The sequence below is a fragment of the Microcaecilia unicolor genome, chromosome 7, assembly GCF_901765095.1.
Source record: "Microcaecilia unicolor chromosome 7, aMicUni1.1, whole genome shotgun sequence".
In the NCBI taxonomy this organism is placed as follows: domain Eukaryota; kingdom Metazoa; phylum Chordata; class Amphibia; order Gymnophiona; family Siphonopidae; genus Microcaecilia; species Microcaecilia unicolor.
Genome location: NC_044037.1, coordinates 289338429 through 289410279, shown reverse-complemented (window position 1 = coordinate 289410279; position 71851 = coordinate 289338429). Strand labels below are relative to the sequence as shown.

General features: G+C 46.6%; 2 protein-coding genes across 2 annotated transcripts; one reads left to right on the top strand and one right to left on the bottom strand.

The window, feature by feature from the left end:
* The first annotated feature begins 23407 nt into the window (after positions 1–23407).
* LOC115474811 (transmembrane protein 177-like) lies at positions 23408–27153 on the top strand. Its single transcript, XM_030210478.1, has 2 exons — positions 23408–23445; positions 25628–27153. The coding sequence occupies exon 2, from the start codon at positions 25637–25639 to the stop codon at positions 26558–26560; it is 924 nt and encodes a 307-aa protein (XP_030066338.1). The 5' UTR covers positions 23408–23445; positions 25628–25636; the 3' UTR covers positions 26561–27153.
* Positions 27154–36888: 9735 nt separating this feature from the next.
* Positions 36889–46793, bottom strand: LOC115475144 (fibrinogen-like protein 1-like protein). Its single transcript, XM_030210884.1, has 2 exons — positions 46622–46793; positions 36889–37538 (listed from the first exon to the last, which is right to left on the bottom strand). The coding sequence occupies exons 1-2, from the start codon at positions 46791–46793 to the stop codon at positions 36889–36891; spliced, it is 822 nt and encodes a 273-aa protein (XP_030066744.1).
* Positions 46794–71851: the final 25058 nt, after the last annotated feature.

Genomic DNA, 71851 nt, shown 5'->3' with positions numbered 1-71851 from the left:
GGGAAAGGAAAGGCGATCAGGTAAGGTCTGAGGTAATGTATGCTAATGGAAAACAAACAGAGGAGGAAGGAGTAACAGTAATTATGTGTCATCCAATGAGACATAAAAATCGTATCAAAAGTAAAAAGCAGCTGGACCAGAAAAAAAGTAAAATGCTAATAAAACTGTAAAAAAATGTTTGTAATAAAGGATACGTTTCCTCTCTAATCTGGGCTATTAAAATATATATAACATACTACTACTACTTAACATTTCTAAAGCGCTACTAGGGTTACGCAGCGCTGTACAGTTTAACAAAGAAGGACAGTCCCTGTTCGAAGGAGCTTACAATCTAAAGGACAAAATGTCAAGTTGGGCAGTCTAGATTTCCTGAGTAGAGGTATAATGGTTATGTGCTGAAGGCGACATTGAAGAGGTGGGCTTTGAGCAAGGATTTGAAGCTGGGCAGGGAGGGGGCCTGGCGTATGGGCTCAGGGAGTTTATTCCAAGCATGGGGTGAGGCGAGGCAGAAAGGGCGGAGCCTGGAGTTGGCGGTGGTGGAGAAGGGTACTGAGAGGAGGGATTTGTCTTGAGAGCGGAGGTTACGGGTAGGAACGTAAGGGGAGATGAGGGTAGAGAGGTAATGAGGGGCTGCAGATCGAGTGGATCAAGTAGTAGGAGAAGCTTGAACTGTATGCGGTACCTGATCGGAAGCCAGTGAAGTGATTTGAGGAGAGGGGTGATGTGAGTATATCGGTCCAGACGGAAGATAAGACGCGCAGCAGAGTTCTGAACGGACTGAAGGGGGGATAGATGGCTAAGTGGGAGGCCAGTGAGGAGTAGGTTGCAGTAGTCAAGGCGAGAGGTAATGAGAGCGTGGACGAGAGTACGGGTGGTGTGCTCAGAGAGGAAAGGGCGAATTTTGCTAATGTTATAGAGGAAGAAGCGACAGGTCTTGGCTATCTGCTGGATATGCACAGAGAAGGAGAGGGAGGATTCGAAGATGACTCCGAGGTTGCAGGCAGATGAGACGGGGAGGATGAGGATGAAGATATATAACATGACCTTTGTTTTCTCTGACAATGGCCACGTAAGACGTTGGGTCCGTGTGGCAGAATGTTGTACAGAGCTGTCTACGGTAAATTTCCATAATTCTCTACTGGGTTTATGGGAGTTTTCCTTTAGTGTTAGAGGAAGCAGCAAGACGCAGACAAGAAAAAAAAATCCTCATGAGCAAGAAACGAGATTGGTTAGAAATGCTGTTGCAATAATGAGATGATTCAGTACGCTAATGAAAAGAGATTACTTAATGTAAAATCCTTTCAGTGACAGAGAAGTCTCTAAATTGCCAATGAAATTTTCACTTAACTTCAAACAGTATAATCAAGCGACAAAAGGGAAAATTCTAAATATTGTAGGTAGCTGGAATGAAGTTTATTGCATTTACTGGCCATTCTCTGAAAATAATGTATCTAGCTTCAAGAGGCTTTCTTTGAAATCAATTTCCAGCTAAATCTATCCTCAAGCTAAAGAAAACCAAGGTTCCCACTTTCTCCTCCTAGGAAATGTTTTCCTGCTGTTTTCTCAGTATGTCATTGTGTCTCTGAAAATTCATATAGTAGTAACATGAGGTCTTGGCAGCCATAGTGGTGCTGGAGAAAAATCGAGAGATTTTTTGATTGGCGCAATATAAAAATAACCTAGACGTAAATGTTCTACCCACTTTTCCAAATCACGCTCAAGGCAGCTTACAGCATTATCAGAGTGTAGCTACAACAGTCCCTTCCCTATAGAGCTTACCCAAAACATATTGGAGATGAAGGACCTGAAGGTCGGTGGCTTTAGATTTGATATAACGCCTTACTCTGGTATGATATTCTTGTAGGTCAAAGGACAATTACGTAATAGATAGTTTCTCACTGATCACTCATGAGGGTAGCTATTCAGACAGAATGCAATTTTTTTTATTTAAATTTTTATTTGAAAAAGTATATAATTATAGGGGCACTTTTACTAAGCCATGTAAGCGTTTACGCGCTCCAAAATGGAGTTACCGCATAGCTACCACGAGGCCCTTGCAGTAATTTCATTTTTGGCGCGTGTCCGCTACGTGTGCCTGAAAAATATTTTTTATTTTCTGGCGCGCGTCAGCTACGCCAGATGGCATTTGGCGCGCATAGGTCATTACTGCCCGGTTACCATGTGAGACTTTACCGCTAGGTCTACGTCTGGCAGTAAGGTCTCAGACCCAAAATGGATGCGTGGCAATTTTCATTTTGCCGCACTTCCATTTTCGGCAAAAAATTTTTAAAAGGCATTTTTTTTTTTTGCAGGTGCGCTGAAAAATGATTTGGTGTGCGCCCATAGCATGCGTCTACACTACCGCAGGTCATTTTTCAGCGCACCTTAATAAAAGGACCCCATAATGTCTTATCTAATGGACCTTTCCTATCTGTCTCTTTCTCCCTCAGCTCACTGACAAAGATCCGGGAGCACGTATGAGGTTATAAAGAGAGCCATACAGAGTGTGGTCTGTGGATAAGAGTTATTGCTCTGATTGGGGCTTCCCCTACCAGCGCCCCATCATCTGAGAACAAAAACTCATGGTGCCAGTTTCGTAAGGGGACAACTTGGACTGAGCTGGATGCCCACAGCAGGAGCCAAACATTTCAGTCCAAATGCGTCATCTACCTGAGTTCTCTGACAAACAATTCGCCATTGCTAACCTCTTATAATGTTTCTGGAAGCTACCTAGTCTCATTTAGAAACTGACTTAGGAAAAAGAATAATGTGCCATGGTGCAACTTTATAAATAATACATTGTGAATTTCGTTGCTGTCATAATTATCACAATATAGTTTGGATTCTTATAATCAAGGTTTAGGATGATGAGGGATCACTGTACTTAGAGACTAATAGACGATTCACCACTGGAGACGTGAGTCCCACAGTCTTTATTATATCAAAGATAACGACCCAACACAGACCGTGTTTCGACGCTAAAAAGCGTCTGCATCAGGGGTCAATAAATACACCAAGTAGTGAATGCAAAATGAAGAGTCCTACTTGTATGTGTGTTGTCAGCTCACTGATCACGTAGCACCAAACAGATTCTGTTTGGTGCTACGTGATCAGTGAGCTGACAACACACATACAAGTAGGACTCTTCGTTTTGCATTCACTACTTGGTGTATTTATTGACCCCTGATGCAGACGCTTTTTAGCGTCGAAACACGGCCTAGTCGTTATCTTTGATATAATAAAGACTGTTGGACTCACGTCTCCAGTGGTGAATCGTCTATTAGTCTCTACTTTTGCCTTCTGTGATTCGTCATCGTAGAGAACTTTTCCTGTTCTTTACTTTGGATCACTGTACTTGACAGGCGTTATGATTAAAATCAAAACATCTGGCATGCCTGCCTGTCTCACAATAATCAGATGGAAACACACTTTGTGATAAGGAATCACACAGAGCCATGGAGTTAAAATACATAATCTCTCTTTACAAAACCATCAAAAATACAAAGCCAATCCAACAATAGCCCTAGCAAAATAACATTACAAGCATATGACTATTCAACAGTTCAATAGAGGCAATAATGTAAATTGTATTAAATCAGAACAAAATTTCATGTTCCTGCCAGAAAAGAAAACATATGCACACTGATCCAAAATTAATTGCTACTGTTTTGCATTACTTTATCAGCAGGTGTAGAGACAGAAATAGTTCTGCCTCGTTTTTATCTTGCTGTTTCTGCTACAAATTGGCATTGAAAAAATTGTTCAGAGTACGACCTCTAGCGCCCTCTAGCAGGCTCCTTTAATGACTCACGTATTGCACTACAATGGGACATTAGCATAAAAGCTTGACATGAATTTTAAACTGGAATCAGAAGTTAGTTGATCCAAGCTAATATGAGCACAAATTTCCATGGGAGGTACAAAACTGTCTTCAGCAGAATTTCACAGACTAGAATGCTATCCCTCCCCCCATTACGTGTCCATTAAAGGCTGCAAATTATCACCGGCATCAGAGTGGCATTTTAATGTAAATATGCAAACAGAACCATAGTAACATAGTAGATGATGGCAGAAAAAGACCTGCACAGTCCATCCAGTCTGCCCAACAAGATAAACTTATATGTGCTACTTTTTGTGTATACCCTACTTTGATTTGTACCTGTCCTCTTCAGGGCACAGACCGTATAAGTCTGCCCAGCATTATCCCCGCCTCCCAACCACCAGCCCCGCCTCCCACCAGCACACTTTAGGGGGAGGTCCTGCCCTTAAGGCTCTCCCATATCCCTTGTAACACCCCAACATAACGGTCTCCATACATAAACATTGTTGCATTCAACACACAGCCTGACATTCTCTGTCCCAATTCAGTGTGGCAGCCTACCACTCCCTAGACCCAAAAGCAATCCCAGCACCCCTCCCCCCTGATCCCCATCCTACCCCTCTGGAATATTCTCTTACCCATCTTCATAAGCAGCTTGGCAAGAGGTATGTGAGAGCCCTCCTGCTAGCACCACTTCACCCTGCCAAATTATACTCTCACTCTCTCAAGCTGGTAGATGAGGGGTTGGGAAGAAAGAGTGAGAGGTACATAAGTATTGCCACACTGGGACAGACCAAAGGTCCATCAAGCCCAGAAACCTGTTTCCAACAGTGGCCAATCCAGGTCACAAATACCTGGCAAGATCCCAAAACAGTAGAATACATTTTATGCTGCTTATCCCAGAAATAAGCAGTGGATTTTTCCCAAGTCAATTTAATAATGGTCTATGGACTTTTTCTTTAGGAAGCCGTCCAGACCTTTTTAAAACCCTGCTAAGCTAACTGTCTTTACCACATTCTCTGGCAACGAATTCTAGAGTTTAATTACACACTGAGTGAAGAAAAATGTTTTCTGATTCGTATTAAATTTACTACTTTGTAGCTCCATTGCATGCCCCAAGTACTAGTAATTTTGGAAAGAGTAAACAAATGATTCACAACTACCCGTTCCACTCCACTCATTATTTTATAGATCTCTATCATATCTTCCCTCAGCCGTCTTTTCTCCAAGTTGAAGAGCCCTACATGCTTCAGCCTTTCCTCAAAGGGAAGTCATCCCATCCCCTTTATCATTTTCGACGCCCTTCTCTGTACCTTTTCTAAATCCACTATATCTTTTTTGAGATGCAGTGACCAGAATTGAACACAACATTCGAGGTGCAGTCACACCATGGACCCATACAAAGGCATTATAGCATCCTCAATTTTGTTTTCCATTCCTTTCCTAATAATACCTAACATTGTATTTGCTTTCTTAGCTGCCGCAGCACACTGAGCAGAGGGTTTAAACGTATCATCAATAACGACGCCGAGATCCCTTTCTTGGTCGATGACTCCTAAAGTGGAACCTTGCATTATGTAGCTATAGTTCAGGTTCCTCCTTCCAACATGCATCTTAGGTTCTGAGGTGCTGCAGGGAACGAGTAAAGGAAGTAGAATGGGATGCAAGGAGAAGGGTTGGAGAAATTGCAAGGTGGGTGAAGGAGGTAAAGACCACTGCTGGGAGAGTAAGGGAAGAAATGAAGTGGTAAGAGTGAGGGGATCAGAGATGCAGCACAGTGAGTGAGGGAGGTAAAGGGGGCTGCTGGAGGAGTATGACAGAGGATTGGAGATGTCCTGGGATTTGAGTGGCTGTTGGTAGGGAAGGGGCTGGATTCTCTTTCTCCTCCTTCCTTCACTCCCTAATTCCCCCATCCTCTCCTCCATCCCCTTTCATCACCTATCCCTCTGCTGACTGCTGCCCTTCCCCTTGAGAACCCATCTCCATTTACTTCCTGAGATTTGTTTGCTCCCGATCCGTCACATGCATTCCCCTATTCATTATCCCCTTCCTTCTTTCCCAGCATCGATCACTAAAAGCTGTTTCTTCCCTTCATAATGGAAAAATTAATGGGTTCACAAAAACACTTTTTATAAAGCAGTGGTTCTCATTCCAGCTGTTGTGACATATTGGTATATTGCCTAAAAGTTATTACTATTATTATTAACATTTGTATAGCGCTACCAGACACACGCAGCGCTGAACACTTGACATAGACAGTCCCTGCTCTATAGAGCTTACAATCTAAAAATACAGGCAGACAAGACAATTAAGGGCGAGGGAAGTACAGGGTGAGAAGGAACAAGGGGGGAGACAATTGAGTAGTAGCTAGGAGCCAAAAGCAGTGGTGAAAAGGTGGGTTTTCAGCATAGATTTGAAAACAGGTAGAGATGGAGCTAGACGTATAGGTCCAGGAAGTCTATTCCAGGCATAAGGTGCCACGAGAGAAAAGGAGCGAAGCCTGGAGTTAGCAGTGGAGGAGAAGGGGGACGACAAGAGAGATTTGTCCAGTGAGCGGAGTTCACGGGGAGAAATGTAGGGAGAGATGAGAGTGGAGCGGTAATGGGGAGCTGCAGAATGGATACACTTAAAGGTCAGTAAGAGAAGTTTGAATTGTATGCGGAGGCAGACAGGGAGCCAGCGAAGTGACTTGAGGAGTGGGCATGTGTGGGTATAACGATTTTGGCGGAAAATAAGTCGTGCTGCAGAATTTTGGACAGACTGGAGAGGAGAGAGATGGCTGAGAGGAAGACCAGTGAGAAGTAAAATGCAATAATCCAAACGAGAGGTGACAAGGGTTTGGATAAGGGTTTTGGTAGCATATTCAGAAAGGAAGGGGCGGATCTTACTAATATTGTAGATAAAGAAATGACAGGTTTTGGTGATCTGTTGCATATGTGCAGAGAAGGAGAGAGAGGAATCAAAGATGACTCCAAGGTTACGAGCCGAGCAGACAGAGAGGATGTGAGAGCCATTAACAGAGATAGAGAATGGGGGAAGAGGGGAGGTGGATTTAGGGGGGGAAATGAGAAGTTCAGTTTTAGTCATGTTTAGCTTCAGATGGCGTTGAGACATCCAAGCAGCAATGTCAGACAAGCAGGATGAAATTTTGTCCTGGATTACTGTTCACTCATTCTATACCATGTGCCTGCTGACTGGGGACAGCAGGGAGTGGGGCTTTTCCTTTCAGCGTCCCATCTGAGAACGAAAACTCTTGGTGTCAGTTTCATAAGGGGACAGTTTGCACTGAGCTGGAAGACCTCCTGGCACTCACTGCCAGCCCTAACCACAAATGCTGTGGATCAGCTATTCAGCCCCCTCCCCATCCTACCAGCCTGTACTGTCAGCAGATTCTACATTGCTACTGCCAGCAGGGCTGCAAATGCTGAATCCTGCTCTCCCTCTCATAAGGCCACTGCCAGCCTAGCCTGCAATTTGGGGTCCTGCTCCTCCACTACAACTGTGATCACCATTACTTTTAGTTTTAAGAAAATGAGGCGATGGACCCTACTCTTCTCCTCCTGCTAGTTCTGTTTCGGGTGGAGGAGGTGTGGAGAGAGAGACTATACAAGGCAGTGGTCTTAATTAATTTTTAAGCAAAGGCCACTTTGGAATCAAATGAACTGACAAATATCTTCTCAAGCAGGGCCACGACACTGCTGACCAGTGTGTCTCAATGGCATCCATCTCGACCAGCCCACCTTCAAACTTCACTGGGGAGTATTCTCAAGGTTGTTAACATTCCCAAATGCATTCTCTTTTGTCTATTGAGAAATGTCTTGTCCTTCAAGCATGTGGCTCTTCCCCCCCCCCCCCCCCCCCAATTCACTTTTCCCTTTCTGTCCTGAGCCTATGTAGCTCAGAAGGTGAATAGAGAATGAAAAGAGAGAGAAAATGGGTGAGCCTATGGAAGAAGCATAGGCTTGGGGGCTTGAGAAAGAGCCTAGGGGACGACACAGATAAAATGACCTGGTACAGTGGCGTTACTGTAGGGAAAAAGTTTTGGGATGGGAAATATCTCAAAGAAAATTATTTGTAGGATTGGCATTAGGTGGAGACTCAAGGACTGGGTAAGAGTGGGATCTTAGTGACTAAGGATTTGGAGACGGAAGAGTGGGGACAAATTAGGGGGGCAGTGAAGACTGTCATTAAAGGGAAGAACGGGAAACTGGACAGGGGTAAGATACAGATGGAAAGGGCAGAAAGCTGAAGAGACTGGTGAAGGTACAAGAGTCAGACAAAGGTAGATAAGGGCTAGAGAGATGGTGAGTACAGAAGGTGGAAATGAGGGATTAGGAAGTGGGTGAAAGACAGAGTAGGAATGGAAGTCTGGGAGAAGACTGAGAGAAAGAGGGATAAACAGACTGAAGAGGAGTGAGAGTGAGCATTGGAAAGGTAGGTGTGAGGGACTCTATAGGAAGTTACCTCTCCCCCTTAACAGCACACCCTCAGATCCTAAGCCACCTTAAAAGTCAGGCTACAGTGCAGGAAGGGGCTGACTCAGCAGGGAGGGCAGGGTCAAGATAGAATAAAATCCCTCAGCACAGCTCAGGGAGACCCAGAGAAATGAAGCCCTGCACAGGTGGTAAAGCTTCAGAAGCTCAATGCAGGTAGGCCAAGTTTATCTTGGAACCCTGTAGAACCCTGAAATCTGAAAAACCAGGATTGAGTGACCTGGTTGTGCTGTACCTTGAGAGACAGAACTAATTCTGAGACTCAGCCAGGGTGAAAACTGTTTGCGTTGTCTTCTAACAAAGAAGTGCATTACTAGTCTGTCTCACGGAAGCATCCAATGTTGCTACTTTATGGGTTTCTTCCATGTACTTTTGACCTGGATCGGCCACTGTTGGAAATAGGATACTGGGCCAGATGGACCATTGGTCTGACCAGGTATGGCTATTCTTACGTTATGCATGCTGTGGCCCTACAGGTGCAGGCCACGGAAGAGAACTCCCGAGTCAGAAGATTGGCTGTTTGCATTTATTTTCTCCTAAACCACTGTGTGGCTGCATTTTAATAAGGCTCCAGGCATGCTCTCACCCATGCCACAGTAGGTATGAGGTGAAGAGGAGGAGGCTGAGGTCTGGAAGATGAGAAGGAAAGTGAAATTAAGCTATGGTTGATTGGCAGAGAAGAGACAAAGAGGAGGAAACAAAAGGATCAAAGTGAGAAAAGGATATAGGGAAGGAAAGGAGAAGATGAGTGAGACACACAGTTGGCTTACTCTGTTTTTCCAATATGTGGTGCATTGGTGTTCTCTTTTTCTGATAGAAGTGACAGCAATTCTCGGGTACTCTCCCTTCGATGGGGAGTTATGGGTTGTTCTTCTGTCCTTTTGCAATTGTTCAATCAACGGTAAGTTTCAAAACTCCTTGATGGCGACTGTCAGATGTGCATTAATTTGACTACTGTTGAACTCAGACAGGCAAAGTTGCTTACCTGTAACAGGGATTCTCCATAAAGAGCAGGAGAACGCAGCCATGCTCCATGGCGATGACATCCAACGGAGCCTGTGTACTGAGACTCTGTAGCTCAGAGAACGCTGTTAGACCTCTCTGAGATGAACAGGGGGATACCTGCCCTGCCTCAGGCACTCCTCCCCCTTCATATCCAATCTAAGATGTGAATAAAAGTTCAATTTCTTCTTTTTCTATTTTTTTTTAAAGGATGGGGGGATTTCTCTGCAGACAATGCAAGCACAATCTAAGCAGAGGGCCACATGATTTTGGTTACTGCAGTGGTCTGTGAATATTGCATTGGTTGGAAGAATGCAGACAGTATAATGTTTAAGTGGTCAGCTGGCATAGGGGTTGCAGAGCATTAATTGGCCAAACAGTGAATCCTGGATCAAAGAATCGTCCAGGCAGTCACGACTAATGGGAATGTGCTCTGAAAATCACATAGCCGGTTTGCAAGTGTCCACAGTGAAAAACGGACTTGTGGTGTGCAACTGAGGCCACTATAGCTCGAAGTTGTAACTTCAGCCATTTCACATAACTATTCCAGATAACTCATACATGTATCAACATAAGCTGATTGGTGGCCATCCTGAGTCCTTGCCTTTTTGACAAGTCCCCTTTAAGACTCTTTTACTTATCAGAAACTGCAATTGTATAATGAAAGGACATGTGGTTAGAGTGGTGGACTTTGGTCCTGGGGAACTGGGTTCGATTCCCACTGCAGGCACAGGCAGCTCCTTGTGACTCTGGGCAAGTCACTTAACACTCCATTGCCCTAGGTACAAATAAGTACCTAAGCCGCATTGAGCCTGCCATGAGTGGGAAGCGCAGGGTACAAATAAAAAAAAAAAAAACCTACAAAAGTAGTGAAAATGACCATTTTCAAACCAGAAAAATGTCATCATTTTTCTTTGAAAAGGTGAAATTAGATCTTACCTGCTAATTTTCTTTCCTCTAGACCCTCCAGACCGGTCAAGACGCATGGGTTATGTCCTCCTACCAGCAGAGGGAGACTGAGAAACACTGAACTTTTGAATACTGTATATATAACCTGTGCAGTACATTCACTAGCCAGTATAACCCTGACAAAGCAGAGAAAACAACAACACCAACTAGAACTAATAACCCCGTACGTGGTAATTGTCAATTGGACACTTTCTTCATATCCTTCATTGTGTCCTTCAGATAGTGTGTGCTTCCACAGGTGGACGAACAAACACGGTCACACCTGACCAGACTTATACAAACCAAGTCTGAAACCATAGAAATCACACTCAACAGCTGCCAAGCAAGAACAACAGAGTACAGACCTCTTGGCCTACAGTACAGACAGGGCGGGCCTTGACCGGTCTGGAGGGTCTAGAGGAAAGAAAATTAGCAGGTAAGATCTAATTTCACCTTCCTCCACGACCCTCCAGACCGGTCAAGACGCATGGGACGTACCCAAGCAGTAATATCTTAAGGGCGGGAACCCCGTAGGCCCGAGGTCAACACCGCAGCCCCAAACCCTGCCTCTTCCTTGGCATGCACATCAATCCTGTAATGTTTAACAAAGGAATGCAAAGACGACCAAACCGCCGCTCGACAAATATCCACCGGAGGAATCAAACTACTCTCCGCCCAGGAGGCCGCCATACTCCTGGTAGAATGAGCCGAAAATTCCTTATGGACCACGCGGCCCTTCAGCAAATACGCCGAAGCAATTGACTCCTTCAACCATCTAGCTATCGTAGCTTTGGAAGCTGCCGCGCCCTTCCTTGCCCCACCATGGAGAATGAACAAACGATCAGAAAGCCTATAGTGACGAGTTCTGGAAATGTAACAGCGCAAGACTCTTCGCACATCCAACTTGGCCAGTCGACGCTGCTCTGCATCCCCTGCCAAGTCACCCAAAACTGGCAAGGAAATCACTTGATTCACATGAAACTCTGAGACCACCTTGGGCACAAAGGACGGCACCGGGCGCAACAAAACCCTTTCCTTGGAAAAGGACAAAAAGGGCTCTCTACAAGACAAAGCCTGAAGTTCTGACACTCGCCGAGCTGAAGTAATAGCCACCAAGAACACCGTCTTTAGGGACAGATCCTTATCTGAAACAGAAACCAAAGGCTCAAACGGCGGCCTCACCAAAGTATCCAAAACGAGATTCAAATCCCACGAAGGTACCATCCGCCGCCGTGGCGGGCGCAGTAACTTAACACCCTTCAAAAATCGAACCACATCCGGACTAGAAGCTAACGACTTTCCCTGGAGCTTCCCACGGAAACACGACAAAGCCGCTACCTGCACCTTCAAAGAAGACAAGGCCAAACCCCTGTCCATACCATCCTGTAAAAACTCCAAGACATCTGTCACCGAAGCCCGAAAGGGCAGCACCTGCCTACATGCACACCAATGCTCAAAAACTCGCCAGACCCGGACATACGCCAACGAAGTGGACCGCTTACGCGAACTCAACATCGTATCGATAACTCTGGCCGAAAAACCTTTCCTCCTTAACCTGTGCCTCTCAAGAGCCAGGCCGTAAGCGAGAACCGATCCGGATCTGGCATAACTATCGGTCCCTGACACAACACCCCTGAACCTGACAACGGCAGAGGATCCGCTATCGCCAACCGCACCAGATCTCCGTACCACGGCCGACGCGGCCAATTCGGGGCTAACAGAATCACTTGTCCGGGGTGTCGAGCAATGCGCTGAATCACCCGACCGACCAACGGCCATGGGGGAAACACATACAGCAACTCCTGCGGCCACGGCATTAGAAGCGCATCTATGCCTTCCGCTCGAGGATCTCTCCGGCGACTGAAAAACCTCTGAACCTGAGTATTGCGGGCCGTTGCCATGAGATCCAACACGGGAAGACCCCAGACCGACACAATGCGATTGAACACCGACCGACGAAGCGACCACTCTCCGGGGTCTAGAGCATGCCTGCTTAGGTAATCTGCCTCCACGTTGTCTACCCCGGCCACATGTGCCGCGGAGAGCGCTAGAAGATGAGCCTCCGCCCATTGACACAACAGCGCCGCCTCCCCCGCGACCGCCTGACTCTTTGTGCCCCCCTGACGGTTGACATAAGCTACGGCAGTGGCGTTGTCGCAAAACACCCGGACCGCTTTCCACACCAGCACACTCTGAAACGCCTGAAGCGCTAGACGAATGGCCCGGGTTTCCAAACGATTGATGGACCACTGAGCTTCTACCTGAGACCAGCGTCCTTGAGCTACCTGCCCGAGACAATGAGCTCCCCAGCCCTGAAGACTGGCGTCTGTGACGAGAATCACCCACTGCGGAGCCTCCAACGGCATTCCCTTTTTCAGATTGCCTGGGTCTAACCACCACTGGAGACTGAGGCGTGGGCCTACCGGCAGCTGAAGGCGTACATCCAACTCCTGCGACAGAGGCGCCCACCGACTGAGAAGAGCTGACTGCAACTGTCGCATATGCGCCCGGGCCCACGGAACTACCTCCATGGTGGCCGCCATTAACCCCAGGACTTGCAGATACTCCCGGGCCGTCGGAGCCGCCTCCGACAGAAATAGCCGAATCTGACTCTGCAACTTGCGAATCCGAAGGCCCGGCAGGAAGACCCGACCGTTCCTGGTATCGAATAGAACTCCCAGGTACTCCAGCGACTGTGACGGCACCAGGTGACTCTTGCCGAAGTTCACTACCCAGCCCAGCGACTGAAGAAACTGCACCACTCGAGCCGTGGACTCCTCGCTCTCCGACTGGGACTTGGCCCGCACCAACCAATCGTCCAGATACGGGTGCACCAGAACCCCCTGCTTCCGCAAGGCCGCCGCCACTACCACCATGATCTTGGAAAAGGTTCGAGGAGCCGTAGCTAACCCGAAAGGCAGAGCACAAAACTGAAAATGCTTCCCTAAAACCGCAAAGCGCAGGAATCGCTGATGAGCGGCCCGAATGGGGATGTGCAGATAAGCCTCCGTCAGATCCAAAGACGTGAGAAACTCCCCTTCCCGCACCGCGACAATGACCGACCTCAATGTCTCCATGCGGAAAGAGGGTACTCTGAGAGCTGCATTGACTGCTTTCAGATCCAAGATAGGTCGAAATGCATCCTCCTTCTTTGGGACCACAAAATAGATTGAATAGCAGCCCAAGCGGCGCTGAGCGGCTGGAACAGGCACTACCGCCCCCAGACTGATCAGCCGCGCCAACGTGTCTCGCACCGCCGCCCGCTTGAGCCTCGAATGACAAGGGGACTCCAGGAACCTTTCGGGAGGCGAGCCGTCGAACTCCAGAGCGTACCCGTCTCGCACCACTTCGAGCACCCACTGATCCGATGTGATTTGGGCCCAGTCCTGGTAAAACTGACTCAGCCGAGCCCCTATCCGAACCAGGGCCTGGACCCGCACACCTTCATTGTGAATTACGCCCCGAAACCTGTCCTCCCGCGGCGAAATCACGGCCTCCTCGCCGATTCCCCCGAAAGGACTGTGTTCGCTGGAAGAACCGACCTCTAAAGGCCCCACCAGACCTCCCGGGCCTATACCGGCGAGCCTCCTTAAACCGACCTCGGGAGGAAGAACCCCTAAACGCCGCCTTAGGCCGTAAATCCGGAAGACGAGGGGCCTTGGCATCGCTGAGACCTTTCACCAACTTATCCAAATCCTCACCAAAGAGCATGGACCCCTTAAAGGGAAGCGAACAAAGCTTAGCTTTGGAGGCCGCATCTGCGACCCAACCTCGCAACCACAGTGCCCTCCGTGCCCCCACCAGCATAGCCATATTCTTGGCCGAGGCACGGAGCAAATCATAAAGCGCATCAGACAAAAAGGAGGATCCCATTTCCAATTTGGCTAATTCCTGTACCCCGGAGGTCCCAACCTCCACCGAATCATCAAGCAGCTTCTCGGCCCAACGGAAACACGCCCTCGCAACCAGCCCCCCACAAATTGAGGCCTGCAGGGCCAGAGCCGACAAATCAAAACTCCGCCTGAGGAAAGCCTCAAGCCTCCTATCCTGGGGATCCCGGAGAGCAGTCCCCCCGTCCACCGGGATAGCCGTGGCTTTTGTCACTGCTGTCACCACCGCATCCACTGTGGGAGCCCTAAAGGAATCCATATCTTCCTGTGGGAGAGGGTACAGCCTCGACATCGCTTTAGACACTTTACAGGGAGAATCCGGCGAATGCCACTCTTGAAACACCATATCCCGGATGTCCTTATTCATGGGAAAAGACCTAGCCTGCCGCTGAATCCCCTTAACCAAGGGGTCCACCTGCCTAGCCTCCCCCAAAACCGCCTCTGGCTGTTCAAACTTGAGGGTGGAAGAGACCTGCTCAATGAGCTCCGCAAGCTCCTCCCTGTGAAAAATTCTTACTACAGAAGGATCCTCTCCAGGGACCACCAACTCCTGATCCTGAGGACCCTCAAACCCCTCAGGATTCGCGATATCACTCAAAACACCTTCCGATCCTACAGGGGAGAAGGCCTCCTCGTCGTCCCACTCAAAGCGAGGCTTCTTAGCCAGAGTCGCACTAGCCCCCTCCCCCAAAGGTGGGGGTCCCGCCTTCCAGGCTTGAAACAGGGTCCATACAAAATCCGGAGGAAACCCAACGCCTCCTGGACCCTCCGACGCTACCTTTGGAGCCGATCCGGGAGCAGCAGGGCCAAAAACAGCTGATTCCGCGGGACGCGCGGAATCCAAAATGGCGGACGTTCCCGCCAAAACTGAACTCGTCGGAACCGGCCCTGCCGACGCTGCCGCTACTCCCGACACCCCCGAACTAGCTGGGGCCTCCGCTATTAAAACCGGGGGTGCCGCCACCGGCGAGGCCTGCTTCGGTTCGCCGCACAAGCGGCACTGACCTCCCGGCGCCTCTACACCTCGGCGCGAACACGCGCGACAGCGGAGAAGTTTGCCCGCCATTACTTCAAAGCGCTGACCGATGCAAACACTCTGTCTCCCAGCTTTCCCCACAATTATCCGCTCTGCTCTCTCTCTCTTCTCTCTCGTTATTAATAGCAACGGACCTTTCGTCCGTTCCTATGCAAACCAAGACTGCAGACGGCTCTTAAAGAGATATTACCAACAAAGCTGCAGACAGCTCTTAAAGAGATATTCTCAATTTCTTTTTGGCAGCTGAAAAGTGGGGGCTCTCAAGGCTACAATCATAGAAAGCAGCCGAGGCACAAGCTGCCAGCGTCTCCAAAGAGAGCAGCACAGGGGGAGGGACCTGAAAACAGGTGTAACACCCCAGGGGGAAAAACTGGGCCCCACCGGACCCAGGGCCCCGAAGCACTTTTTTTTTTTTTTTTTTTTTTTTTTTTATACCACGTACAGGGAACACCCAAACCAATAGATATGGGAATAAGAGGAGAAAACCCCCTTAACTGTATAATCAAACTACCTCACCAGACTATTGAAGACTGCACAGGCTGTCCATCTACCTCTGCTGAGACTGAGAAAATACTGGCTAGTGAATGTACTGCACAGGTTATATATACAGTATTCAAAAGTTCAGTGTTTCTCAGTCTCCCTCTGCTGGTAGGAGGACATAACCCATGCGTCTTGACCGGTCTGGAGGGTCGTGGAGGAATGATCATTTCCTAGATGTTGTGCTTAGTGCGTCTATCTTTTTGGACCATCTCCCAGAAAAAAAAAAAAGGCCAAGTGAAAAACACATAAAGACTGGCCACACAGGCATCCCAGCAGAGCAGTGGGGCACCCTAGGGGGCACTGCAGTGGACTTCACATAAAAGCGCCCCAGTACACATCTCACTGCTACCTGCTTATGTTATATGTTGAGCCCTTCAAAACCCAGGAAAAAATACTGTACCCACCTATACACCACTACAGTAGCCCTTATGGCTGCAGGTGCCACCTATATATATGTCAGTAGGTTTAGGGGGGGGTTGGCGGACTGACACCACAAGTGTAATAGTTAGAGTGGATTATGGGCCTGGGTCACCCTCTCTACAGTACACTGCACTGACCACTAGGCTATTTCAGGAACCTGCTTGCTTCTCTAATAGGACTGGCCATGACGTCTGAAGCTGTCTAAAAATTGGTTTTGAAAATGCCACTTTTTGCACGTTTTTCTCTTTTCAAAATGAGCCCCATAGTCTGATATTCCATTAGACAGTATCAGTTTAGAAGCAGGTCTTCAAGGTCTTAGAACTCTGTCCCGAGACAGGAAGTATCAGCAGTGGAAAAGGGTTTCAACGAGTCGACAACCAGGGCCGCCAAGAGGGGGGGGCAGGGGGGGCAAAATTCCCTGAGCCTCCAAGGGGGGCCCGGCGCCGGGATCAGGCCGCCAGCGCTGCAGTCCCCGATCTTACCTGTCTGCCTCCTCGGCTCCGGGTCCCCTGCATTCAAAGCGGCAGTCGCAGATTGCCTCTCTTCTGGCCTTTCCTCCCTGTGTCCCGTCCTCGCGGAAACCGGAAGTTACATCAGACGAGGGCAGGACACAGGGAGGGAAGGCCAGAAGAGACGCGATCTGCGACTGCCGCTTTGAATGAAGGGGGCCCAGAGCCGTGGAGGCAGGCAGGTGAGACCGCGGACTGCAGCGGCGGGCGGAGGCGGGGCCGCCTTGCCCTGGGCCCGGCCTAGTCTCTCAGCGGCCCTGTCAACAATGCAGGTCAGCATAGGATATTTATGCCGCACTATATAGAAAAATGTTTAAATGTTATTCCTGCATGTACAAATTGTACATCTGAGAATATACTGTTAAGATTATTCCTGCAAATCAGGGCGTGAGTTTGATCAGGTGAGAACTGTGAAGTAGAATGCAAAAGTTGTACAGCGAAAGAGTTCTCGACTAGAGTGCAAAACCTTTATACCATTAATCTAGCTAACGGTGTCCAGTAATCCTTTTCCATGTGCTCATCAGTAGGAACGTGCTGATGAAATAATATTCTTCACCGTCTTGTGAGGATTAGAAAATCGAGGTGGTTGTGAAGAAAGGAAAAAGCAAGATCCTGTTTGAACAGGAAGTGACAAACTGCACTTACTGTAAATGCTCCACCTGCCTAATGGAGGAATGAATAAGCCAGAGGTGAGATTATCACAACTGGGTCATAAACTCCAGGCTCCAGGGGAGACTAAGGGTGGAGTTGTCTGCAGATAGCAGGGAGTGCAGGGAGGCATAACTAATAGGTCCCTTTTCAAAGTGAATACCAGGTTCAAGACAGTGAGTCACGGAAAGGTAGTCTTACCTGTTGTGGAAGAAAGAATAGAACTCATTTTGTCTGGGGGGGGGGGGGGGGGAATTGGTGGGGGGGGGGGGGGGGAGATCAAGTAGTTCACAAGAGAAAACCTTGGCTGGCAATGAATTAAAAAAAAGTAGTGGTGAGCCTGTTTCCCAGGTCCTGACTAACCCAATAGCAGCTCTATACAGATGAAATGCTGCCTGTGATGATTAGAATGTAGCTGCTTAAAAACACACAAAAGAATCCGTGACACTACGTGCAGATAGCTGGAAGCACTTGAGTGTGAGGAAAAGCAACCACATAGGCACCAATTTGCTCACAAAGCAGCAATCATTTTTTAAAAAGCCTGTGAAAGAAATGTGAGAGGATTTATGTCCCATTGGTACCAAAGGAGGAGGATGATGAGGAGAAGAGGTGGAAGTGATGGTCCCAATTCTGCAGGCCTTGCGCTCAAGCCCCCGACCACTGTTTGAAAGATAGTAGCTCAAGGTGAGTTACATTCAGGTACACTGGGTATTTCTCTGTCCCAGGAGGGCTCACAATCTAAGTTTGTACCTGAGGCAATGGAGGGTTAAGTGACTTGCCCAAGATCACAAGGAGCAGCAGTGGGATTTGAACCGGCTACTTCTGGATTGCAGACCAGTGTGGTGCTCTAACCACTAGACCACTCTTCCACTATAGCAACATTCCATGTAGAATCTCAGATAATATCAACATTCCATATAGAACCTCAAATAGTAGCAACATTCCATGTAAAATCTCAGATAGTAGCAACAGAATCTCAAATAATTTATTTGGATTTTGCTCTCACCTTTTTCAGTAGTAGCTCAAGGTGAGTTACATTCAGGTACACTGGCTATTTCTCTGTCCCAGGAGGGCTCACAATCTAAGTTTGTACCTGAGGCAATGGAGGGTTAAGTGACTTTGCCCAAGATCACAAGGAGCAACAGTGGGATTTGAACTGGCCACCTCTGGATTGCAAGACCAGTACTCTAACCACTAGGCCATTCCTCCACTATAGCAACATTCCATGTAGTATCTCAAATAGTAGCAACAGAATTTCAAATAATATCAACATTCCATATAGAATCTCAGATAGTAGCTCAAGGTGAGTTACATTCAGGTACACTGGGTATTTCTATGTTCCAGGAGGGCTCACAATCTAAGTTTGTACCTGAGGCAATGGAGGGTTAAGTGACTTCCCAAGATCACAAGGAGCAGCAGTGGGATTTGAACCGGCCACCTCTGGATTGCAAAACTGGTGCTCTAACCACTAGGCCACTCCTCCACTCTTCACATGTAAATAATCCCCTTTCTAAGATGTCATTTACACATATGTATGCTAATCTACACATGTAATTACTGCTATATATGTGTGTGGACGCTTTTGAAATAAGGGTTTAGCTTGGCGTAAAGCTGTTTACGTCTAGATCAGTTTTCCGGAATTTGGTTCAATCACTAGTACTCAGTCACCTAGACTACTGTAACTCACTCTACGCTGGCTGCAAACAGCAAATACTCAAAAAACTCGAGACAGCCCAGAACACAGCAGCCAGACTCTTATTTGGAAAACCAAAATACGAAAGTGCTAAGCCCCTACGAGAGAAACTACACTGGATACCACTCAAAGAACGCATCACGTTCAAAGTATGTACCCTAGTACATAAAATCATCCACGGCGAGGCCCCAGCCTACATGTCGGACCTGATAGACCTACCACCCAGGAATGCTAAAAGATCATCTCGCACATTCCTTAATCTTCATTTCCCCAATTGCAAAGGCCTAAAATATAAACTAATGCACGCATCAACCCTTTCCTATATGAGCACGCAATTCTGGAACGCTCTGCCACGTAACCTAAAAGCGACCTATGAACTGACCAACTTCCGCAAACTGCTGAAGATCCATCTCTTCGACAAAATATACCACAAAGACCAATACATGTGAAACCCCCACACATATCTAGCTACGTTAAGAACGTCTATATCATGTTACTATCATGATTTCCATTACCACACAACTCAAAACACTTCTGTAACACTAAATATCAATTCTCCTATCATTTCCACTACCCATTATATATTGTAAGCCACATTGAGCCTGCAAAGAGGTGGGATAATGTGGGATGCAAATGCAATAAATAATAATAATAATGACACAGGGAAAAAATTTGTCTCCATCCCTGCAGGCCCTGTCTCCGTCCCCGCAGGTTCTGTCCCCATCCCTGCCCCGTGGGCTCTGTTCTCATCTGCAGAAGACTTGAACACTTATGATTTTATATTTAAATCTTTTTATTAAAATACAAAAAGGAACAATATGCTATGCAACTGTTGTGTATACATTACAAATAGAAAACAATAATAACTAGCAGCTATAATAACCCTCCTAACCACCACCCTCTACTCTTCCAACCCCAACAATAGCTGACTTCTTCTACCCCAATAAATCCTAATCCACCCTGTTAAAATGTCTAGGGGTAGAAAACACAACCCGTTCTGTATGCCCTAGAGGGGAGAAATAAGCCATATGGAGCACTGTTATGATTTTTTTCAAATCTGTGCATGAATAAGAAGTCATCAACAATCTCAGGATTCAGTCTAGCTCTCCTCTCTTCCATAGTCCCTCTGCAATAGATGTCTTCTTAGATAATGCTAGGCAGACTTATACGGTCTGTGCCAGAGCTGGTGGTGGGAGGCGGGACTGATGGTTGGGAGGCAGGGATAGTGCTGGGCAGACTTATACGGTCTGTGCCCTGAAGAGCATAGGTACAAATCAAAGTAGGGTATACACAAAAAGTAGCACATATGAGTTATCTTGTTGGGCAGACTGGATGGACCGTGCAGGTCTTTTTCTGCCGTCATCTACTATGTTACTATGTAAGATGTGTTGGTATCAGTAACAGCAGAGAGAGCAGGGAACCAGCAGAGCAAACAGCCACGTGGCTGCTCCCTGCACCCTTCCTGGAGAGTGCACCTGGGGCGGACCGCCCCGCCCTCGGTACACCAGTGTGTCAGCTAATAGTGAACTTGCAGCCGAGAATGAGCTTCTTGTTGTCATTCTCTCACTTTCTTGAGGTGATGCTCAAGAGGATCATAGCAACTTAACAACTACAGAATGCCAAGAAAATTTCCATTATTTGGATCTCCAATTACATTACTGTCTCCTCTAAATGCTAGATCTCTCTCTGCTAAGAAAAATGTAACACCAAGAAGTCTCCGGAGTATCTGTTTCCACAAACACACTTTAATCTCTATACCTTTCTGCAAATGATGCTCGATGTTTCAACCAGTTTTCAGACCAGATTCAAGTGTGCACCACATGACATTAGCATTATTTTGTGTTCTGAACTTTCCTGATGTTCTGGAAGTTTCTCATATTGTTTTTTTTGGTAGACAGAAATTGATGACAATGTGGGATGAACATTTTGACTGAGAGTTGAGAAAAGGAGACAAGGAAAACAGTACAATGCCTTTTTTGCTGAACTCCACACTAAGCAGTCCCTTGGAACAATTTCCCCATTTTATAGCTTGATTTTCAGGATTGATGTTGGGAATTGCCGATTTTTCCGAATCTCTAGGGGATTGAAAAATATGGAGCTGAGGCTGAGGACCTCTCTCTACTGCTTCTTCTATTTCCTGGTTGTGAGAATTTCTTTTGTAAGAGTTCCTACATCAAACATATTAGTATCAATGCTTATATTCAGCGAAGTAGCAGAGTGAGCTTGTCCTTCATCAGCCAGACTTTGTAACTCACTTTCAAATGCCACTTGAGTCTCTGTTTCTTCTCTTACCGGTGCTGTTGATGTACTTGGCATGCGAGTGTCGTCTTGAACCTTCTTTATTGCAAATGAAAATCCTAAGCTCTGAAGAGACTGCTGGCCCTTTTTAGCTTCTTCATCACATTTTTTCTTCTCTCAACATTTTTCAGATACTGATTTATGATAGCTCATGTTGATATTGACAGGACCACCTTTTTGGCAAAACTGGGAGAGAAATAGAAAGTGGTAGAATGAAAGCTGTGCACAGTTTTACTTTATTTTTTTTCTTCCATTGGGTATGCCTTACATTTTGCAGTGATTGATAAATTGTTTACTGTCCAATATTTTTATTTATTAGAATTATTTACCGCCATTTTGAAGGCATTCACTCATGGTAGTGTACAGTAAGAATAAACCAAACATGAGTAATAGAAAATTACAGCAGTTAAAATATGCTATACTTTGTATTGCTATTTGAATAATATATTACACTACACTGGCTCTGTGATTACTGAGGGGCCCTTTTATAGACCGGCGGTATTACCACTCTCTCTTCCGGGACTACTGCCATTCCAATGGGGCCGCCGGCGGTAGTCCTGCCCTGAGCGCACACCATTTCCGGGGCAAAAAGAACACCCCTGGAAATGGCTTGTGTGGCGGTAACTTGGTGGTAATCGGGCATCACCACGTGTTGCCTGGTTACCACCAGGTTAGCGTGGGAACCCTTAACGCCACCTCAGTGGGTGGCGGTAATGGTTCCCCGCCATATGTCCATGCGGTAAGAGTTTGCGAACTGCATGGCCACGTGTGTCTGGGGGCTTTTTAACCCGCTGCGGTAAAAAGGGCCCTGGTGCATGGAAAAAAACGGCTTCCATCACTAGCCCTTTTATTAAGCTGTGCTAGCAACTGGGCTAAATGCATCTTAATGCGGGGTTTTCCCACACGATAAGCCCATTTCTAGCGTGGACATTATTAGCTGAATTTCTAGCTGCACTACCGACATTAGCATTAGCACATGGCCATTTAAAAACAAAACACTGGAACACTTACCACCTTCAATCCAGGGGGCACTAAGGCCTCCCAAGTTACGGACAAGCTAACCAGTTAGCGCGGTGGTAATGTCCACACATTATGCCCTCTCCCAAAATAGCATATCTTAACGCAGAATACTTTAGCACATCCTGCATTAGGCCATTTTTCCTACGTTTAAAGAAACAACCAAAATGATGAAAGGGAAATGATATACTGCCTTTCTGAGATTTTTGCATTCAATGCGGTTTACATATATTCAGGTACTTATTTTGCAATGGAGGGTTAAGTGACTTGCCCAGAGTCACAAGGAGCTGCACATAAGCACCGCCACACTGGGAAAACACCAAGGGTCCATCAAGCCCAGCATCCTGTCTCCAACAACGGCCAATCCAGGCTTCAAGAACGCGACACCCCCCCCCCCCCCCACAAAAAAAAAAATAATCTATATATATAAAAGGCAAGACCAACGTTCTATGAAGCCTCCAGCCGGAAGTGTGAAGCGCCAGAGATATCCGGTTTCCCCATGAGTGAAGGAAAACAGCACAGCACAAAATCCCTCTCTCTGTAACAGTGAAGGACTCAGAGGGGGGGAGGAGAGAGATGCCCTCACTCTCTCTGTAACACAAACACAGAACAGCAGGAAACTTAACACTGAAGGACTGGACTGGGAGGGCAGAGGGCAGGGACACACACTCCCACATGCACACTCTGAAGAAAACCTTGCTAGCCCCCGTTTCATTTGCATCAGAAACTGGGCTTTTTTTTTTTGTAGTTTTATAATAATGTTCAATGGACTTTTCCTTCAGGAATCTGTCCAAACCCCCCTTAAACTCCATATACTGCTAGAAGGGACCTCATTGTAAATATTTTGAAAATGCACTTAGTTCCCCAGGATCAAAGTCCACTGCACTAACCATTAGGCTACTCCTGGGCTCTTCAGCTTGGAAAAGAGACGCCTGCCAGCCAGAGAGGGGCTATTGAGAGGTCTACAACAGAAGTGACTTTAGAATGATGCTGGCGGCCGCTACGCACGCGCGGAGTTTGCTTCCCGACACGCTGTGCGGCGTGCGCGCAGTCGCAGTGGCGCACGCACGCTTTCTCTCCCTCCTTGATTGTGGCCGAGGAAGAATTCCGGCAGGTTAAGTGTGGTGTGGGGTAGGTTCCTCTTTGAAAGTGACAGTGAAGTTAAAAGCGTAGCGGCGGGGTGTAGGTATCCGTGCGGTGCTTCATTGGCTTAACGTTTGGCTGAGAGCGGTTGAAAAGTTAGTCGGGCCTTGTTTGGCGACTTTTTTTTTTCTCTCAAGGAGGTTTTTTTTCCTAGGCGACGCGCGGGGAGGAGGCGGGGCCAAAGCCGGCGAGTGGCTTCTTTTCCTTGCGCGTCATGGCGGGTTTTTATGTTTTGTGCTACAGGTCTGGCGGTGCCTGGCAGCGCAGCTGGTGAAGCTCGCGGCGTTCGTGCGGGGAGGAGGCGGGGCCAAAGCCGGTGAGTGAGGCGCGTGGCTTCTTTTTCTTGCGCGTCATCAGGGCGGGTTTTTATGTTTTGCAACAGGTCTGGCGATGGCAGCGCAGCTGGTGAAGCTCGCGGCGTTCGTGCGGGGAGGAGGCGGGGCCAAAGCCGGTGAGTGAGGCGCGTGGCTTCTTTTTCTTGCGCGTCATCAGGGCGGGTTTTTATGTTTTGCAACAGGTCTGGCGATGGCAGCGCAGCTGGTGAAGCTCGCGGCGTTGGTGCGGGGAGGAGGCGGGGCCAAAGCCGGTGAGTGAGGCGCGTGGCTTCTTTTTCTTGCGCGTCATCAGGGCGGGTTTTTATGTTTTGCAACAGGTCTGGCGATGGCAGCGCAGCTGGTGCTGAAGCTCGCGGGGAGGAGGCGGGGCCAAAGCCGGTGAGTGAGGCGCGTGGCTTCTTTTTCTTGCGCGTCATCAGGGCGGGTTTTTACGTTTTGCAACAGGTCTGGCGATGGCAGCGCAGCTGGTGCTGAAGCTCGCGGCGTTCGCGCGGGGAGGAGGCGGGGCCAAAGCCGGCGAGTGAGGCGCGTGGCTTCTTTTTCTTGCGCGTCATTTTGGCGGGTTTTTATGTTTTGTGCTGCAGGTCTGGCGGTGCCTGGCAGCGCAGCTGGTGAAGCTCGCGGCGTTCGTGCGGGGAGGAGGCGGGGCCAAAGCCGGTGAGTGAGGCGCGTCATGGCGGGTTTTTACGTTTTGCAACAGGTCTGGCGATGGCAGCGCAGTTGGCGTTCGTGCGGGGAGGAGGCGGGGCCAAAGCCGGTGAGTGAGGCGCGTGGCTTCTTTTTCTTGCGCGTCATCAGGGCGGGTTTTTACGTTTTGCAATAGGTCTGGCGATGGCAGCGCAGCTGGTGCTGAAGCTCGCGGCGTTCGTGCGGGGAGGAGGCGGGGCCAAAGCTGGCGAGTGAGGCGCGTGGCTTCTTTTTCTTGCGCGTCAAATGGCGGGTTTTTACGTTTTGCAGCGCAGTTGGTGCTGAAGCTCGCGGCGTTCGCACGGGGAGGAGGCGGGGCCAAAGCCGGCGAGTGAGGCGCGTGGCTTCTTTTTCTTGCGCGTCATTTTGGCGGGTTTTCTGTTTTTGTGCAACAGGGTCTGGCGATGGCAGCGCAGTTGGTGCTGAAGCTCGCGGGGAGGAGGCGGGGCCAAAGCCGGTGAGTGAGGCGCGTGGCTTCTTTTTCTTGCGCGTCATTTTGGCAGGTTTTTACGTTTTGCAACAGGTCTGGCGATGGCAGCGCAGTTGGTGCTGAAGCTCGCGGGGAGGAGGCGGGGCCAAAGCTGGCGAGTGAGGCGCGTGGCTTCTTTTTCTTGCGCGTCATTTTGGCGGGTTTTTACGTTTTGCAGCGCAGTTGGCGCTGAAGCTCGCGGCGTTCGTGCGGGGAGGAGGCGGGGCCAAAGCTGGCGAGTGAGGCGCGTGGCTTCTTTTTCTTGCGCGTCAAATGGCGGGTTTTACGTTTTGCAGCGCAGTTGGTGCTGAAGCTCGCGGCGTTCGCACGGGAGGAGGCGGGGCCAAAGCCGGCGAGTGAGGCGCGTGGCTTCTTTTTCTTGCGCGTCATTTTGGCGGGTTTTTCTGTTTTTGTGCAACAGGGTCTGGCGATGGCAGCGCAGTTGGTGCTGAAGCTCGCGGGGAGGAGGCGGGGCCAAAGCCGGTGAGTGAGGCGCGTGGCTTCTTTTTCTTGCGCGTCATTTTGGCAGGTTTTTACGTTTTGCAACAGGTCTGGCGATGGCAGCGCAGTTGGTGCTGAAGCTCGCGGGGAGGAGGCGGGGCCAAAGCCGGCGAGTGAGGCGCGTGGCTTCTTTTTCTTGCGCGTCATTTTGGCGGGTTTTTCTGTTTTTGTGCAACAGGGTCTGGCGATGGCAGCGCATTTGCTGCTGAAGCTCGCGGCGTTCGTGCAGAGGAATCGGAGCGGGCTGCTCGCAGTGTCCTGCGCCGGACTCTTCGGTGCAAACGTTTTGTATCACGTCTTCCCCGAGCAGACGTTCCGGACGGTGTATCAGTGCTGGGCCAAGGGACAGCCGGCTGAGCTCTCGGGGCAGCTGCAGAGCCTCTTCCGGGAGGTGCTTCAGGACACTGGCGTGAGATCTGCCGAAAAAAACTTCAAGGCGTTTGCAGCCTTTGGGTTCCAACCTGTCGGCGCTGGGATTCCCTGGCTGCCCGGGGGCGCTTTAGTTGGCATCCCTGCCACCTTCAATAATGCGGATGACGGGCAAGGCATATTTGTGATCAATGGCAAAGAGGTGGACTGGCACAGTCAGGATGGCATCTTTCTAAAGGAAGCCCTTACATTGTCAGCAGAGGCCCAGATGTTTTCCCTGGCAAGAGAAGTCCTTTATTTCCAAGGCAACAGCCCCATCATAAAGGCTGCAGTGGCTCCTGCTTGCTTGTTTGGTGTAACTCTGTCTGGGGTGGCAGTTAAGCAGCTCTTGGGTTTGTATTCTGGCCCTGTGGTATTACGAGGACTTTACAATTTAGCAGTGCTAGTAGCTGGACTGGTAGGATATTTTTTAGCTTATGATGCAGTGAACCAGTGGCTAGACTACAGGTCTGACAGGCGCACGGCCACGCTTTCTAAGGACTATGCCAGAGGAGGAGTAGAATACTATGAGAAACTTTTGGCCCGTAACAGGACTTTACGTAGACTTATGGGGAAACAAGGAGAAAAGCTATATGCTCCTACTGGTAACCTTTTCCCAAGATACTGGTTCAGATTAAAACATGCGCCATATACTGCTAGAAGAGACCTCATTGTAAATATTTTGAAAATGCACCAGGTCTAAGATGTGAATAAGTAGAAAATCATGCGTGGTGTGACACGGTTTAATCTTAGGTTTGCAATGCATACACGTTTTCTCTCAGAGAATCAGGCAGATATACACATGTATAGACAGATTACATCAGCTCTTCCTGGTCCATGCTTTTTATACCCCATCAGTTTTTTCTTTTGTTTAAGAACCTGTTCACTGAGGGGACCCTATCCAGATTACAGTTTTGGAACACAGATGTATGAATTTATAAAGTCACAGATGAAACGCGGTAATTTGGATACTGAATACCTATCAAATTTTTTACACCACCCTGTTCTGTATACAGGTTATACAGATTTTACTCGGCATTGCCTGAGACCCAACTCTTTTTGAATGAGTTCCTATATGATCAGATTTGCAGGCCTTAGAGTAGGGGTGTGCAATCTGCCCGCCATTGAATTTTATACAGCCTGTGATATGGGAAGTGTACACAGAAAACAGCCCACACAAATGTCATTAACCAGAGTTTTATTGTTAATAGTTGAAGAATACAGCAAGAGGGACAAGACTTATTTGACAATGTTTACTTGGAAAGACAAGTATACGATAACACACCATTCTGGTTTTTTTTTTTTTTTTTTTTTTTTGTTACATTTGTACCCTGCGCTTTCCCACTCATGGCAGGCTCAATGCAGCTTACATGGGGCAATGGAGGGTTAAGTGACTTGCCCAGAGTCACAAGGAGCTGCCTGTGCCTGAAGGGGGAATCAAACTCAGTTCCTCAGTTCCCCAGGACCAAACTCTACCACTCTAACCACTAGGCCACTCCTCCACACACATTGAGTTTTGTTGGCAGTGAATTATGACTATAAGTCAAGAAATTTGTGCTGCAAAAATCATCTGAAAAACTAGGGTCATTTTATCTACAGGTCTGTAGCGGTAAGAAATGTAATCCTTCCGCATCCATGTCAGCAACATGAGAATCTGCAGTTCAGCATACCAGATTCCCCACCGCCACCATCACTGTATACATTCAAATCACTCTTATACATCGCCGACACTGCTGCAGTACACCTAGGCTGCCTGAAATCTGCTCAGGAGCGCTCCCTCTGACCTGTCCCCCCTGTGTGGAAACAGGAAGTTGAATTGGAGGGAGCACTGTGAAGCCAGACCTCAGGCGGCCTAATGTACCGGTGCTGTACGGAAGGGAAGGGGGAACCAACAAAAAAAAAACATTCAAGGGAGTATGGGAGGGGTTATTGTAAAACAAACAAAATGTGTATTTGCTCTTTATTGTGTTAACGTTTAAGTATTTTTTCTGAATAAAATCTATTGCAGCACCAAAAACAACATGCTTGGGAGACCCCCGAAACAGAGACATAAGAACATAATCGTTGCCATACTGGGATAGACCAAAGGTCCATCAAGCCCAGTATCCTCTTTCCAACAGTGGCCAAATCTGGGATCTGCCAGGTACTGGTGACCTAGATTTTATGCTGCTTATCCTAGAAATAAGCAGTGGATTTTCCCCAAGTCTATTTTTTTTTTTATTTGGGAAATTATCCAAACCTTTTTTAAACCCTGCTAAGCTAACTGCTTTTCTGGCAACTAATTCCAGAGTTTAATTACAGATTGAGTGAAGAAATATTTTTCCACGGTTTGTTTTAAATGTACTACATAATAGCTTCATTACATACCCAGTAGTAGCCTTAGAGTTTTTGGAAAGAGTAAACCACTGATTCATGTCTACCCTAGTGTTGAGTACTTCTGATAGAATTTCCCTTCCACCGTCTCTTTTCCAAGCTGAAGAGCTCTAGCCATTTTAGCGTTTCCTTATAGGGAAGTTGTCTCATCCCCTTTATTCAGTAGAGAAGACATACTAGATCTATGGAGGGGAGGGGGGTCGGGCAGCAGCAAGGGCATGCTGGATCTGTGTGCTGGGGTTTGAGTGAGGCAAGGAGAAGGACATGCTGACCGGGGAGGGGGGTGTGGCCTCAACTTATAGATGGGTTTTGCTAATTTTGGCCATTTTTAATCCCAAAACTGCTCTCAACTTCTACATGAGATTGATTCATAGTTGACTATATATGCTATATGGTACATTTGTTATTTTTCTGTGTGTGGCTCATGTACTGTTAAAACTACAGTATAAGATAACGAACTATTAATAATAAAATCATCTGGAAAATTGTCTGTGTGATTTCAATTATCCACAAATATCACAGCTTTATTTTTAGACTTAAAGGACATCTATACAAATGGCAAACCTTTTGGTTTTGCGGGAATTGCCCTGTCAAAGTATCTTAAAATTAGCAGAATATGTAGTTGGATGTGGCCATGAGAGTTGATGCTGGCTCAGAGATCATTCTGGGAATTGGGAGGAGACAGGAGGAGTTGAAGCAAGGCCATTGATCCTCTCCCCCGGGACTGGAAGAAGGCAGACATCATTTTAGGTCCAGTGCTACCTTTCTCAAAACACAGCAAGAAAGAGACAACATTGTAAGACCAGGGATCACCTCTGCGTTGTTTTTCATGAGTTGCTACTTAGGGCCCTGTTTACTAAGCTGTGCTAGTGTTTTCAGTGCATGTTAAACATTAGAGTTGGGCAACTTAGCACATGCTAATCAGTGCATGCTAAAAACGCTAGCGTGCCCATAGCACAGCTTAGTAAACAGGGCCCTTAATTTTTTTATCCTACCTTCCTATATAGAAACTGACTATAAACGCCCCTCGTCTGTCTGCCCTTTCCCATCCCCCACACTATTCTATCCACCCTGATATTTGGATTACGCATCCTATTCCATTCAGGTTTTGGCACATGCAGAAGAGCACCCTCTAATTCCAGGCTTTCATGTTTCATATGCTGTTGATGCCCTAGGCCAGTACTTCTCAATTCAGTCCATGGAGCACACTAAGAGCCATTTATTAAGTCATGGTAGCAATTCCCACATGGCAAATGTGATGCAGCCCATTCAGTTCTTGTGGGCTTCGTTGCATTTGCTGCACCAGGAATCACTACCACAGCTTAGTAAAAGGAGCCCTAAGAATACATTTTTGTTTTCCTATAGGGAAACTGGCCAGTTGGATTCAATGGACAGCTCAGTGCGATCAGAACAGGTTGTGATGTCATCAAGCATTTCCAAAGCTGCAGTGCCATTGGCTAGTGCATGTGGTCACCAGTCAACTTGCCTAGCTTCCTGGAGGGAAATATGTCTAATTTGTATAGAAATTCACATGAGCATAAGCAGTGCTTTTTTCTTGGGGAAAAAGGTGCTGGTACTCATGTAGAACCAACCTTAAGGAGTGGGATAATCAGGGCTTTTTTTTTTTTTTCAGTCATAGCTCTACCTTGGAAGGTGTCTGCTTCTGAATCTGAGGGGCATAGGTTCCAGGGTTGCTGGTGCACCATTGGAAAGGGGAAAAAAAGCTGGGGTATCTTGAGTGATAAATATAATGGGGTAGATAGGACATTTTTGTAAGCCAGGAAAAAAAGGTACCTGTCAGCTGGAAAAAAAAAAAAAGCGCTGACTGTAAGTAGGTCCGCTTAGGACTGCCATAATCACATATATTCCCTGTGTGGTATTTTTTGGACTCTTGTTTTGTCTTTTGTAGCTATTCATAACAGGCACAGCAGAACAATTATAGAAATGGGTGAGAACATTTTAATTTTGAACTTTTCATTTTTATAGTTTCCTTCCTGTGTGTAGGTGTTGTAATTTCCTATTTTAGGGTAATTGCTTGTCAGTTGGGACTTACTTTTTAATTTGCATGCAGTCGCAGTCTGTTAGGTAGTTAAATCATAAAGAAAGAGAGTGGATTAGTGGTAAAGGATGGGGACTCGGAACACAAGCCCAAGTTCTGCTTGAAGTGGCTTTGGGCAGGTCATCTCTCCTTTTTTCCTCTATTACTACTACTAATCATTTCTATAGCACTACTAGATGTACACATATGCCAATACTTTCTCTGTCCCTAGAGGGCTCTTAAATTTTTGTACCTGGGGTAGTTGAGGGTTTAGTGACTTGCCCAAGCTCACAAGGAGCTGCAGTGGGAATCAAAGCCTGCTACACTAACCAGAGCCGTAGCGAGGGGAGCTGACACCCGGGGAGGGTCGCCGCTGGTCACCCCCCCCCCCCCCCCCCCCCCCCACCGGAGCGCATACCTGCGGCGAGGGACGGGCTGGAGGGCCGATCCGCCCCGACTGCACGTTGCTGAGGTGTGTCAGCTCCGCGCTCTCCGCGCTGATTCACTGCTCTCTCTGTCCCGGAACAGGAAGTAACCTGTTCCAGGGCAGAGAGGGCAGTGCACCAGCGCAGAGCCAACACCCCCCAGCGGCGTGCACCTGGAGCGGACCGCCCCCCCCCCCCCCCTCTTCCTACGCCACTGACACTAATCATTAGGCTACCCCTCCACTTAGACTGTATGCTCTTTGACATTGGGATTTATTGTTTTATGTAATTTGTAGTGCTAAAATAAATGTAATTCAAGATAGAAGAAATTGCTGTGGACATGGGCATGAGAGGCTTTTAAATACTTAGGAGTGTATATCCCAAATGATCTGTCTCAATTATATAAGATGAATGTTTCTAAATTGATGTCTGAGACTTGTATAAGATTGCAGATGTGTCAGGCCAATCCTCTCTCGCTTTTGGGACGGATAGCTCTATATAATATGATGATTGTTCCACGGTGGTTATATACCTTTCAAATTCTCCCATTGTATCTCCCCAACAAAGATGAGAAGCCATTGAATCGAGTGCTGCAAAAATTCCTCTGGCGGAAGAAGAGAACAAGAATACCACTGTCAACACTTCAGATACCGGTTGAATATGGGGGGGTTAGGGTTATTAAGCTTAAGACATTTAACAATCGCAAGTGGTATGAGGCACATCAATGATTGGTTTCGAGTTACACAGTACTTTTCAATTACCATGCTAGAGACCCAACTGTCTCAGGATATCCACTTTAGCTACTTGCATGCATTAGGTGGAAGAAATCTTGCCTGACCAATTTACTTCAATTCTTTGAAGGAGTAAACAAACGTGGACAAAGGGGAGCCGGTTGATATCGTGTATCTGGATTTTCAAAAGGCATTTGACAAGGTACCTCATGAAAGGCTACAGAGGAAATTGGAGGGTCATGGGTTAGGAGGAAATGTCCTATTGTGGATTAAAAACTGGCATTACTTATAGGAAAACAGAGAGTGGGATTAAATGGGCAGTATTCACAATGGAGAAGGGTAGCTAGTGGGGTTCCTCGGGTCTGTGCTAGGACCGCTGCTTTTTAATATATTTATAAATGATTTAGAGATGGGAGTAACTAGCGAGGTAATTAAATTTGCTGATGACACAAAGTTATTCAAAGTCGTTAACTCGCGACAGGATTGTGAAAAATTACAAGAGGACCTTAAGAGCCTGGGCGGCTAAATGGCAGATGACGTTTAATGTGAGCAAGTGCAAGGTGATGCATGTGGGGAAAAAAGAACCCGAATTATAGCTAAGTCATGCAAGGTTCCACGTTAGGATTTACGGACCAAGAAAGGGATCTGGGTGTCGTCGTCGTCGTCGTCAATAATTCACTGAAACCTGCTCAGTGTGCGGCTGCGGCTAGGAAAGCGAATAGAATGTTGGGTATTATTAGGAAAGTTATGGAAAACAGGCGTGAGGATGTTATAATGCCGTTGTATCGCTCCATGGTGTGACCGCACCTTGAGTATTGTGTTCAATTCTGGTCGCCGCATCTCAAGAAAGATATAGTAGAATTGGAAAAGGTGCGTGCAGCGAAGGGCGACTAAAATGATAGCGGGGATGGGACGACTTCCCTATGAAGAAAGACTAAGGAGGACTTTTCAGCTTGGAGAAGAGACGGCTGAGTGGAGACATGATAGAGGTATATAAAATAATGAGTGGAGTGGAATAGGTGAATGTGAAGCGTCTGTTCACGCTTTCCAAAAATACTAGGACTAGGGGGCATGCGATGAAACTACAGTGTAGTAAATTTAAAACAAATCGGAGAAAAGTTTTCTTCACCCAACGCGTAATTAAACTCTGGAATTCATTGCCGGAGAACGTGGTGAAGGTGGTTAGCTTAGCAGAGTTTAAAAAGGGGTTAGACTGTTTCCTAAAGAACAAGTCCATAAACCACTACGAAATGGACTTGGGGAAAAATCCACAATTCCAGGAATAACATGTATAGAATGTTTGTACATTTGGGAAGCTCACCAGGTGCCCTTGGCCTGGATTGGCCGCTGTCGTGGACAGGATGCTGGGCTCGATGGACCCTTGGTCTTCTCCCAGTGTGTCATTACTTATGTAATAACTCCAATGCTGCGATCTACTGGCATTTTTTTCAACTGCGAGAGCAGTGTGGTGATGGATCTGCCGACTGCATCATTTCTCAGTCAGTGTCACTCCATACTTACCTATTTGTGGCAATCCAGACTTTCCACCAGGATTAATATACGGTGCTTTTCTGAGATGGAGGCGAAAGGGCCTGGTTTACTTAACGCATGTCTTAACGGAGGAGGGGCAGATAGAGACGTTTGATGAGTTGCAAAAACAATACTTGCTTTTGCCAGCAGACCTTATGTTGCCAGTCTTCCGTGGGAGTCCTTAACAGAGGATGTACAAGAGGAGTTAGCAGAAGCATTTTCATTGGGGGCACAACAGAAGGTGCCGTTGTCATTTCATCATAGACACATTAAAGACACAACCCCAGAATTAGACTTTGCAAGGTTGTTAGGGACATGGAGTGAAGAATTGGGGGTGGAGTTAACTGCAGTGCTACTTAAAGAGCATGTCATTGGCCTTCGAAAAAGCTCCATGGTGATGGCCCATTGGGAACTCCAGTATAAGTTTGTATTGCGAGCATATATTTCCCCACAACGAGCATTCCATATGGGATTGTCGCCTGATGGAGCATGTATGACATGTGGAGCGGAGGGAGCAAATCTGGGACACGTTTTGGAATTCCCAAATGTAATGGCCTTTTGGAAAAGATTATTAAAATTGGTGTCAGCTATATGGTCGGCCGGGTGGCGTGATGATCCAAAGCTGCTGTTTGGGCAACTCAGGATGGGGCCGCCGGTGCCCCCAGGGATTTTGAGACTTTGTGGTGCGAGCTATAATCATTGCAAAAAAAAACCCATCCTGTCAGGGTGGTTGTCCAAAATACAAAAACAGGAATAATCCTCTACGACGACAAACCAGAGCAAGCAAAAGTAGAGGCTGATCAAAGACGAGTCAACCCTGGTGTGGTCAAATGTTGCTTTTGATGCGACTTGAGAGACTGGAGGCAAACAACTCAACCCCCACCAGGGTCCGGAGATTCCAACATAGATGGGCTCCTTTTTGGGAAACCCTTACCCCCGCAGCAAGAGGACATTTATAGAACTTGCAGATACAGAGGAAGCATTGTTTGGTAAACTTGAGTACAGCTATTGATGTTGGGGGAAGGGGGGGAGGGGAGGTTGGAAACAGAGGTAATGCTATGTGTTTATGGAACTGGAGAGTTATTGTTTGTTTATATATGCTTAATAAAAATGATTGAAACATAATTTGGAAATACAGGAATCACAATAATTTGGAAGCTGATGTGGCTAACAGCACGGCATAAGTTATTTGGCAAGGTCTCCGGAAGAAGCCTTTGCGAAACAGGACCCCGTCGGGACCTTTGCCTACTTTATGAGATATTTTGGTGCTATATAGTGAATTGCCTGAAGATGCCTACAGACCAGGTTTCTACAGAGTTTGATCCTGTGGAACAGACAAACCCACCTATGGCGAAGTTATTCAGCTGTGCACCCTAAGCTAAGCGTTATTTTCAATTATTTCTTGATTTTTTTTAATGTTCTTTTGTTTGGTAGACATTATGACTGAATATTAAAGTCTTGATGTTTGCAGGATCTACCTAACAATTTTTTGGGGTGGTTTTTCTAGACCGATGATGATGTTTTGACCGATCACATTGTAAGGTGGCTATAGTTGATTGGAGCCCCGATATTATTGAACTTGGTCTTGATGAGGTCTTTTCCTCCTTATTTTTTAGAGCAAATTATTGTGTTAAGTGGCATCTACAAAAACCTTGGTGCCAAGAACTAAATGTAACATTTAGTTTTAATGCATAAAATTTATCTCCTTTCTTAGGCTTTAGTAATCTGCTAATACCTCCTTTCCTTGTTGATATCTCCTGACTGAAAATACCCTGTACATGCAAAACACCTCCTTGTCCCTGAAAAAAATAACTCTGCTCTAAGCTCACCTCTTGATATCTTCTCCCTGCCAAACTGACAAAAGTAGTCTTATCTTGCCTTGTGTCTCTTCTTTCAGTGATGATTTGACGCCACCTAGCAATGCAGTATGATTCTGCTACTACCAGCCCAGCATTGGTGTTCCTGGAATGGTTTTCAGAAATACTGTTTGATGGGATAGAGGCTGCAAGATATGGTGTCTTAGAGGATGCTTCTTGGTGTTGTGGCTTGTCTGGGGCGTGCGAACACGGGAGAATAGGCCTATGTAATAAGAGTGCATGTGTGTTAAACTTGATAGTTTTGGGGCACTAACACACTTGGGTATCGGTACACTGGTAGGAAAGCTGTTGCTTGTACCACATGTTAAGAGATTTGGGTTAGTATCCAAACTCAAGCTAGTATTCAGCTATATATCCTCTAATACTACAGTTCTAAATTTATCAGTCAAAACTTCATATACATCTGTAGTTGTTTCTACTCAAGCATCACTTATTACTTCAAACTAATGAGGACCTTCAGAGGTGGACTTCCTTGAGAGACGTTTCTCTCATGAATGGGAAGTAGGCATTATACCCAGTTCTTCATTGGTCCAAGTTCTTAAACTTTTGTTATTTGTAGTATCTTTTATACCAAGTTTAAGAACTTGGACCAATGAAGAACTGGGTATAACGCCTACTTCCCATTTATGAGAGAAACTTCTCTCAAGGAAGTCCACCTCTGAAGGTCCTCATTAGTTTGAAGTAATAAGTGATGCTTGAGTAGAAGCAATTAAAGATGTATATGAAGTTTTGATTAAGAGATTTGTGCTAGACATCTATCATCACCCATTCTGAATGCCATTTTACTGCATAGACCTTTCCTGTGCTGGGAAGGACACTATGAATTAAATGAGAGAAACTATTTAGAATCACACAGAAGATGTTGGCAGCTAAGGACAACTTAATCTACCCAGTCTGTAGTTCTGCACGCTTGAATTTTGGCATTTTTTGGCCTTCTGAAACCTCAGCTGCAAGACAGTTCAAAGGTTGGCCAACACCATCTCAGTGATCAGTATTTTTTTCTCACATTTCCTTTGATGTTTCCCTCTCTTCAGCATCATATGGTGACCCATTGTCTTTCGGTTTCTCATTCCATAGAAAATTATGTCTTCTGGAACAGTATCAAAGCGCGGAAGATATTTGGATGTATGTATCAAATCTGCCCTCAAGCAATGTTTGTTGTGAACCCTGAGAGCCAGTGCTGGTTTCCTGACTCTTTCTCCAATACATTCTCAGTTTCTCCAGAACCGCTACTCAGTGTCAGAGGAAAACAGCACGGCTCTTATATGGTGGCACGATTCTCGTAAGGAAGTGCAAACAGCACAGATGTTTGAGCTCCATGTGACTCAAGTTCATTGAACCACAAAGTGCTGGTAGAAAACTGTTCATAGGCAGCACCACCATCAATCCTCTGGAAGGAAACTGGGGGTGGGGAGAGGATGATGGAGGCAAGTAGGATTGAAACTGAGTTGAATGGGTTTGAGGGGAGGTTGGCTAAAGAGGAAAGAAGAGTGAAGTGGAGCAGACTTCATTTTAGTACTCTGAATGTGCCTGAGTATCTGAGCTGGCTTCATCGTTTAAGAGTCCCTTCATTGAAGGACCTCCTGAATGCCTAGGGTACAAACTGCTTTGTCTGATGATGGTCTTTGTTCTCACTTTTGAAGGTCTTTTCCCAACATGACCACCCAAAATAAGGAAGACCAGCACTCTTTCCCCACTTCAATCTACTTATGGCTTGTAAATTAGGACAGGCCATACATTAGAGCTTTACAAAGAGACTTGAGCCTCGATAAATGATTAGAAAGAGACATTTTGTGTTTGCAAAATGAATTTATTTCACTGCACGCAGCAAAGAAGTTGTTTCTGGTTCATTAGGTAAATGCCACTTGCAGAGTTAATCCATGTATCTTACAGAGTGGAAATAGATTTTGTAAGAATTAGAATGGAAATGTGACCTTTTTAAAATATAAGAAACAATTTTGCTAACACAAAGAAAACTCTAGCTCTTAGCAGATCAGTTAGTTATTTTTAATCGATACACATCGATTACTAAATCTCAGTTAATAAAGACGCTATTTCTAAACCCTGTGGCAGTACATGTGAATAGGTTTTATCAGCATGAGTGAGTTTCTACAATTGTGATTACATAGGGTGGCCCAATGGATCCCATTTTGACGATTTAACTGTGCGTCATAGCAAGAATCGAACCACCAGCCACCTCCATGGAGATCTGCACAGTTTCTGTCACTTGATCTGTCGTGGTCGCCATCCTCGGTGGAAAATTGCATGTTATCGTGTTCGTTCTGTAAGGAGTCTGATGAAAGAGAGTCTCCTGCTTCACCCTGATACGCCCCCAACCTTAACCGATAGCCATGTTGTTCATCGTCCAGTAGAAAGCTGTCATACTCCGCATACTTGGTGTTGTTACCGGCATCGGTTAAAACGATCCTCATTTTGTTCCACTTCTGTTTCGTCAGGAGATAGATGTAGTGGTTGCCGAGCCAGTGATCTGACTCAATGTTGCCAAACCCGTACTTGTAGATCGTCCACTTTGCGTTCCATGCGATCTCAGTGTTGAAGCTGTTCCTTTGAATTACCGTCCACCCGCCGCAATCATGGAAATAGCATTGCACCACCAGCTTCGGAGAGTCTTCTGGGCGGATGACGTAAAGGCCGCTTTCCTTGTGACCTAACTGATAAAGCTCTTCACAGTCCTTGGTGTAAAAGACTGGGATAAAACAAGAGATCTGGTTTCATGGTGGGTCATGTAGCCTTGTGTTTTTACAGCAGTATCAAACTTCGTTCCAAATCCAAAATTAAGGTGAGTTACTTAAAGGTGCAGCTGGTATTTCTATGTGAGGGCCACTCAATATCCGGAAAATTACCATGAAATTAGAAAGAGCACCAAAGCAGCAAAGGGGTCCTTTTACTAAGCCGCGGTAAAAAGTGGCTTGTGGGTTTTGGGCGCACGCAGAAATATTTTTCAGCGCACGTACCAAAAATGCCTTTTTTCCGAAAATGGACGTGCGGCAAAATCAAAATTTTGGATGTCTGACCTTACCACCAGCCAAAGAATCTGCGCGGTAACGATGTACCCGCGTCAGATGCCACTTGGCGCGCATCCGCAAATAAAAAATATATATTTCAGACACGCATAGCGGACGCGCGCCAAAAATGAAATTACCACAAGAGTAATTTGGTAGTCAGGCGGTAAGTTCATTTTGGCTCACGTTGGGCGCGCGTAGACACGCGACTTAGTAAAAGGGGCCCAAAGTTTGCACTGCATTTTTAGCTGTGATTCCTTAACAGATTTCTGCTTCCTCTTAGGGGGCTCCTCATTAATCTCATTTATTTTATAACTTTCAACTCCTTTTATTTCTTTCACATTTGTGTCTGTTGCAGTAGTCACTCATTCTGTTTTGAAACCTGTCTCTTCCTAAGTCACTCTTTATGAGTCGTGGAGGGGCATTTTCAGTATGACATCTAAGTCCAATTTGAGACGTTTTGCTAACCAGAAAAATGTGTAACTTTTTGGGTCGAAAATCGCTATTTTCTAGATGTTTTCATGCTCAGTGCATCTTTCTCTAGGTACCATTAAAAAAAAAAAAGTCCATGTGAAAATAATGCACAAAATCAAGCCACTGGGATGTAGGAGGAGCCAGCATTCTTGGTAAACTTGCCACACAGACATCCCAGCAGAGCTGTGGAGCACCCTAGTGGACTTCACCTAAAATCTCCCAGGTACACATCTCACTGTCGCTCTCTTTTATTGTATTGTGAGACCTCCAAAACGCACCACAACCTAGTGTACCCAACTGTACTCCACTATAATAGCCCTAATGGCTGCAGGTGTCACCTATATGTGGGTACACTAGGTTTTTGGTGGGTTTTGGAGGGCTCACAATTTCCACCATAAGTGTACTAGTTAGAGTGGGTTATGGGCCTGGGTCCCTTTCTCTACAGTCCACTGCACTGACCACTAGCCTACTCCTTGGACCAGCTTGCTGCTGTAATAGAAGTGGCCATGACATCTGAAACTCATTTAGCCTAGTATGTACTGTCACTGGCGGATTAAAGGGGTGGTGTCCCAGAAGGGATGGTGAGTCCTTCCGGACACTCAGTATGGGGGATAACATTTCCTCCTGAGTGAAGGGCTTACCCAAGAAAATCTTTCACACAACCGGTTGTCAGCTTCAGCAGCAATGTTCGTTATTTTCTCGTGCTTAATTCAGCAGTCAGCAATCTGAAGCAGAAACAAGCAAAGTGCAGCTGACAAGACAAAAGGAGAAAGATTAGAAGTAGGAGCTAGGAGGAAATTCAGGGCCCCTTTTACTAAGCCGCGTTAGGCTCTACGCACGCCCAATGTGCGCCAAAATGAACTTACCACCCGACTACCACGTGCCTCTTGCGGTAATTTCATTTTTGGCGCGTCTGCTACACACGTCTGGAAAATGTTTTTAATTTTCAAATGTGCTTAGCGGACGTGCGCAGGTCCTTACCATGCAGATTCCTTACCGCTAGGTCTATGGCTGGCGGTAAAGTCAAACACCCAAAATGGATGTGCGGCAATTTTGATTTTGCCGCACGTCCATTTTCAGCCAAAATTTAAAAAAGGTATTTTTGGTACATGCGCTGAAAAATATTTCTGCGTGCGCCCAAAACCCGCGCCTACACTATCACAAGCCACTTTTTACCATGGCTTAGTAAAAGGAGCCCTTATCTTCCTAAACCTCTGCCTAGACTCCCCCCTATTAATCCCTCCAGTGGTCATCTTTTTGGGACTTAGTTGTGATTTGAAACATGTCTTAGATCCCAACTTTTACCCTAGACATTTTTACCTTGTTCCATTATCACTGAGAAACGTCCAAATTCTTGGCCTGCCCAAATCCCACCCGAAACATGCCCCAACATGCCATCTTGCAATTTAGACCAACTGCAGAGAAAAAGTCTCAAAAATGAATTTTGAGAATCGTGACACATGTTTTTGTGAAAAATACGGTCCATCTGCCACTTTTGAGACCTTTTTCTCTTTTGAAAATGAGTGTCCTAGTCTTATTTTCATGGGTTACAGTAATCAGTTTGGTACCAACATGGGGCTTTAAAAAAAAAGGGTCGGTACAACAGTGAATATTGCTTTAGATTACCCCAGTCATTTCATCCTTCAGAGACAGGAAGATAGACTGAGTACTGTACTAATAACAGTCAAAATTGAAACATCCTGCTCATTACATCCAAAAAATGTTTATCTCATCCATTTTCAAACAAGAAAAGCTTCCAGATTATCTGTTCAAAAATGGCTGCGAGATGGACTTTTATGCTTGAAACGTCCACAATGAATAGCCACTTTCAAAAATGAAACATCCAACTTTTAAACAGCAAAAATCTAGGGACAGGGATGTCTTTCTGGCATCATTTTGAAAAAGAAAAGTGGCCATACAGAAATCCATGCAGAGCAGAGGGGTAGCTTAGTGGTAGTGCAGTGCAAGGGCGTAGCCAGATGTCGCTGTGGGAAGGGACCAGAGACTGAGGTGGGGGGGGCACATTCTGGTCTGCCGCCTCACTGTTGACCCCCCTGCTGCTCCCCACCCGCTGCCGCAGCAAATACCTTTGCTGGTGGGGGTCCCCAGCCCCCACAACTGAAGTGTTGTCCAGCACCGGTCTCCGGTGCCACCCTGCTCTGTCTTCCCCTCCTCACATCCTGCACACTCCTTTTAGTGAAATAGAGCATGCTCAGTTTCACTAAAAGGAGCGTGCCGGACGTAAGGGGAAGACAGAGCAGGGCAGGCAATGTGGCAGTGCAGAAGACTAGTGCTGGACAATGCTTCAGCTGGCTGGGCCGCCGAGAGGGGGGCTGGGGGGCAAAATTCCCCGGGCCTGGGCCTCCAAGGGCGGCCTGGCGCCGGGGTCAGGCCACCGGCGCTGCAGTCCCCAGTCTCACCTGCCTGCCTCCTCGGTTCCGGGCCCCCTGCATTCAAAGCGGCAGTTGCAGATCGCTTCTCTTCTGCCCTTCCCTCCCTGTATCCCGCCCTCGCGGAAACCAGAAGTTACATCAGACGAGGGCGGGACACAGGGAAGGAAGGCCAGAAGAGACGAGATCTGCGACTGCTGCTTTGAATGAAGAGGGCCCAGAGCCGAGGAGGCAGGCAGGTGAGACCGCGGACTGCAGCGGCAGGGGGAGCGACGGGGGGGCGGCAGTGGCAGGGAGAGCGAAGGGGGGAGGCAGTAGCGGGGGGGTGGAGGCGGGGCGGCCTTGACCCGGGCCCGGCCCAGTCTCTCGGCAGCCCTGTCAGCTGGCGGGGGTTGGGGACCCCCGTCAGCAAAACCAGGGGTCTAGAGGAAATTTGGGGGGTCCAGGCCCCCATGGCCCCACACAGCTACGCCACTGGTGCAGTGGACTTTAAAGCAAGGGACCCTGGTTTGAATTCCACTTGAACTCTTTTATTTTGAAATTGTGAGCCCTCCAGGAACAGAAAAATATGTACTGTACTTGAATGTACACCACCACTTCAATATCCTTCAGGCTTCCAGATGTCTTATATATTAAAGTGCAGTAGGCATTTTTCTATCCCTGGAGGGCTCACAATTTCAAAACAAAATTGAATTAAAGTGGGATTTGTACCAGGAGCCCATGGTTTCAAGTCCACTGTACTAACCACTGGGCTGTTTCTCACACTTGCTTTCTGCTTTTGTCAGAATGCCTGTAATACCTGAGGCTGTCCTGGAGCCTGGTATTCCTTTCTAGTTTCACTTTTAGGGGAGAGGGAGGGGGACAGTAACCACCGGGGAAATTATGGAGGATCCCTGCAGTGATCAGCTGCTCTATCAAAACACATTTTTTTTAGCCTGTACGTGATTGAAACAGGTCTAACGTAGGATGTCCTAAATCTAAGACTTGGACATTTCTTCCCGTTCAGTTATTGCTGTTGGACGTCCCGCCCTCCCCAAAACATGCTTCTTACCTGCCCCCACTGCAGTGCTGGATATTTATTTTTTTTTTCTGCCTTTCCAAAATTATTATTTGGACTTTTTTGGCAGACAGATATTTTGGGGCATTTTGAGGTATCTACGTGCTTTGAAAATGAGCAGCTTGTTATTCAGTCATCACTGTACCGTAACCCAAATATCATAGTCCTATTTCTGTTCTTCCAAACTCTGTCTAGTTCTAATTGACGAGCCTATCTTTACTGCAGGAAGCAAAACCCATTATTTAGAGGGGGGAAAAATGTTGGATAGAAACTCTCCCCCACCCCTTTTTTTCGGGATAGCCCTTGCTTAGAATCAGCAGGGTTTCAGTGCCTCTTGTCCCATCTCAGTTAAGCAGAACAGTGGCGTAGCCATGGGTGGGCCAGGGCCCACCCTATTTGGACTCTGGCCCACCCAAAATGGTACACTCTTGCTATGGCTTGTAGCGGTCTTCAAACCCCGTCAGCTGAAGATTTCCTCCTTCTCAGGCAGCCAGTGCTCTTTCAAACGGCAGCTGGCAGCACTTGCCTCGAGCTGAAACCAACACCAGCCCCTCTTCACATGCTTAGTTTTCACGCACACACAGCCTGCTGGCCGTGGCATCAACTCAAGGAGAGTGCTGCTGGCTTGTTTGGAAGAGCGCTGACTGTTTGAGCAGGAGGAAATCTCCAGCTGGCGGGGTTTGTAGATCCCCTCCTGCTCAGGTATTTAATATTGTGGGCTTGCAGGTGGAGGGAGGGATGAAGAGCAGAGCAGAGGGGGGCTAGGGACGGGGGGAGGGCATGAATTCCATGTCCACCCACCTTGGACAGGCCCACCCAAAATTGACTGTCTGGCTCAGGGGCGTATCTGTGTGGGGCCACAGGGGCCTGGGCCCCCACATATTTTGGCCTGGACCCCCCTACCGCCGCCAACCCGTCGCCGATCTTTGCTGGCGGGGGACCCCAAGCCCCGCCAGCCGAGGTCCTATCTTCCGTTGCAGCAGGCTGCAAGTTGCAAAGCTTCCTGGTCTTCTGAGTCTGACGTCCTGCACGTACAACGTGCAGGACGTCAGACTCTGAATTTGAAACTGAGTCTGACGCGCAGGACGTCAGATTCAGAAGAACAGGAAGCTTTGCAACTTGCAGCCTGCTGCAACGGAAGATAGGACCTCAGCTGGCGGGGGCTTGGGGTCCCCCACCAGCAAAGGTAAGCGACGGCAGAGGGGGAGGGTTGGCGGCGGGAGGGGGGGTGGAGAGAGTCGGTGGCGGGGGGGTCTGGCAATGGCGGCGGGGGGGCAGGCTAAAATGTGCCCCCTCCCTCTGGCTCTGGCCCCCCTACCGCCGGAGTCCAGATACGCCTCTGGTTTGGCTACGCCCCTGCCACAGAACAGCAGCTGTTTGTGCCATTTCCACCGCTACACAGAGCACAGCACGCACAAACAATACACACTTTTGATCACGACATATATTTGACATTAGGAAAATGATTTAGGACACATCAACACAAATAACACAGAGCTACAGCCTGTAATGCCTTTTTAGCAGTTTCTTGCAGGATGTACGTTTTTCTCACAAAAATGGCCAACTCAGTATTTTTGAAACCTATTTTTTTAGACATGTTTCTATGCTGTTTATCCACAGTGCATCCAAATGTCAAGGGGGCGTGTTGGGGGCATGTTAAGGGCGGAATTTGAGCATTCCTAAGGCTTGGACGTTTTTCAGCCATAATGGAACAAACAAAAAAAATGTCCAGGTCTAAAACTAACATGTTTTGAGCTAGACCTGTTTTTAGAACGAATAAGCCACAATCAAAGTGCCCTAAATGACCAGATGACCACTGGAGGAATAAAGGAATGCTCCCCTTGCTCCCCTAGTGGTCACTGACCCCCTCTCAGCCCCCCCAAAATGTAAAAGAAACAGTACATACCAGCCTCTATGACAGCTTCAGGTGTTATAGCCAGTCCTATTATCAAGCAGGTGCCTGGAGTAGCCTAGTGGTTGGTGCAGTGCAATGCAGAGAAGGGGACCCGGGCCCATTATTATTATTACTAGCCTTTGAGCCCGTAAAAATGGGCTATTATAGGAAGGGGGGGTTGAAAGGCCCCCCCCCGCGCCACCGAGTTCGCCGCTGCCCCCCCCCCCAGAGCCGTCGCCACCCACCTTCCACCCGGCTGGGCCCCTCCGCTATTGAAACAGCGAAGGTCCGGGAACGCAGCACTGAGCTCTGCTGAGCAGCCGACGTTGGCCTTCCTTCTTCTTCTCTGCCTGTCCCGCCCTCGTGTGACGTAACATCGTCGAGGGCGGGACACAGGCAGAGAAGAAGAAAGAAGGCCAACGGCAGCTCAGCAGAGCTCAGTGCTGTGTTCCCGGACCCTTGCTGTTTCAGTAGCGGAGCGAGGGCTTGACCGGGTGGAGGGTGGGTGGCGGTGGCGGCGACTTTGGGTGGGGGGAGCGTTAGCGACGGCGGTGTCCCTCCCTCGCAAATGCGCACTACAGACCCTCTCTGTTCCGCCCCCGTCATCACGTATTGACGCGGGGGCGGGGCAGAGAAGGTCTCTACTGCGCATTTGCGAGTGAGTACGACACTCGCCTTTTATATATATTGATTAGCATTTGTATAGCGCTACCAGACGCACGCAGCGCTGAACACCTGATACAAAGAGACAGTCCCTGCTCAAAAGAGCTTACAATCTAAATAATACAGACAGACAAGACAGTTACGGGTGAGGGAAGTAATGGGTGAGAAGGGAGGAAAGGACAAGGGGAGGGCAATTGTGGCTAGGAGCCAAAAGCAGCAGTGAAAAGGTGGGTTTTCAGCATAGATTTGAATACAGGTATAGATGGAGCTAGACGTATAGGTCCCATAATCCACCTTAACTGTTACACTTGTGGTGGAAAGTGTGAGCTATCCAAAACCCACCAAAAACCTACAGTACCCACATATAGTTGACACCTGTAGCCATAAGGGCTATTATAGTAGTGTACAGTTGGGTACAGTAGATTTTTGTTGAGTTTTGGAGGGTTCACCATACACTATAAGGGGATAACGGTAAGATGTGTAATTTGGAGCTTTTATGTGAAGTCCACTGCAGTGCTCCCTAGGGTGCTTCACTGCTCTGCTGAGATGTTTGTGTGCCCACTCTACTAACAATGCTGGTTCCTCCTACATCCCAATGGCTTGATTTTGTGCGTTTTTCACCTGGACTTTTTTTTTTTTTTTTTAATGGACCAAAAAGATAAACGCATCTAGCAAATAACCATTTTCAAAAGAAAAAAAAAGATAGACGTTTTTCAGTTTTGAAAATAACTATATTCTCACTTGAATTTTGGATGTTTTAAGCAAAACGTCCAAAGTTGGACTCAGATGTCATATCAAAAATGCCTCTCTAGATGTCTAGGATGGAGGAAGAACACTCCCCCTGTTACTTGGCCTTTGATGACCTTAGTATCAGGGGTTCAGCGGTGAAGGACTTTTCCTCCTCCAAACCTCAACCAGCAAAAGGACCACCTGTGTCAACTTGGGGCACGATGCTAGGAAGGAGAGCAAGAAGCCCCTTCCAATCTCTACCCCTCTCCAACATAGGGTAAAGGCTTTTGAATCCATTGAGTTCCAACAATATAAAAAAGATTACATTGAAAATTCTCAATTCTTCATAAGAAAAAAAACATAGGGGCCCTTTTAACAAAGCGGCGGTAAGCCCAACGCGGGCTTACGGCATGCTAAATCGGAACTAGCCCAACATGGCCGCCATCGGTAGTTCTGGCTTGAACATGCACCATTTCCGGTGTGCCATAAAAAAAAATTTCTAGCACCAGGCGGTAATCGGGCATCGCCGCAGGCTGCACCGTTACCGCCAGATTACCGCAGGAGCCCTTACCGCCACCTCAGTGGGTAGCGGTAAGTGCTCCCTGCTGCATGGCCGTGCAGTAAGAGTTATGGTGCCGCATGGCCATTTTTGGAGGGGCTTTTTACCTGCTGAGGTAAAAAGGGATCTGGCACATGAGTAAAATGACCCCCCCCCCCACAGGCCCCTTTTTCCTGCAGCTTAGTAAAAAGACCCCATAGATAATAAAGCAAAGATTAATGTTTTCTTTCTGATATACAACCTATGAGAAGAAAGCAAGTGATAGGAAAAAGCGCAGAACCAAGCCTTGCCCTGCGAAGCGTCTACCTGTATCAGCAAGCCGTGTAACTTTGGAATTTGCAGGTTCAAATTCCCATATAGTTGAATGAGTGTGAAATAGACTCGGGTACAAGAGCTTGTTAAGGGGGTCTTTTTCTTTGTCGTGCTAGCGTTTTTAGCGTGTGTTAAAAATAGGTGTACACAGAAACTTTGAATAATAAAATGAATATTATTATAGATGATTAATATCGAGATTATTGTTTTTCCCAGAGTTCCGGGTATGACTCCTAAAGTTTTCCTCAGAAATATTTCCTCAAATTATTACTTTAAAAGGAGTGAAACCTGTGAAAACTGGGATTACTTTTTTTTTGTTACATTTGTACCCCGCTCAATGTGGCTTACATGGGGCAATGGAGGGTTAAGTGACTTGCCCAGAGTCACAAGGAGCTGCCTGTGCCTGAAGTGGGAATTGAACTCAGTTCTTCAGGACCAATGTCCACCACCCTAACCACTAGGCCACTCCTCCACTCCACTTGTGGGATTTGAATTAGAGACTTAAGTATATGTATTGTTAAATAATTTCTGGTTTTTAAAAGAGAGAGAATGTAGTCAGATGTATTATTTCTAACTAATATTGGACAATAAGTATGTTTTCAATGAAATGATTTGACTATACACCATATTGGCCTTGAAGAAGCCAACCAGAAGAGCCATATCATTGCTTTAATAAATAGATTTCTTACCTTTTCTTGCAAAAATGTCATTCAGATTGAGAATTTTAGTCACATCCTTTACCCGTTGTATGTTGGCTACATCAGCCAAAATGCCTTCAAGAGCCTTGCTGTCTTGTGTGACTGAAGTGGACACACACAGTAGGAAAAAGGTACCAGCTAACCACGCCTTCCTGGAGGACATCTTGGAAACCTGAAAGACATTGTACCTGTGTTACTGTTGGGTTGTTAATTTAGGACTACCAACTACAAAAAACACCCCAAGGGAGAGACAAAAAAACATCCAAAATCAAAACTAGTCAATCTCGAAAAAAAAGGTATATCAGATACCTAGAGAAATGCACAATCCTGTAACACTTTGTTAGAAAGGGGAACAGAAAGGAGATCAGTAAAGGCTGACCCAACAGCCGAGCTTAAATTTCAACGAGTTCAGCCGCAAAACAGCTCACTTGAAAGCTCTGTACATCATAGATACTCCCTATATTTCTAACCCTTAATTTATTTTAATATATCTGAATCTTATTTTATTTCTAAAATGTTCTATTTAATAATGTTACACCAGGAGTGTGAAAAACATGCAATAGGCGTCCATATACACAAAAATCCCTAAATCCATTGACTAAAAAAGCTAAATCCAAAAATGTATAATAAAGAGCGTTCATACACGACACAAAAAAAGCAGAAGAATATAAGGGAGCAGAAAGGAGCGAACTTATCTTCATTCAGATTTTGTCGCTATTTCACTGACTGTTCCAGACGTCCAACAGAAATCCCTGTTTCAAAATTCTTCTTCAGGGACGCCAGTGCTGCGTTAACAACGGGATTTAGGAACATTCAGTTGTAACTTGTAGTGACAAACTTACTTTAGGAGCTTTAGTCCTGTGGGAGGAATTAATGGGTTTCGGATTATAGATTTTTTTTTCTGGCTTTTATACTGCAGGTTCTCCCTAGGTAGCGAAATAGCTGATCATTTATTAACTTGTGAGGATACCCTGACAGCTGTGACATGCTGTCTCTGAATATTTACTGTACATTTTTCTTATCTGAAGTATAAAATCAAATATGTGAAACCACTATAAAAATGAAAAATGTATCTGAGGTAATTAAGACAACAGTATTTGACTTGCTTTCCTTATACCTTATCTATTTCTCGTAATACAAGAAGTCTGAGAAAGGCATATGCTGCTGTAATTAAAGCATCATACGTGGAGGCAAAACAGATGCTAGGTAACATAGTAACATAGTAAATGACGGCAGAAAAAGACCTGCATGGTCCATCCAGTCTGCCCAACAAGACAAACTCATATTTGCTACTTTTTGTGTATACCCTACTTTGATTTGTACCTGTCCTCTTCAGGGCACAGACCGTATAAGTCTGCCCAGCACTATCCCCGCCTCCCGCCACCAGCTCTGCCACCCAATCTCGGCTAAGCTCCTTAGGATCCATTCCTTCTGAACAGGATTCCTTTATGTTTATCCCACGCGTGTTTGAATTCTGTTACCGTTTTCATTTCCACCACCTCCCGCGGGAGGGCATTCCAAGCATCCACTACTCTCTCCGTGAAAAAATACTTCCTGACATTTTTCTTGAGTCTGCCCCCCTTCAATCTCATTTCATGTCCTCTCGTTCTACCGCCTTCGCACCTCCGGAAAAGGTTTGTTTGCGGATTAATACTTTTCAAATATTTGAACCCCTGTTTCTCCTTTCTTCCAGAGTATACATGTTCAGGTCATCAAGTCTCTCCTCATACGTCTTGTAACGCAAATCCCTTACCATTCTCGTAGCTTTTCTTTGCACCGCTTCAGTTCTTTTTACATCCTTTGCAAGATGTTCCATCATATCCCCAGCTTTTGCACCTACTCTTATGCGGATTGGGTGTATGGGCGGGGGCAGGGGTCGGGGGGCTTGGACCCAGGGACGGTCATTGTCCGTTTCTATCTTTGGATGGCACGGTGCGGAGTCTCCCTGCGCCAGGAGTTCAGGTCAGTAGAACGGGTTAGCTGGGATATTGTTGGAGCTGTGTGGGAAGTGGCACGTTGGGAGCGGGTAGAAGTAGGGAGGGGTACATTTTGCAAATGGTGGAAACATGTGCGATTGAAGCCACCTTGAATTTGTTTGAATTTATTTGACTGTGTTGGGGGGGGTAGGGGGTTTGGTCTGTCTTTGTAAATAGGGGATTGAGGGGTATTTATGTACCTTTTAGCTTTTATGTATCTGGTTTTCCGTTTCCATTAATAAACGAATTTTCCAAGCATCCACTACTCTCTCTGTGAAAAAATGCTCCCTGACATTTTTCTTGAGTCTGCCTCCCTTCAATCTCATTTCATGTCCTCTCGTTCTACCGCCTTCGCACCTCCAGAAAAGGTTCGTTTGTGGATTAATACTTTTCAAAAGGTAGTGATTCTTTTTTGCATGGAGTGGAGGAACAGACTAAATGGTTGATGCAGTGGGCTGAGAAGCCAGGGAACCAGGTTTGATTCTCACTGCAGCTCCTTGTGGCCCTGGGCAAGTCATGTAACTACTACTACTACTACTATTCAACATTTCTAAAGCGCTACCAGATTTACGCAGCGCTGTACAGTCAAACATGAAGAGAGAGAGAGACAGTCCCTGCTCAAAAGAGCCCTCCATTGCCTCGTCCAAAATGACGTGCGCCCAAAGCGCGTCAATTTTGAGTTACCGGCCGGATGCCGCGTGGCCCTTGCGGTAGTTTCATTTTTGACGCGCGTCGGCTACGTGCCCTGGAAAGTTCTGGCGCGCAGGCGGTAATCGGCATTTTACATGCATAGACCATTACCACCCCGGTTACTGCGTGAGTCCTTATCGCTAGGTCAATGGCTGGCGGTAAGGTCTCAGACCCAAAATGGACGCGCAGCAACTTTTCATTTTGCCGTTCGTCCATTTTCGGCAAAAATTTTAAAAAGGCATTTTTTACAGGCACGCTGAAAAATGATTCTGCGCGCGCCCAAAAAACGCGCGTCTGTTTTTTGAGTGAAAACATATTTCCTCCTATTTGCTTTAAAATTAGTTTCATGTAATTTCAATGAGCGTCCCCTGGTCTTTGTACTTTTTGAAAGAGTGAAAAATCAGTTCACTTCTACCCATTCTACACAACTCAGGATTTTATAGAGCTCAATCATATCCCCCCTCAGCCATCTCTTTTCCATGCTGAAGAGTCCTAACCTCTTTAGCCTTTTCCTTATATGGGAGAAGTTCCATCCCCTTTATCATTTTGGTCGCTCTTCTTTTCTAATTTTGCTTTATCTTTTTTGAGATACGGCGACCAGAATTGAACACAGTACTCAAGGTGAGGTTGCACCATGGAGCGATACAGAAGCATTATAACATTATTGGTCTTATTTTGCATCCCTTTCATAATTCCTAGCATCCTGTTTGTTTGTTTTTTTGGCTGCTGCCGCACACTGGGATATTGTCTGTATAATAATAGGCACTCAGGTCAAAAGTTTGTATCAAAAGTGCCAAAAGACTGACAAAAAAGTTAAAAGGGATGAGAGGATCAACCCCCATGGTACTCCGCACAACAAGGAATATGAAGCATACAGATCATTTGTCATAGATATTTTAAAAGTATGATTCTGAAGGAATGATGTAAATGAGTGGAGGAGTGGCCTAGTGGTTAGAGTGGTGGACTGTGGTCCTGGGGAACTGGGTTCAATTCCCACTGCAGGCACAGGCAGCTCCTTGTGACTCTGGGCAAGTCACTTAACCCTCCATTGCCCCAGGTACAAATAAATACCTGTATATAATATGTAAGCCGCATTGAGCCTGCCATGAGTGGGAAAGCGTGGGGTACAAATGTAATAAAAATAAAAAAATAAAATAAAAAACAGTGGTTCCCTGGTGCGCTGCAGTGAACTCTCAGGGTTGCCGTGGTGCATCGCTCCCTACATTCTCCTCCCGCAGGTCCAGCATCTGCCGCTTCCTGCTTCTTCTTCAGCCGCCACTGCGGTGCTTGCAGTTTACATTGTTGGGCTGTCTGCGATTCACACAGGCACTGCAGGGACTTCCCTCTGCCGCATCCGGCCCTCACAAAAGGAAGTTCCATCAGAGAGGGCCGGACGTGGCAGACTGGGAAGGCCCCGGAGTGCCTGTGTGAATCGCGAAGACTAAATTTAGAAAAAAAGGTAGAGAAAAGTTGTTTACTAGTGTCAGATGAGGATTTAATCAGCTTAGAAAAATAGTTTCTTTTAGCATTGTGTAGCTTAAAAAGAGTAAGACATTGTTTTGAATATGATCAGTTTAAGTTGTTGGTCCAGTCTCTGATAATGATCCAGTTGGACTATTGCAACTTGCTATATGCACAAGTCTACTCTTAAAGAATCTACAAACATCGCAGAATATTTATTTATTTATTGCATTTGTATCCCACATTTTCCCACCTATTTGCAGGCTCAATGTGGCTTACATCACTTTGTTATGACATTAACATTCCAGGATATCAGATACATTTAGTAATGTGCAGAGATTGAGTAAGGGAAGAAAGAAGGAAGTGGTTAGGCGGGTGAGTATAGAAGGTGGACTTTCATGGCTGATGGGTTGGTAAAGTGGATTAGTAGAGCTATTGGTTCTCTTTGTAGGCCTTGTTGAAGAAGTATGCCTTCAGAGATTTGCGAAAGTTATTTATATCGTCAATTGATTTCAAGTCTGTAGGTAATGCATTCCATAGCTGCGTGCTCGTGTAAGTGAAGGTGGTGGCATGCATCAGCTTGTATTTTAGTCCTTTACAGCTGGGGTAGTGCAAATTGAGACATTTGCGGGATGTTCTTGTGGCGTTTCTGGGAGGTAGGTCCATGAGGTTTAGCATGTAGATAGGGGCGTCTGTGTGAATGATTTTGTGTACAATCGTGCAAATCTTGAACGCAATGCGTTCCTTAAGTGGGAGCCAGTGAAGTTTCTCTCTTAGGGGTTTTGCGCTTTCATATTTGGTTTTTCCAGTTAGGTTGATATACTCAGCTGCAGGGCTTTTTTTGTGGGGGTACTTGGGGTACTGAGTACCGGCACCTTTTTTCATTGTCTACTAAAATTGACCCATGGTCCCCAAGTTTATGTGAAAGAGCTCAGGCCCTACACATCAATTCTGCCTTGCCATAGATTCTGTGACTGGTTGCTGGGGGCCTGATCATTGTGGGGTGGGTCCCTCGGTGATCACCTCACCCCTGAAGGATGGCCTGGCATTTGAGTACCGGCACCTTTTACGTTAGAAAAAAACGCACTGCTCAGCTGGTAAGTTTGACAGAGCAACTCCTTTATTGGTGAAGGCCCACTGGCTCCCCATTCAGGCTAGGGTAAATTTTAAGGCTTGTATTACGGTTTTCAAAATGCTATATGGAACCGCCTCTCAATATATGTTCTCATTGGTAGCTCTTCCGATTTGTGGTATTATTTCAAAAAATGAGAGATTTTCTCATTTTACATTTCCCAACAATTAAGGGGGTTAGATATACGAGCATCTATCAATCTTCTTTTTCCTATATAGCAGCAAAAATGTGGAACGACTTAGATATGTTAACAGCTTTTTACCATTTCGAAAGAAGTTTCTCAAGACATGTATATTTTACTGATTTATGATTTTCTGTGTGTTCAACTTGTAAACCACTTAGGATTGACCATGTGTTACGTTCCTCACCTGGTTCCAGGCCTGTGCGGCCGATTCGCTGACGAGGCGTGGTCCGGCAGAGATAGCCGGCTATTTTGGATGTGGTTTCTCCAGGATGGATCTGTTTCTGTTTCCTATTTCTGGCAGCCGTCATCTTGGTTGGATCAAGGACAGCAGCCATCTTGGCTAGCTCAGGAGGGGGCAGCCGTCTTGTATACAAGAACAGGAAGGAAGCCCATATTTGGGCGTTGTGCTACTCTGCTGATGGGGGCAGTCATCTTGGATCAGCTGCACATGCTTGAGCCTAATTCCTTCCCTACTTAAGGCACTGCCTCCAGCCCTTCGTTGCTTCGGCTTCTGCTGCGTAAAGGTCGTGGTCCACATCCTTGTCGGTTCCTGTTTCCAATATTTTCGGTGTTCCAGACCTTGGCTTGTTTCCTGACCACGCGTTGTGTTGCTGCCTGCCTCTGACCCTGGACTGTGTTTTGACTATTCTCAGCTCTACTGTTTTCCTGGCTCTTGGACTGTGTCTGTTGGCTACCTGTCTGGTCGGTGGTCCTGCAACCCCGCCGGTTCCGGAAGTCCTGCCAGCCCCTTGAACCCAGGGGCTCAACTCCTGGGGAATAGTGGCTAAGTGCAGGTGAAACTAGGGGTTGTCTGGCTGCCTGACCGAGTGCGGTGCACTCCATCGTCGCCGTGCTCAGTCGGGGCACAAGGGCTCACATCCCCAGTCATAACACCGTGAAATGCTTTATAAATGAAAATACAACAAAACAGTGGGTAAAAAACCAGGAGTTCCAGAGTAAAGATGAACCATATATATAATCTGAAAACTATGCAAATATCAGATTATATATGTATTATCATTTGTTTTTAGTGTTATATTCTTTTATATTTTGCTTATATATTGTTTTTATTTGTAGACTCCTGATGTAGGCCCTTTGGCCGAAACACAACGTTGTGTCGAGTCAATATACTGATCAATAAAGTTTGGTTCATCTTTACTCTGGAACTCCTGGTTTTTTACCCACTGTTTTGTTGTATTGTGACTATCCGTGGGATTTCGTTGAGTTCTCCACGTTTGTGGATTCTCTACTAATAAATGAAAATGAAATGACATTTATAAAATGCACAAATAATCAAAGAACAACCTATCCCCTTCCCCTTTCATTCCTCAGCATCTACCCCTGTCTTTTCTTTCCTGCCCCTTCCCCTTCTCATTATTTGTCTTCTCCCTCTCTCCAGCATTTTGAAAACTTTTCCTGGCTGTGGCTGATATTTCCATGCGACTTTTGAACATGCTTGCGATGCTGGTAGAGAGGGAGCAGAAGCCCTGGTTCCTGTCACTTCAGCCCCAGCTGGTTCATCTGGCAGCTCCTGGAGGTCCGTGCCTGCTGCTTCAAGTTCCTCTGTGGCCAGCTCCTTGGACCTGGGAACCCTTTCCAGCCATTTTCTCCACCACAGGTTCCTTTGTCTCATAGTTCAATCTTTCAAGCATCTCAGTTTAGATGCCACTAGGTCCGAAATATTTAGTTTAACAAGGTAGACATTCATTAATTGCCTTTAGGAGGAAATTCACCCAAAGCAGTGTGCAACTAGTACAGCTTATAAGTACGTAAGTATTGCCACACTGGGACAGACCAAGGGTCCATCAAGCCCAGTATCCTGTTTCCAACAGTGGCCAATCCAGGTCACAAATACCTGGCAAGATCCTGAAAAAGTTATGGAACATTCTCCCACTCCACCTTCACTTGGAAAATTCCTTCGAGAAATGTAATACTGGATTAAAGACTTCCTTTGTAGGACGCTTTTGATTATTATTCTTTCCTCCCTGAGTACTCGCTGCCCTGCCACTTAGATGGGGACATTTCAGGAGAAGCAATGGAGATGCCGATCTCTCATGACTACTGTTAATTCTTTTCTCCCCATCCTATCAAGATTGTACTTCCTTTTTCCTGTTTTGTCCTCTAATTCCATTGTACTGACTGGCAAACCAATCAGGCTCCTAATGGGCAGTGTATCAAATACCTAATAAATCTGAAACTCTTCCGAGGCTCCTCCACCAGCCGTAGTGCTCCGCCTTTTGGCGCTTGCTGTTTTTCCACTGGCACTTTCAAATAAAATAATCCCTGGATTCAGGGTACACGTGTATTACAATCCAAAAGGCAGCCATATTCTGTGGCCCCTTTCTTAGGACTGTTACCTGGATTATTACGGGAGAAGAATGAGCGGATAAAAATAGGAAAACACCTCCCCCCATTTGGGTAAAAGCGAATGACAACGTAGTCCTAGCTGGAGAGGGTTTCAATGACCTGGAAGCCCAAAGCAGCAGGCGGAAGTTGCCAAGCCAACCTGTTCCCTCCCACCTGCCCATGAGCACTGTGGGGTCCTTTACAAAGGCGTGCTAGCGTTTTTGGCGCATGCTAAAAATAAGCATGTAGTAAACACTAGAGACACCCATATACTCCTATGGGCATCTGTAGTGTTTATCACATGCTAATCATTACCGCATACTAAAAACAGTAACATGCTTTTGTAAAAGACCCCCATATTAACGCATAATTAAACTCTGGAATTCCTTGCTGGAGAACGTGGTGAAGGCAGTTAGCTTGGCAGAGTTTAAAAAGGGGCTAGACGGTTTCCTAAAGGACAAGTCCATAAACCACTACTAAATGGACTTGGGAAAAATCCACAATTCCAGGAATAACATGTATAGAATGTTTGTACGTTTGGGAAGCTCGCCAGGTGCCCATGGCCTGGATTTGCCGCTGTCGTGGACAGGATGCTGGGCTCGATGGACCTTTGGTCTTTTCCCAGTGTGGCATTACTTATGTACTTATATAACTAATAGCATCCCCAGGACTGTTAATTGAATTTCATGTCCTGTTCTGCAATTGCCTGTCTTGGGTGTCTCAACCTTTTCCTTCAAGTAGGGTAGCTCCCATCAGCCCATAATTTCAGGGCAGTGTCTTCCGCATGCAATATTCCTTCTTATGCAAACAGAAAGCTTAAGCTGATAAATGAGGCATAACATTTGTTTTTGCACAAGATTATTTCCTGCTTCTGCTCTAGATGTAATCAAGAAATGTTTACACTGTACCAAACTGTACACATATAACCCGCCGCTCATTCCCGAGAACACCGAGTTGCAACTGTATTTTAATTACCATATAAAGAGGGTTTTAAAGATGGAACAAGGAAATGAGCTGACAAACAGAAGCTTAAGGTGTTTGACCTTGCCATAACCTTCAAGACGATTCCATCAGTCTGCTGCTGTGCATTCCGAAGCATACAATTGCCCGTTTACATCCATAGCTGCGTAATTTATTTTAGCTGACAAAAATACATCACATTCAGACATCTTTAAGCACACACAGGTAATTATTTGCTTGTGTTGATACAGAGGAAAGTGGAAAACCTTTCAAACATCTAACTATAGAAAGTAATGTGGTCATCGTATTAATCAATTTCAGTAGGTAGACACTAGGGTCAGCCAACAGGTTGCAGGCAATGTCTTTTATTGTGATAGATTACTATTGTTATAGCTAGCTCTTAAAAGTGATCTTTGAATAAAAATGTATCCGGATGTCTCTAAGGCTACACCAAAGAAAAGACAAGAGTTCCTTAAATTATGCCCGAAAGCAACGCAATTGGGCACTTTATTTTGGTTGAACTTTCCTTGTAAATGTGTCCTAAAGTTAAATTCCGTTAAATATGTATTCTTTCAATCTAAGCACTTAAATTCTTTTTTTGGAAGCTAAGCTAGCTGAGTCTTCTATGTTACTACCAAGGACCATAATAACTTCAGCTCCGTAATAATTATATATATTCCTGGGACTTCCTCTCAGCCGCCTTTTCATTGTAACATAAGATAATATTCCAGTTATTTTATGTATCTAGTTTCTTTATGTATAGAGTAATGTCTCCAAATTGTGGACTAAAGGTGAGCAAAAAAAGATCAATACCTTAAACTTACTAAGCAATATTTAATTTCCTATTTTTATTTTTTGACTTATAATCATCTTTTTCCGTTTCAAGATTTGTACTTGGAATAAAATGTAAATTTAATAAATAAATAAATAAAAAGTGATCTTTGTATCATCAAGTCACTGCTAAACATTGCACTGACATGGGGAACGGAGTCACGAATGGTTTAATTCAGTAATCGGCCAAGCTGAAAAGGTTTCACTTTCTCCCGTGCATATCTAACACTAATAGCACTGTGCCCCTCCAAAGGAGACAAATAACTTTTTAAGAAAAAGTTGTTTTCTGTACTGCACATTTTGGGGCAGGGACTCTCTTACCTCTAATGATGAACCTATCAGAACACTGCAGGATGTGCACGCAGATCTCGGATAGGTTCAGTAGATGACAAAGTGCCACTGGGAGTTGTTAGAACAGCCCAAACTAGAAGTTGAGGACTGCACCCTGATGTAGCCAAAGGTGAAACGTGGCCCATGTTGGCAGCGGGTCCATCAGAAAATTAAGATAAGTGATGTTGAGCTTATATATATATAATTTAAGAGAAAGAAAAACATTTTTAATCAGTTTGAGATTACAATGAAGGAGTTATGATTGGTAATCAATAAACAGTGAACGAAGAGGAAGTAGGCAAATCGCAGTCCGTATGAAAAAAGTTGCCACTGAGGTCCAGAAGACTGTTATACGGTATGGTGTTATGATAATTGAATTTTTAGTGTTGGGTGATGTATGGCACATGTTATTTAGACCTACCAACCAGGAACTCTACTAGATTATCACGTACGTTCCTGAATCTTCACTATCCCAGCTGCAAAGGACTAAAATATGCATCCAGTTTCTCCTACATAAGCACGCAAATATGGAATGAATTACCAAAATCCATAAAAACAACCCACGACGTAATTAATTTCCGTAAGTTACTGAAAACCAACCTATTCAAAAAAGCATACCAACATAACCCATCCTAACTGCCAGTTAACAAAATATGCACCGGATCTACACAAAACGTAACTCTTTATTTCCTGATTGTCCATACTAATTTATCATGATTTGAAGTTTAATATTCCTGATTGTTCAAACTAATTTTTATCACGAATGAAGTTTAATCCAATATCTTTTATTTCTTATTATGAAAATGAACTTTCTTTACCTGAATACCTAACCCACTCTGTCTCCTCCACCTTAACTATGTATTTCTCTTTTCCGGAATTGGTGATCACCATTACGGAGCAATGTAAGCCACATTGAGCCTGCAAATAGGTAGGGAAATGTGGGATACAAATGCTACAAATAAATAAATACATTTCAACTCAGGCATTTTTAGACAGCCAAAGTTTTTTTTGTGTGTGTCTATATGAAACTCCCACATACTCCAGAAAAAACATATCCAAAACTTCTAATAGACATTACCAAACTTTGGGCTCCTTTTACTAAGCGCTGGTAAGCCCAACGCGGGCTTGCTGCTCGCTATAACAGAAGTTCCGCCAGGCTACCGCAGCAGCCCGGCAGTACTTCCCACCCCTACCGCACCGTCATTTCCGGCACTATAAAAATGTATTTCTTTTTGTAACGCCGGACTGTGTCCGGCAATAATTGGTCAGTGCTGCACACTGCCCGGTTACCTCCGGGTTGGTGCGGGAGCCCTTACGCCACCTCAGTGGGTGGTGGTAAGGGCTCCCCCCCTCCCGAAATGGCCGCGCAGCAAGTGTTTTGCCACCCGGCTACTTCCTGCAGGAAAGCGAGACCTTCCCTTTTTTCCAGCTGCAGTAAAAGGGGGCCTCGGCATGCGTGTAAAGCGTATGCCAGCGCCAGCCCCCCTTTGCCGCAGCTTGGTAAAAGGGGCCCTATGACTCTCTTTCGTAGATGTAGTTTGGGGTGGGACTGGGAGGTGGCGCCCTTCCAAATGTGGGTGCAAATGTTGAATTGGTCCCCATCACCTCTTTCCTTATTCTTTGCCCCCCCCCAAGTAAAAATGCAATTTTACTTATGCTGTCTTTATATCTTCTGTATTTTTATTGCTCCCTTCCCCATCTCCATTGCAAGTACAGTGGCTTTGTATAATAAATATTCTGCCTAACATATATTATAGTTACTTCTATTAATGCCAGCATGCATGAAAAATATATGCAATGAAAAAAAAAGTTCATGTAAGAAATGAAATGGTGAATCAACATTATAAACATGTTGGATCAGTCGGACTGGAACAAGCTGGGAAAAGCTGGGTCAGGCAGACTGGAACAAGCTGGAGCAGATGGACTGGAACAAGCTGGAGCAGATGGACTGGAGCAAGCAAGCAGGGAGAAGCTGGAGCAGGCGGACGAACAAGCTGGAGAAGATGGACTGGAGCAGGCAAGTAGGGAGCTGGATCAGGCGGACTGGAACAAGCTGGAGCAGATGAACTGGAACAAGCAAGCAGGGAGAAGCTGGAGCAGGCGGACTGGAACAAGCTGGAGCAGATGGACTGGAACAAGCAGGGAGAAGCTGGATCAGGCGGACTGGAACAAGCTGGAGCAGATGGACTGGAGCAAGCAAGCAGGGAGAAGCTGGAGCAGGCGGACGAACAAGCTGGAGAAGATGGACTGGAGCAGGCAAGTAGGGAGCTGGATCAGGCGGACTGGAACAAGCTGGAGCAGATGAACTGGAACAAGCAAGCAGGGAGAAGCTGGAGCAGGCGGACTGGAACAAGCTGGAGCAGATGGACTGGAGCAAGCAAGTAGGGAGCTGGATCAGGCAGACTGGAACAAGCTGGAGCAGATGAACTGGAGCAAGCAAGCAGGGAGAAGCTGGAGCAGGCGGACTGGAACAAGCAAGTAGAGAGCTAGATCAGGCGGACTGGAACAAGCTGGAGCAGATGGACTGGAGCAAGCAAGCAGGGAGAAGCTGGAGCAGGCGGACTGGAACAAGCTGGAGCAGATGGACTGGAGCAAGCAAGTAGGGAGCTGGATCAGGCGGACTGGAACAAGCTGAAGCAGATGGACTGGAACAAGCAAGTAGGGAGCTGGATCAGGCGGACTGGAACAAGCTGGAGCAGATGGACTGGAGCAAGCAAGTAGGGAGCTGGATCAGGCGGACTGGAACAAGCTGAAGCAGATGGACTGGAACAAGCAAGTAGGGAGCTGGATCAGGCGGACTGGAACAAGCTGGAGCAGATGGACTGGAGCAAGCAAGTAGGGAGCTGGATCAGGCAGACTGGAACAAGCTGGAGCAGATGGACTGGAGCAAGCAAGCAGGGAGAAGCTGGATCAGGTGGACTGGAACAAGCTGGAGCAGATGGACTGGAGCAAGCAAGTAGGGAGCTGGATCAGGCGGACTGGAACAAGCTGGAGCAGATGGACTGGAACAAGCAAGTAGGGAGCTGGATCAGGCGGACTGGAACAAGCTGGAGCAGATGGACTGGAGCAAGCAAGTAGGGAGCTGGATCAGGCGGACTGGAACAAGCTGGAGCAGATGGACTGGAGCAAGCAAGTAGGGAGCTGGATCAGGCGGACTGGAACAAGCTGGAGCAGATGGACTGGAGCAAGCAAGTAGGGAGCTGGATCAGGCGGACTGAAACAAGCTGGAGCAGATGGACTGGAGCAAGCAGGGAGAAGTTGGATCAGGCGGACTGAAACAAGCTGGAGCAGATGGACTGGAGCAAGCAAGTAGGAAGCTGGATCAGGCGGACTGGAACAAGCTAGAGCAGATGGACTGGAGCAAGCAAGTAGGGAGCTGGATCAGGCGGACTGGAACAAGCTGGAGCAGATGGACTGGAGCAAGCAGGGAGAAGTTGGATCAGGCGGACTGAAACAAGCTGGAGCAGATGGACTGGAGCAAGCAAGTAGGGAGCTGGATCAGGCGGACTGGAACAAGCTGGAGCAGATGGACTGGAGCAAGCAAGCAGGGAGAAGCTGGAGCAGGCGGATTGGAACAAGCTGGAGCAGATGGACTGGAGCAAGCAAGTAGGGAGCTGGATCAGGCGGACTGGAACAAGCTGGAGCAGATGGACTGGAGCAAGCAAGTAGGGAGCTGGATCAGGCGGACTGGAACAAGCTGGAGCAGATGGACTGGAGCAAGCAAGCAGGGAGAAGCTGGAGCAGGCGGACTGGACCAAGCTGGAGCAGATGGACTGGAGCAAGCAAGTAGGGAGCTGGATCAGGCAGACTGGAACAAGCTGGAGCAGATGAACTGGAGCAAGCAAGAAGGGAGCTGGATCAGGCAGACTGGAACAAGCTGGAGCAGATGGACTGGAGCAAGCAAGCAGGGAGAAGCTGGAGCAGGCGGACTGGACCAAGCTGGAGCAGATGGACTGGAGCAAGCAAGTAGGGAGCTGGATCAGGCGGACTGGAACAAGCTGGAGCAGATGGACTGGAGCAAGCAAGCAGGGAGAAGCTGGAGCAGGCGGATTGGAACAAGCTGGAGCAGATGGACTGGAACAAGCAAGTATGGAGCTGGATCAGGCGGACTTGTACAAGCTAGAGCAGATGGACTGGAGCAAGCAAGTAGGGAGCTGGATCAGGCAGACTGGAACAAGCTGGAGCAGATGAACTGGAGCAAGCAAGCAGGGAGAAGCTGGAGCAGGCGGACTGGAACAAGCTGGAGCAGATGGACTGGAGCAAGCAAGTAGGGAGCTGGATCAGGCAGACTGGAACAAGCTGGAGCAGATGGACTGGAGCAAGCAAGAAGGGAGCTGGATCAGGCAGACTGGAACAAGCTGGAGCAGATGGACTGGAGCAAGCAAGCAGGGAGAAGCTGGAGCAGGCGGACTGGACCAAGCTGGAGCAGATGGACTGGAGCAAGCAAGTAGGGAGCTGGATCAGGCGGACTGGAACAAGCTGGAGCAGATGGACGGGAGCAAGCAAGCAGGGAGAAGCTGGAGCAGGCGGATTGGAACAAGCTGGAGCAGATGGACTGGAGCAAGCAAGTAGGGAGCTGGATCAGGCGGACTGGAACAAGCTGGAGCAGATGGACTGGAGCAAGCAAGTAGGGAGAAGCTGGAGCAGGCGGACTGGACCAAGCTGGAGCAGATGGACTGGAGCAAGCAAGTAGGGAGCTGGATCAGGCGGACTGGAACAAGCTGGAGCAGATGGACTGGAGCAAGCAAGCAGGGAGAAGCTGGAGCAGGCGGATTGGAACAAGCTGGAGCAGATGGACTGGAGCAAGCAAGTAGGGAGCTGGATCAGGCGGACTGGAACAAGCTGGAGCAGATGGACTGGAGCAAGCAAGCAGGGAGAAGCTGGAGCAGGCGGACTGGACCAAGCTGGAGCAGATGGACTGGAGCAAGCAAGTAGGGAGCTGGATCAGGCGGACTGGAACAAGCTGGAGCAGATGGACTGGAGCAAGCAAGCAGGGAGAAGCTGGAGCAGGCGGATTGGAACAAGCTGGAGCAGATGGACTGGAGCAAGCAAGTAGGGAGCTGGATCAGGCGGACTGGAACAAGCTGGAGCAGATGGACTGGAGCAAGCAAGTAGGGAGCTGGATCAGGCGGACTGGAACAAGCTGGAGCAGATGGACTGGAGCAAGCAAGCAGGGAGAAGCTGGAGCAGGCGGATTGGAACAAGCTGGAGCAGATGGACTGGAGCAAGCAAGCAGGGAGAAGCTGGAGCAAGCTGGAGCAAATGGACTGATTGGAGTCTCATGCTAATATATCTTTGGAGCTATATAGCGATGTACAGGATCAATATCATTACGGCAAGTTAGGGCAAGTTAATTCTTCAACCTGTTATATTTGCTGCTTTCAGAGCATCAGAGCAGCCAAAGTGTTCGTGGAAGTTTGCCTGCTACAGATCCGTTGTGCTCTAATTCGATCTACAGCCCCTCCCTACCTCTCTACCCTCATCTCCCCTTACGTTCCTACCCGTAACCTCCGCTCTCAAGACAAATCCCTCCTTTCAGTACCCTTCTCCACCACCGCCAATTCCAGGCTCCGCCCTTTCTGCCTCGCCTCACCCCATGCCTGGAATAAGCTCCCTGAGCCCATACGCCAGGCCCCCTCCCTGCCCATCTTCAAAGCCTTGCTCAAAGCCCACCTCTTCAATGTCACCTTCGGCACCTAACCACCATACCTCTATTCAGGAAATCTAGACTGCCCCAACTTGACATTTCGTCCTTTAGATTGTAAGGTCCTTGGAGCAGGGACTGTCCTTTTTGTTAATCTGTACAGCGCTGCGTAACCCTAGTAGCGCTCTAGAAATGTTAAGTAGTAGTAGTATTTCAAATAAATCTGACACCCCTTTTTTGTCAGTTTGCATTGCATTTCAAGCCTCTTAGTTTCTTCCTGCTCCTTGGCTTTTCAATTCTAACCAGTTTTAACAGGGCTACTGCGCCAAGAGCTTCCCCTGCAGCTGGCTAGGGAATTGTTTCTTAGTTTTATACCACCTGCAAAAAGGCCAATCATTGCATTGATGGTGCTTGACAAGGAGAGACAGACCACGATTTCTGTCAGAATCTGGTACATGTACAGTCTTGTTATAGCCACCAGGTGTCACCATTTAGCAATAGCTGAGGTTTCCTCATCTGTCTCAATAGATCCCATGCTCTGACCAGGCGAGGGCACGGAAGCTAGGTTGGCACGGAAGCTAGGTTTTTACGCTGCAGAACACAGCACTGCTGCTGGACCACTGAGCTGGTCCTAATTTGTCATCTTAAAAAGGAACTGATGCGCGCCTTTACGTATTTCTTATGCTAGTCTAAATCAAACGTATCACAGTCTAATTTTCCAGAGCGCTGATATATCTACTGGAAATCTGCATTACAATTACTTTGAGGTATAACTGAGTATTCACACAGTTATCCAATATCCACAGAGGGGTAATGTTATAAGGATTTACACAGCATGTATGTGTGTTCAAATGGCTCATAAGTATACATATATAGAGGGCTATGCAGTGCATACCATTCTGTAAAGGTGTATATTTTAAGCAGCATATATATTTTGGGCCACATACAAATGGGACATGTACTACCACTTCTACTACTACTACTTATCATTTCTATAGCACTACAAGGCATACGCAGCACTGTACACCATACATGAAGAGACAGTCCCTGCTCAAAGAGCTCACAATCTAAAAATGGAATGTTGCTAGTGGAATAGCAACATTCCATGCAGAATCTCAAATAGTAGCAACAGAATCTCCAATAGTAGCAACATTCCATGTAGAATCTCAAGTAATAGCAACATTCCAGATTCTCAAATAGTAACATGTTCCTCTAGGCTACTCCTCCACTAGCAACATTCCATCTAGAAGCCTGCCCTTGCAGATCAGCAACGCGGCCGCGCAGGCTTCTGTTTCTGTGAGTCTGACGTCCTGCACGTACGTGCAGGACGTCAGACTCACAGAAACAGAAGCCTGCGCGGCCGCGTTGCTGATCTGCAAGGGCAGGCTTCTACATTACTACTACTACTTATCACTTCTATAGCGCTACAAGGCATACACAGCGCTGTACACCATACATGAAGAGCCAGTCCCTGCTCAAAGAGCTCACAATCTAAAAATGGAATGTTGCTAGTGGAATAGCAACATTCCATGCAGAATCTCAAATAGTAGCAACAGAATCTCCAATAGTAGCAACATTCCATGTAGAATCTCAAGTAATAGCAACATTCCAGATTCTCAAATAGTAACATGTTCCTCTAGGCTACTCCTCCACTAGCAACATTCCATCTAGAAGCCTGCCCTTGCAGATCAGCAACGCAGCCGCGCAGGCTTCTGTTTCTGTGAGTCTGACGTCCTGCACATACAGAAACAGAAGCCTGCGCGGCTGAGTTGCTGATCTGCAAGGGCAGGCTTCTACATTACTACTGTGAGGGTCCCAAAAAAGTGAGGTGAAGGAAGCTATTAGAGCTAAATTAAAATCCTTCAGAAAATGGAAGAAGGAACCGACTGAAAATAATAAGAAACAGCATAAAGAATGTCAAGTCAAATGCAAAGTGCTGATAAGGAAGGCTAAGAGGGACTTCGAAAAAAAAGATTGCGTTGGAGGCAAAAACACATAGTAAAAAAATTTTTAGGTATATTAAAAGCAGGAAGCTGGCAAAAGAATTGGTTGGACCGCTAGATGACCGAGGAGTAAAAGGGGCAATCAGGGAAGACAAAGCCATAGCGGCAGTGGTGTACCAAGGGGGGGGGGCGGTGGGTGCGGTCCGCCCCGGGTGCACGCTGCTGGGGGGGGTGCCGCGCGCCTGTCCGCTACGTTCGTTCTGTGCTCCCTCTGCACCCGGGGGGGGTTCTTTCACCCGGGGGGGTCACGCTGCACCCGGGGGGCGGGGTGCATCGGCGATCTGCAGAGAGATTAAATTAATTCTTTGCTTCGGTCTTCACCGAGGAAGATTTGGGTGAGATACCGGTGCCTGAAATGGTATTCGAAGCTGACGAGTTGGAGAAACTTAATGAATTCTCTGTAAACCTGGAGGATGTAATGGGGCAGTTCTACAAACTGAAGAGTAGCAAATCTCCTGGACCGGATGGTATTCATCCCAGAGTACTGATAGAACTGAAAAATGAGCTTGTGGAGCTATTGTTAGTATGGATGGCTGGAGTGGGGGCAGGGGAGAGAAGAGAATTGCTGATATGGATGGATGAAGGGAGGGCAGGGGAGAGGAGAGTTGCTGGACATGGGTGGATAGAGGGGATGGCAGGAGAGTTGCTGGACATGGGTGGTTGGAGGGAAGGGGAGAGGAGGGTTGCTGGACATGGGTGGATGGAGTGGAGGGCAGGGGGAGGAGAGTTGCTGGACATGGGTGGATGGAGGGGAGGGCAGGGGGAGAGGAAGGTTGCTGGACATGGGTGGATGGAGGGGAGGGCAGGGGGGACATGAGGGTTGCTGGACATGGATGTAGGAGAGGGAAGAGAGAGAGAAGAAATGCTGGACATGGATGGAGGGGAGGGAAGAGTGAGGAAGGAGATGAGATGAGGAAAAAGGAAGAGAGGAGAAAAACTGCACATGGATGAAGAAAAAGGCAGAAGCTGGATCCACTGGACAGTCAAGTCTGCAGAGGACCCAGCTTTTACTTACGGATGTAGGGCAAGAAATGAAGAAGAAAGGCGGAAAGTAAAGAAATAAAGGGCAAGGAAACCCTGGAAACGGAGTTAAGAGGACAGATAGCAGTAGAATCAGATACTGGGCCAGCATGATCAGAAAAACAAAGTCACCAGACAACAAAGGTAGAAAAAAATCATTTTATTTTCATTATAGTGGTTGGAATATGTTCACTTTGAGAATCAGGTGCTCAACATTAAATGTTTATATTTATTTACTTATTTATGGCATTTTGTCCCACATTAAACATGAATTAGATTGAAACCTGGGATCATTTAATTTTTTTTCCTGGAGTAATGCATTGCCCCGCCCAGGCTCTCTCCCCGGCTATAGCCAGCTCTGCAATTTGGGGGGGGAGCGCAGAGGTGGACGGGGGGGCGCAGAGGTGGACCGGGGAGAGAGCCTGTTGTTAAACATTTACCAGCACACCAGTGGCAATACTTATGTACAGGAAGAACAACAATAGGGAAAAAGGCAGACTGGAAAGGTCACAGAGCTAGATACAGAGAAACAGTAGGTCTGAACGTAAGGGCATGGCAACAACCGTGACACCTTTCTCCAGATTTCTATCCCCAACCACTGATACAGCTCTCAGAATTACAGAGTCTCTGTGCCCTGGGGCAACACTTCTGAACATCTGACTGTGAGTAAATTATCTGTATTTATTCAATAAAGGGAAGTTCAGAAAATAAAGAGACTTCAGGTGTGTGTTGGTGTCCCAAGGTTATACTTCAAGATATTGAGACTTTACAGGTAACAAGTCTTAAAAGGCTTGACAGTTCTACTATTTGTGATTCTACATGGAACTTTGCAGTAGTGGAAGAGTAGCCTAGTGGTTAGTGCAGTGATGGCGAACCTATAGCACACGTGCCAGAGAGGGCATGCAGAGCCCTCTCTGTTGGCACGTGCGCCGTCACCTCCAAGTACCTGAAGAAGGCATTCTTCGGGGCAGGCAGGAAAGATGCCCAGTCTTGCCTGCCCGCTGCTGGCGCTGATCCCTCCCCCACTGCTGGATCGCCGAGACTTCCAGCGGCAGCCTCGCGAGAATTCTACTGAAGTCTTGGAGTCCGCCCTTGTAAGTCTCGGCAGCCATTTTGAAGAGCGATGCAGTAGCGCTGCGGGAGAATCAACACCGGCAGCAGGCAGGAAAGACTGGGGATCTTTCCTGCCTGCCCTGAAGAATCCACTGGACCTGGATGGCTGGAGGGGGGGGGCAGGGAGAATCGCTGGGCATGGGTGGCTGGGGGGGCAGGGGAGCAAGGAGAATCGCTGGGCATGGGTGGCTGGAGGGAGGGCAGGGGAGAGGAGGGTTGCTGGACATGGATGGAGGAGAGGGAAGGGAGAGAGAAGAAATGCTGGACATAGATGGAGGGGAGGGAAGAGTGAGGAATGAGATGAGGGAAAAGGAAGAGAGGAGAAAAACTGCACATGGATGAAGAAAGTAGACAGAAGCTGGATCCACTGGACAGTCAAGTCTGCGGAGGACCCAGCTTTTACTTACGGATGTAGGGCAAGAAATTAAGAAAGGTGGAAAGTAAAGAAATAAATGGAAAGGAAGCCCTGGAAACGGAGTTAAGAAGAAGAGCCCCGCCCCTTCCAACAGGTGATTTGATCTCTCTCTCACCTGCATGCCATATGGTCTCTCAAACATCCCCCCGCTCCTGCATACCTTTTAAATAGCAGATTTTCACCAGCAGCGAGCAGCAACTAATACACACTGCTCATTTTGCCCCCACATTCTTCCCACTGATGCAACTTCTTGTTTCTGCATAGGCGGGAATAGGTCAGAGGGAAGGCTGTGAAGCTGGTGCGAATAATATTTATTAGTCGCTTCTTACTGCAGGCAAAGATCTGCTATTTACAAGGTCTGCAGGAAGGACAGTTGTTGGGAGTTTTCAGCTGGTGGGGTTTGGGAATCCCTGCCAGCCACATCATAGGTGTGCTGCTACTTGGTGGGCCTAGGCCCACCCAGGTCCACCCTTGGCTACGCCACTGCACCGCAGGCCACCTTTTACCACCATTTGGTAAAAGGACCCCTAAATTTTTTCTGCTATTCGAAAATACACACACACACAAAACACATTTTGAAAGAGGACATACCGGAAACTTCCTCTGCACGCGGGGGAACGTTCCTCAGAGTGCCCAGCTATGTCTCTAAGAAGGGAACCAAATTTCTCTGTGGAAGAGACAGAGCTACTGGTCCTCTTATATCTCAGGCGCAGGAGACAAATAATGAAATACCACCATCACCTGCCCCCTCATTGAAGGCATGGAGATCTATAAGGAGCAGCCTAGAAAGGTGAGTGTGAAGCATTGCCCCCCCCCCCCCCACCTCCCCAGGATCACAGCCCCACTCATGTGCAAGAACCATACATAGGAGAGTCACATGCACTGAGGTTCTTTGTTGCAATACATTTTGCTGCTTTTTCAGAAGAAAGAGTAAAAAAGCATTGCTGAAATAAGAACAGTGGCGTACCAAGGGGGGGGGGGCGGTGGGGGCGGTCTGCCCCGGGTGCACGCCGCTGGGGGGGTGCCGCGCGCCAGCAGTCAGCTTCGTTTGTTTTCATGCTCCCTCTGCCCCGGAACAAGTTACTTCCTGTTCCGGGGCAGAGGGAGCATGGAAACAAACGAAGCTGAGCGGCGCGCGGCACCCCCCCCCCCCCAGCAGCGTGCACCCAGGGGGGTTCTTTCGTCGTGGTGGGGGGTTCTTTCGCCGGTGTGGGGGGGTGTTCTTTCGCCAGGGGGGGGCGGTCGCGCTGCACGGGGGGCGCTGCACCCGGGGGGGGGGCGCATTGGCGATCCGCCCCGGGTGTCAGCCCCCCTAGGAACGCCACTGAAATAAGAATGTACAGAATTTGTAATGACAAGTAATTATGTGGCCCCTCTCCACCAATCATGTAAAGCTAATGCTCTAGAGCAAAGGAGGAGCCTATACAAGCCATGGAAAGTAGCAAAGGAGAATGAAGTTCTTGCACCCTAGGGGAGGGGCAGGAGGAGAAACCCAAGGAGAACATACGGGAAGTCCCACGGAACTCAGGAAGGGGGGCGGCAAGGCAGTTCTGGCCAACGGAAAACCAAGAAAGAGGGGACCCAATTAGGGAGAAGTAATTTAAGAAGTAGAGCTTTTAAGGGTCCTTTCCCCAGGTTAAAAGAGGAAAGGAGGGAGTTTCCAGAGGTCTTTTGCAATGGTTTGGAAGGCTGGAGAAGTAGAGGAAGAACCTGGGAACATCACTGAGGAAGAGATGGAGGTGAAACATGTTGGATTATTTGTAGTAAATAATTAGCAGATTTTAGTACACACAGCTTCAGCTTTAGAAATGTTAATTTCTTTCTTCATCTCTCTCTCATTCACCCCTGAATAATTCACTGCTGAGTCACTTTAAAGTTGAAGTAACAAAACATCTGTTTACTCACAGTTTGTAGTTAGATTATAATCAGACAGGCTTATATATACATATTACTATACATTTGTATTATCAGCTCCTTCCATGTGCTTAGATGGTAATGGATGCTCACACCACCATAGATCCTCTCAGGTTAGGAGAGATCATGAGCTCCATGTGCTCCATGTGCTGCATCTGCTGCATCTAACCCCCACAGGAAGTTACATAGCTGTGTGACCTCTCTAAGTAATTCACATCAGAGGTCACAGAGTAATCACAGAGAAATAATAGGTGACAGGCAATGCATGTAAAATACAATTACATTCCAACAAACCCCTTCTCATGCATAACTGTCATGCAATTATTTATTCATACAAAGTCCAAGCTTTATACGCAGATTCACAAAATGTTCTCTGGGTAACGGTTTGGTCATGATGTCAGCTGTCATCTCACTGGTGTGACAATAGTGTAGACTGATGACCCCTTCTTTTGCCAACTCTCGCACGTTGTGGTATTTCGTTGCGATGTGCTTGGTGCGTGACTGAACCTTGTCATTCTGTGACAGTCGGATGCAGCTCTGATTATCTTCCATTATCTGGATTGGTCTCTTTTCAGCTATTCCAAAATCCAGCAAAAGTTTTTCAATCCACATCAGTTCTCTGCACGCTTCCGATACGGCCACGTATTCAGCTTCTGTAGAAGACAAACTCACAATACTTTGTTTATGACTGGCCCATGAAATTTGTACATTTCCATACATAAACACATATCCACTTGTGGATTTATAATCAGAATGATCCCCTGCCCAATCTGAATCACAGTAACATATTAGTTTTGGATTACTATTGGCTGAAACCTTTAATTTACAGTCAATGGTACCCTTTAAATACCTTACCATCCTTTTAACTGCAGTCCAATCTGATTTGGTAGGTGAGCTGACCCTTCTGCTCAAAATTCCTACTGCATTTGCTATATCAGCCCTGTATGTGGTAGCTAGATATAAAAGCTTACCTATGGCTGATCTATATTGGATGTTATCTGGTAAAGGTTCTCTTACTGTTTCATCCTTCAGAAAATCAGTGATCATGGGAGTGCTTACAACTTGGGCATCTTGCATACCTAAACTTTCAATAAGCTCATTTATTTTCTGCTTCTGGCTTAGAAGATAAGAACCATCATTTTGTTTCTCAATTTCTATACCAAGATAGTATGACACATTACCAAGTTCTTTTATCTCAACATTGAGATTTAAACACTTTACAATGTCCTTGTACTCTTGCTCACTTTTGCTTGCAATGAGCAGATCATCAACAAAAGCTAAAATGTATGCATATTGTCCATTTGTGCACCTAGTGTACAAACATTTATCTGCTTCACCTTGCTTAAATCCTAAATTGGTCAATATTTCATGCAATTTATCATTCCAACATTTTGCACTTTGCTTTAATCCATAAAGACCTTTGTTTAATTTACACACTAGCTGTCTTTGTTTTGTATTTATGAAACCTGTTGGCTGTTCCATGTACAAGTCTTCAGTTATATCTCCGTGAAGAAATGCTGTTTTCACATCAATGTGGTTGACTTGCATGCCTTTTGAGACTGCAATGCTCAGAAGTGTTCTGATTGTCGTGTGTTTCACTACAGGTGCAAACACTTCATCAAAATCTTCTCCATATTTTTGAAGATATCCCTTTGCCACTAATCTGGCTTTATACCTTTCCACTTTTCCTTGTGCATTCCTTTTTAACTTGAATACCCATTTGCATCCTATAGCTTTCTTGCCAGGAGGTAATTTTGTAAGAATCCAAGTATTATTTTATCCAATGCATCAATTTCTTCTTGTGCAGCTTTATGCCATTCAGCAGCTTCTTCTGCTGGCATTTTCTCAATCTCATCCCATGTTAAGGGCTCTTGAGCTTCTGCTGACTTTGTTAAGTAAGACAGTCTTGGGGGTGGAACACCTTTGTTTTCCCTGGATGAGCGTCTGACTACAGGTTGGTCTGACCTTTCCGCATCCTCTAAATCTGAGAGTTCTTCTCCAATTGATTCCCCTTCTCCAACTGTACTGTCTTCTTCAATGATCCTTTCTGTGTCTGCTTCCTCTGCCTGTTCCTCGTTAGATACAGGTGAGTTGCTTTCAGACATCTGCCTTGGTATGGCATTTATATACACTGGCATGTCTATTATGGTTCTAGTTTCATATTCTGGATGATAAGGCTCATCTGGGATAATCCAGCCTTTATCAACCCTTTTGTTTTCATCAAAATATGTAACATGTCTTATGCCAACAATGCCAGTTTTCAGATTCAAAATTCTATATCCTTTGTGTCCTGGAGCATAGCCAACTAAAATGCCCCTTTCTGTTGTGGAATCCAGCTTATGCCTTCTTTGTTTTGGTTCATGAGCATATGCTGTACTTCCAAATGTTCTTATGTGTGACAGGTTTGGCTTCCTACCATGCCATGTCTCATGTGGTGTGCGCTCAGCGCCTTTAGTTGGCATTCTGTTTTGTAGGTACACTGCTGTGAGAATGGCTTCCCCCCATAGTCTTTTAGGGAGATTGCTATCTGACAGCATACATCTGGTCATTTCCACAAGTGACCTAAATTTTCTCTCTGCAACAGAATTTTGCTCTGGTGTATAAGCTACTGTTGTGATATGCTGAATGCCTTCTTGTTCTAGAAATGTGCGCATGCTTTGTGAAGTGAACTCACCACCATTGTCGGTCTGAAGAACCTTTGGTTTTCTTTCAAATTTATTGCTCACCATGGCTACGTATTTCTTCAGCATGTCTGTGACTTGACTTTTTTCTTTCAGCAAATAGGCCACACAATATCTAGAGAAATCATCCAAGAATATTAGCACAAATCTGTTATTTCCCAATGATGGGATATTAAACGGTCCACATAAGTCACTGTGTATTAAGTCCAGCACTTTATTACTCCTATTTCCTGTGTATGCAGGAAATGAGGGTCTCACACCCTTTTGAGTAACACAGTCTATGCATTTCTCCATTTTACCAGCATCTGCACTTATCTGAATGCCGGTGGCCAGTTGCTTACTGTAAAGATCCTGGATCACCTTAGAATCACGATGTCCCAGGCGGCGGTGCCAGATTTCCAGACTACATTTACCATCATTCTTCCTTACTTGCGCCATATGTGAGGCTTCACCTGAAATGCTCAGTTTATAAACATCATTATGCATAAAAGCTTCAGCATACACTTCATCATTTTTAGAGA

Coding starts and splice junctions, on each gene's coding strand:
- LOC115474811 (XM_030210478.1), top strand. CDS start 25,637: ATGGCAGCGCATTTGCTGCTGAAGCTCGCGGCGTTCGTGCAGAGGAAT.
- LOC115475144 (XM_030210884.1), bottom strand. CDS start 46,793: ATGTCCTCCAGGAAGGCGTGGTTAGCTGGTACCTTTTTCCTACTGTGT. Junction 37,539..46,621: donor TGACATTTTTGCAAGAAAAG/GTAAGAAATCTA, acceptor GTTTTATCCCAG/TCTTTTACACCAAGGACTGT.